Source organism: Puma concolor, chromosome D4 (genome assembly GCF_028749965.1).
Source record: "Puma concolor isolate L17-30 chromosome D4, mPumCon1.1.hap2, whole genome shotgun sequence".
NCBI classification, from domain to species: Eukaryota; Metazoa; Chordata; class Mammalia; order Carnivora; family Felidae; genus Puma; species Puma concolor.
Genome location: NC_141679.1, coordinates 3,061,996 through 3,122,943, shown reverse-complemented (window position 1 = coordinate 3,122,943; position 60,948 = coordinate 3,061,996). Strand labels below are relative to the sequence as shown.

Genomic DNA, 60,948 nt, shown 5'->3' with positions numbered 1-60,948 from the left:
TGACCGAGCTTCTAAGTCAGACGCGTGTCTCTTTTAAAGCTGAGGACGATCCCCTGTACTTCAGGGGCTGCGTGGCTGTTCGGGGTATTGGTGGCTTTTTAACTACGGTGGTAGAAACAAGCGCCCTTTCAGGCCCTGGGGGCTGCAGGGGTAGCAGAGGGTGCCCGGCCCAAATCCCTGATCTCCCACGGTGGCCGTGGGTGCTAGTGTTTTGGGGCGCGGCTGGGCCCTGGGGGTAGTTGACGTGAGCCGGTCATCTTCCAGAAGGGTCGGAAGCCCGTCCGTGGGTGGGCGAGGCAGATCTGTGACCTTGCCGGGGTCTCCGTCCTCAGCATGGAGGGCGTGGTTTTGCTAGAAGCTGTGTGTCTTCCGACGTGACGACGCGCGTGCCTGTACGCAGCCGTCCTCGTGTGTGGGACGGCCACCGTGGCTGGCACCTAAGAGGCTGGGCGCCTGGGCTGCTGACCCCTGCCCCCCACAGGTTTGTCTGTAAAGTGCCTTTTGCCACATGCAGTTCCAGAGGTTGGGACCTGGATATTCTGGGGGTCACTCTTCAGCTGGCCCCAGGGTGTGGATAGCCTTGTGACAGCAAAGCACGGGGCACTCTGAGGAAGAAGGTGGGACTCTGACAGAACTGCGGTGCCGGAGGCCCAGGAAGCCCCCCCTCCCCCCCTTGGATCCTGATTTCTGTGCAGGTGTGGACCCGGCCCGCAAGACCGCGCCCGCAGAGGGTCCCCTCCAGTGGGAAGTAGCTGGCAGGAGGCCCCTGGGTGACCACATGCGTGGGGACGGCTGGAGGAAGGATCGCCCCTGGGGCCCCTACCGGGGATGTGGCCCAAGGACAGGGGCTGCACCCATCCCACACACCCCCTCAACTTGGGGCTCTCCCAGCCCCGAGGGGCTCTGGTTTTGTCACGGAGCAGGGTCAGCTCTGCGCTGGCGGCCCCCCCAGCTGGCGTGGGGCGGGCTGGGGGCAGGGTGGAGCCAGCGGCCCCGCCGTGTCCCTCATCCCTCGTGGCTGCAGACCCGGGGGCAGAGGGATCGCCCTGCCTGGGGGCATGTGCTGGCTCTGCCGCCTGGTTGTAACTGTCATTTTCCCTCCTTGCCCTGTCTGCGTTCAGGAGCTGGATAGCTTTAAAAACCAGTAAGTGCAACGTAAGTACTCTTAAACACTTTTAGTGCTTTACTGTGCTGAACACACGCTGAAAGGGTATTTACCAATGCTGAGTTTAAGGGTTTCGGGATACAAGGGCTCGTGGTGTTTCCCCTACGGGCCATTCTCCAAGGCACCTTGGGTCATCTGGAGATTTTGCTCCTGAAGGGTCCTGGCCATATGGCTTGGGGTGACAATTCGGCCCTGGCTCAAGCCACCCCAGCTTTGTCCTAAGGATGCAGGAGAACCCTCCAGAAGCTCCTGTGACCCATGCTGGTGGCTCCAGTCCTGGGCGGGTCTCCGTGAAGGTCACCATTGGACAGTGGGGATGAGGGGGAGTCCAGGCCTCTCTGGAACCGACTTCGGTGTCTATTCACAGAAAACTTCACGTTCTCGATCACAGTGCCTCACGAGAACCCCTCTTTTAAACTTGACCCCACCGAGGGGCTGTCCAGGAATGTGGTGGCGGGCGGTACGCCCAGCAGTGAAGGAGGCTGTGTGTGCCAACTGATGGGCAGGTGCACGCAGACACGTGTGTGTATGCAAGTCTGTGCACGCACCTGTAAGTGCCCTCAGGTGTGTGTGCATATGTGTGATACACAACATGGAACTATTCACAGGTAGAGGGCAGAACACTTGGGGAAAAACAAACGGTGCAGATGGAAGAAAAACCCAGAAATCCTGCCCAGGACACAGTCCACGGGGGCCTGTCCATGAGGCCAGGGGGGCCAGTGCACTGCTGCGTGAGACCCTTTTGAACGCCTTCTGGAATTTTAGAGCCTGTGGCACATTCTTTCCAACAGCGTGTTTTATGTCGGCTGTAAACGGATGCGTCCTACCGCATCCGGAAGCTCCAGGAAGTGGTTTAAGCACCTCAAATTCTCTGAGGGCAGCACCACCAGCACGACGGCCACATAGGCCTTCTTGGCGGGCCCCCGCGGGAACGTGCACGCGCTCCTACATGCACAGCCATACGCAAGTAGGCTCCCGCACACGGGCTCCTGTGCACACGCTCCCGCGTGCCCACCCATACATGCAAGGACTCCCACACACACACAGGCACACCCCCCCGACACTCCCCTGCACGTGCACTCCCGTGCACACGTGCTCCTGCACACCCAGTGCTATTGCTTTGTGTACTGGGTTTTAGCCCTTGGCCCCACGGATTCCTCCTTGCTCCACATACAGACCTAATCCTTCCTCTGCTGACCGTCCTCCACGACACTGCAGTTCAGGTCATCCCTGGGTGGTTGGCAACTACATACATTATTATTTTTTTTTTTAAGTTTATTTTTGAGACAGAGATAGAGTGTGTGTGTGCATGAGCAGGGGAGGAGCAGAGAGAATCCCAAGCAGATTCCACAGTCAGCACAGAGCCCAATGTGGGGCTCGATCCCACAAACTGCGGGATCGTGACCCAAGCTGAAATTGAGTTGATGGTGAACTGAGCTACCAGGTGCCCCAGAATCTTGATTTTAGAAACAGGGCTCTCAGGGAGATCATGGTCAGGAGGGGCTGGCTTTGGTCTAGGTTGGCTCACAGCCCACCCCCTGGTGCCGTGCCGCCTGGCACAGGCAGAGAGGAGGGGGCGGTGGGGACGGAGAGGTCTTCGGCCCTTCTCGGTGCCCTGCCCCCAACTTAGGCTCTGGGGAGGCAGGGGCGGCCCCCATGGAAGCAGAGGTTCTGGTCACAGATGGGAGCAGGGCCGGGAGGTGGAGTTCCCAGGCACAGACCCTCCGTGCAGGATGGACGCCTGGCCCAGGGCATGGTCACCGGGCACTCCATGGGGGAGGTGCCCCCCGACGGCCTCAGCGTGTGCTGCACGGCACCGAGTTTTGGTCTGAAAGAACATCTGAGGTGAAGGAGCAGGGAGCCCGGGGGAGGGCAGTGAGGGCCCGCCTCTTCTCCCGGGGTCACGGGGGCACACGCCTCCTCCGGGGACACAAGGGCTGGCACGAAAGCTGTCCTGCCCCTCACCGTGGGTCCGGCTGAGACAGCAGAGGCCCCCGGCGTGGGTGGCTCCACACCGCCTGTCCCCACCCTGGTTCCCATGGGTCCTCGGTGGGAGTCCGGGGGCCACCAGGTAGAGATGGCGTGTGTGTCCCCAGGGCCCGCGGACGTCCGCTTTGTCTGGGAGAAGAACGGCCGAGAACTGGAGATGTGCGTCCCCACGCAGACCCACGCGCTGCCCGACGGCAGGGCCCACGTGCTCAGCTGGCTGCGAGACGCCATCCGAGAAAGCGCCGAGTACCGCTGCTCCGTCCTGTCCTCTGCGGGCAACGGGACCTCCAAAGTGCGGGTGACCGTCGTGAGACACGGTGAGCGGCCCCCGCCCCTACCGCGCTCCCGGCTCCGACGGCGGGCGTGCCGGGGCCCTGGCGGCCGGCAGAAGGGAGGAGCGTGTGGCCCGTGCCCGGCCAGCCTCCCCGGCACTGGCGGCGCCTCTGCACCCACCTCCTGCCACCCGTTTACTCCCTGGCGCGTCTGGGACGCCGGTCCCGAGCGCCCGCGTCTCCCTTCTCTGTCCCCAAGTCCCCTCCCCTGCCACGTGGAGGCCTGCCTCACGTCACGTCCGCATGCTTTGCGCCCGGCCGGCCCGGGGGGCCGCCGGAAGCCTGCTCTTCCTCGGGGAGGTGTGGACACTTGTTTCCTCCGCTCCACTCTACTTCCTGTGCTCTTTCTGGACCCGTTTCCCGAGCCGTTGGCCGCCTGTGAGGCAGCGCGTGTGCAAAGGGCCCGGCCCCCCACCCGGGCGTCTGGCCTCCCCGTTGCCGGCCTGGGGTCCCGCTTTCTCAGGTCTGCTCAGTTTCCACGGGTGCCTCTGCTTTTCAGATCCCAGGTTTTTGGGGTTTCCTCTTCTGTCCGCTCGCGAGAGTTTACGTTTAGGGCCCTGCTGAAAAGGTCCCTGTCCTTCCAGTACAGGACTGGGGAGAGAAAGAAGTAATTGCAAAGCTCTCCCGGCGGGAATCCCTGTTCTTCCCCTTTCTGGAAAGTGTCCTGCCTGCCTGCGTCAGGTAAACCGAATCTTCACGTAAACACGGGGGCAGCACCGTCCGCAAAGAGCGGAGCGGAAACACAGAAACCACCATGCTCACCTGTCACCCCGGCTGTCTGGGAGGCAGGCTCTGGTCCTCGGTTCACAGACGGTGACCCGACCTTGATCTCGGGTGGCGGGCTAGGACGTGAGCACGGTTGGGACATCTCGGGACGTGCCTGCCTGCCCACCCAGCCTGTCGTGCCTACTGACGGGGGTGCCAGGGCAGGGGTGTTAGGAACGCAGGGACTCTCTCAGGACGGGAGTCCCCGCAGGGTCCCTTGGGGTTAAGGACCCCTGAAGGCGCCTCTGGAGCCCAGGCCCCGGCCCAGTCCTGCTCAAGGAGTAAGTTCCGCTTTACGTCTCATAGGCTCAGGTCCCCGGCACTCACTTCTGAAACGAGCAACACGGGCCACGGGCAGAGCAGGGACATGGTGCGTTTCTGTTTCCAAACAACCACAGCTGTCTGGCCTGTGCCACCCTCAGAGCCCCACAGATCAAGCTCCCGCGGCCTCCTGGGGGAGGTCCCTGCATCACCCCAAAATGTGGAGGGAGAGCACCTTTCCTGCCTGGACAGGACTCACGCAGGATGAGGACGGGGCCGGCGTGACCCTGGGGCTGGTGGCCTGGGGAAGGGCAGGAGGGGGCTGCTAACCGTGGAAGTCCCCACAGCCAGGAGGCAAGGCCAGAGGAGCGAGCGCCTCACCCGCGACCGAACCAGAGACCCGGCTCTCAGAATGGCCTCGGCGGCCTGCACGCACCCGCCGTGCCTCAAAGGCCTGCAAGGCTGACAGCCGGCGCCCCACTTGTCTTGCAGAGGCGACCCACCAGGAGCAGTGGACCAGAGAGCTGGCCGCCTGGAAGGCTGTGGCTGGGGAGCACGACCGCATGATGCACAGCTGGAGGAAGGCGTGGGTGTGTGGCCGGGCCCAGGGTGGGCAGGGGCTGGCGGGGTGGGTCCTGCTGGGCCCCCACGTGTGTGCTCTTGGCCCACAGTCACACTGCTTTCTGTAACCTGCAGCCTCTGGGCTCCAGGCAGATCCCTGGGGAGGGTCAGCATGGCGGGGGGGGGGGGGAACAGATGCAGGGGAGGGCCCACTGGCTGCACCCCCTCTTGGTGGGGGGACTGCGGTCCCAGCAGTGAGGAGATAGGACAGGTGTCCCCAGCTCCCGAGTCGCTAATGCAGCCGGGAGGGCAGCTACAAGGCCAGAGATTTACCGGAGGAGACACCCTGTGGCTCGAACACAGGCCTTCAGACGTGAGCTCTCTCCTTGCTGCCAACACAGGCTGAGGTTTGTGAGTCCTGCAAACTTAGCCCGCATAGGCCCCCTTCCTTGAAAGCCCTCCTAGACCCAACGGAGGTACACGTGGGCCGCGACACTTGAGGCCTCCTCCCATGTCTACGACAGTGGGGGGAGCGGGAAGGGCACGTGTTCTGCCAGGAACTCACAGTTCTGCACTGTTCTTTCAGGAAAGCTGTGACAAGGGCGCCCTTTAGGCCCCAGGACATGGTGCTGACTCCCAGCCGAGCCCGCGGCCACTGGAGACCCCAGGACAGTGGCTGCCACATTGCCTACTGAGATGTGACCACACCCCAGCTTCTGTGACAGAATCCAGAACCTGTGTTAAAAAGTTAGGTGCTTATGTGGGACAGAAGGGTCTGGCAGAAACAGGAAGCCAGGACAGTTCCTGAGCTACAGACAGACCTGGAATAGATAGACGGTGGTGTGCGTGACGGGTCCTCTTCCAGAAACACTGCTGTTGCGCTCCGCGGCCACTCCGCGTCACCGGGGCGATTTCCTGGTTCAGCACGGGCAGGAGCCCCGCGTTAGCCCGGCTGCTGCTTGCCACCTTCCCGCGGGGCTGCTGAACTGCCACATGGCAGGGACAGGGCGTCCAGGCCAGTGGCAGGAACTGGCCTCCAACCTCGGGTGACCACGAGGTCCGACCCAGGGACCACAGGGACTGAAGGCCTCGTGGGCTTCCTCCCCGGCTCCCTCATGGTCTCAGGGTGCCGGGCCGCCTTAGAAAGTTCTGCGGGACCCGAGCTTGCAGGAGGCGCAGCAGCCGGCAGGTCGGTCCAGGTTCCTCCGAGTGGCGCCACCTGGCGGGTGCGTCCACATGGAGCCTAACGCCACACAACCTGACCTCACGGACACCTCCCGCTTACAGAACGACGGCTTTTAACGGAATGCACGTACCAGAAAACCAAAGCCTCTGTTCAAAGCAGAGCTGTGGCTCCCCGTGACCCAGCACACGGACACCGCCTCTGCTCGCGACCTCAGCCTGCGGCCAGACCCCTCGTTATGAAGCCACACACGTGTCCCGCCGGCCACGCGCGGGATCCGCCGCGAACGCGACTTCCTGAGGATGGCCGGCTGGGGCCAGATCCGCCCCGCTCACGCCATTACCCGTGGCGACAGCATTTGCCGTGGAAGGCCACGGGCGCGCAGCGTGGGTTCCCGAGCAGGTGCGGCTCCGGCTGCCCGGGGAGGCCACGAGGGCTCTGAGCCCGGGACCTCCGGGTGCCGCTCGCCGTGTCTGCGAGGCTCGCCCACGTGCGCTGTAGCCCGAGCACTCTCGTGCCCAACAGAAAGCGGGACACGGTCAGCCCCCGGGGAGGGCTCTGCTGGGAAACGTGGTTAGGAGGCATGTGCTTCTCTGCGCTGGTGAGAAAAATAAAACTAAACAGGACGAGGTGTGTGCGCTTTCCTGTGGCACCGTCGGCACCGCGCGGGCCGCCGCGTCACCTGTGGCAGGAGCCTCTGCTGGGAAGGTGATGTGACCAGGCCAGCCCCAGCACTGAGTCACACGAGGAGCACCAGACCCCCTCCCCTGAGATCCACGCTCCACGGGCCCAGGGCTGGGGCTCTGAACACAGGGCCAGCATCCCCCGCCGAAATTATTCAGTTTAACGTTCTCCCTATAGGTTACCTCTGGAAACGTCTCTCTCCATAATCTGAGTTCCATACCCATGACCGCAAACTTGGGACATGCTGACAGGGGACAGCAGGAAAAGCCCTGCCCACGCCACTCCTCCTGGCCCCCAAGGGAGAACCCTGGGGACAGGACTGAGGGCCTGGGCAGCCTCACTGCACGTCTCCCCACTTAATTTTTTTTAATTAGTTATCTACTTAAAGTTCATATATTTTGAGAGAATAAGACTGTGCAGAGGGAGGGGCAGAGAGAGAACATCCCAAGCAGGCTCCGTGCTGTCAGCACAGAGCCCGACACAGGGCTCAATCCCATGAACCAGGAGATGGTGACCTGAGCCCTGAGCCGAAATCAAGAGTGGTCGCTAAGCCGACCAAGCCCCCCGTTTAAACAGCTCAGGACGCAAACAGAGAAGCAGACACACGCTAGGAGCAGCCAGTGTCCAGAAGACAGGACAGCCTGGTGTCTGACACGTCCACACCACAGGCCACTTCTGTCGTCACTCACTCTGGCTCGCCACAAGCCACTCGCCTCTCGGGTACAGCACGTGACGTGACTGATCTCACCTAAAAGTGTTTGCAAAGCCAACGCGAGTCGTTGCTGAGCTGAGCACCAGTGAAGCCCCGCCTGTGCCGCCTGCTGTGTGACAGGAGAGGAGCAGGCCGGGCAGGGTCCGGCGGGCACACAAACCCCGCCCCGCTCGGGCCCCTGCCGTTCAAGCCACAGCACCGAGGGGCGCGGGCCAGGCCGCGGGGGCCCCACGAGCCTGAGCCGGCCAGAGGTGCAGGGCTCTCAAATCATCGCTCTTTATTCCAAATAAATACGCCCTCCTACAGGAGAGCATGTGGGCAACATCCTGCTGGCCTCCCAGACAGAAACCACGGTCACAATATGTCCGTTTACGAGAGAAAGAAAGGATTTGTAGATTATCAAAACTGAAATTTAGGAACTTCAATATACATCGCTTCTTTGAAAAATAAAGACAAAAAGGAATAATCCGTATCAAGAGGTCACAGATTAAAGAAGCAATTTTCCCTCTGAGGCTCATTTTAGCAAATCCTCCAAGTATCCCCACATCTTCCAGCCAGAAAGCCAGGTCCCCAGCAAGTCCCCTGCCTCAAAAGCGGCCCCGCCCCGCCCGGCTACTGCTTTGCGGCCCTGCTGGGTCGGCGGCCAAGAGGAGCGGCCCGGCCGTGACCCCGCGGCTCCTTCCACAAACGAACGTGGCTCAGCTCTGCCACATCGGAGGCGGTTCCTTCACGGCAAAGAACTCCGAGCAGCACACACGTTCCAGTCCTTTCCAGACTCCGCGTGCTCAGAGACCCAAAGCCACGACTTCGGAATTTTTGGAAAGGTTCCCGCCAGCACACCCCAACGCCCGTCCCCGGGATGCACATCTCGGATTCACCTCCCAATCGAACAGCCACACAGAATACACGAGGCCAAGAAGAACTGTGAAGAAGGCCCCAGAGTCTTCCACACCCCCCTTCCTCACCCCAAATACACAACACACCCCGAGGAGTCTTCCTATAAGTTCAGGTTCATCATCTGCGAGGTTGAAGCCTCCAGAGAGTCCTCCAGCTCCAGGGCACCCCGACTGTAGGCTTCTAGGTGTTCTCTCCAGATTTCCACTAGAAGGGAGACAGCAGCACAGCTAAGGGACAGGCTCCTCCGGGAGGCGTGCCGCCCGGGGCTCAGTCCCCACTCGGGCCTGGCACGGACTCCCCCAGCCGGCCATCAGCACACACTGGCCTCGGGACAGCGCTGTCCTCACGGCCACACTCCACTCAGGTGCCGTCTGCCCCGAGGTCTGTGTGGGACCAGCTCTCGGGACACCAGGCGGGACCCGAGCCGGCCTTCAGCAGCGGGCCCTGCCGCAGGGTGGCCGTGCTGCTGTCCTGGGCGCTCCGCCCATTCGCACCTCCCCCCGCCACGTCCCCGCACATCTCTGCCCCCGGCCCCCCGCACCCCGCACTCACTGTAGCGCGGCTCATCTCTCCCGGCGGCAGGAGCAGGGGGGCCCTGCGGGGGCAGGCTGCCGGGGGCGGGGGGCCCAGGCTCCCCCGCCAGCTCCTGGCGTGCGTTCTCCAGCATGGTCTTGTACGCCTGCCGGGCGGCCATCGTCAGCTCCACCATCCTGTGGAACTGGTCCTGGGACGGAAGCGAGGGCACAGGTGACGCCCCCTCCCCACAGGGGGGACTAAGGGTCTCTGCCCGTCGGGGACGGCGCCCTCCCTGGGGAAGCAGAGGGACGGCTGGCGGGGACGCTGGCCACGTGAGGCGTCTCTGAGCAGCGGCGAGCTCAGAGCCGATTCAGAATCGCCGCACATGCCCTGTGGACCCCGGGCTCGGGGCTGCCCTGCCGGGGACGCCCGGCTCACCTGGGCCCCGTCGTAGCTGAAGATGCCCACCACGCTGACAGGGACGGCCTTGTTCAAACTGCGCCCCAGAGCCTTGCGGTTGAGAGCGAACACGAAAGGGATGTTCTGCTCGCAGGCATAACCGATGATGGTGTGCAGGGTATCGTCCAGCCCGCCTGGTCAGGGACAACAACCGACGAGAAACGCGTCACATGCAGCGTAGCAGTGACCCTGGTCGCAAAGGGCTTTTTTCTACAGACAGCAACACGGCCCAGCCACTCTCTAGTCAAGCGGGGCCCGTGCCGCACGTCACCGGGACGAGCCGGTCACTGCCAGGGCGTGGCCACCCTCGAGGCAGAGCGCAACTCTCCAAAAGAGGCACTCCCTCAACGTACTAAAACACGCCTGCGTCGTCATTCTAACGGACGGTGAAGTCTCAGTCTTCTAGAAGTGTCTCTGGACCCACTTCCCACATGGGCGGGGGCCACGCCACCAAGCAATTCTGAGACACCACTGGCTGTGCAAGAATTCCGCCCCTCCCGACACTTGCCTGGAGAGCGTGTCAGACCACACAGGGTGGGTCTGTCCCAGGAGACCCCCCTCCCCCGGGTCCCACCTCTGGTGCCCGCACACGTTCCTGCGTTCCCCAAGCTCTGGACCAAGGGGCGACACACTGCGGGGCCCCACACCCTCTCCTTCCATTCTTCTAAGTTGCTAGAGGCTCACAGCGCTCACCCCAGAAAAGCCTTGCTCACGTTTGCCCAGTTTATTAAAGGACGTGACAAAGATCTCGAGTCGCCAGCGCGGGAAGAGACGCACGGGGAGGCCATGCCCACTCCGGGTGTGCCACTACCCCGGCGTCTCCTGTGCACCGACCGGGAAGCTCCCCTACCCCAGTCCGGGCGGGACTGTATGGAGGCTTCCAGACTAGTCATAGGATCCACTAAGTCGTGGGCTCCACCCCCAGCCCCTCCCTGGGGGCCAGGGGTAGGGGCCGACCGGGACCCAGGTTCCAACCCTCTCATTTCTCGGCTGGCTCTCTTGGCAACCAGCCCCAGCTTGGGCGGGGTCCAAAAATCACCTCATTAACGTAACAAAACACCTTTCTTGTGGTCCTGGGAAACTCCAAGGATGTGGGGAACTGTGAGCCAGAAACCACGGACAAAGGCCAAACAGGAAGGAGAAATCTATTCTGGTCACGTGAACGAGCCAACTGCGCTTAGTGTTCACTCAACACTCACTGTGTCTCAGGCCACTGGTCATCTGTCCCCTGTGTATCAGCTCCCGTGTGCAAGGGATGGGCTGCACCCCACATACAGAGGTCACTGAGGGTCCTACACCAACGGGCGGGCCGCGGGCTCACCACCCACCCTGCCTCCGAGCGAGGCACCAAGGACTCTGTGTGCAGGTGATGCGCCCGCCACCCCAAAACCTTTACTACAAGACGGTTGCACGTGGGTGTCTGTGCACAAGTCACACACACCTAACGAGTCCTCACGAAGGCCAGCAGTGCCAGCAAGGGTGGGTGTGGACAGCCACCAAAGACGACAGCAGGTAGGACCAGGTTTATCAAGATCTACAGAGCAGCTTCAAGGTGCTCCGGGAACAAAGATCACAAAGGGGCCTGTGCTCTGGGACACAGTGGTCCCGGGACCACACACCACTTCCGTGTTCACCTGAAACTTCTGAGATACTCTCACTACGGCTAGGATTTTTTTTTTTTTTTTTTTTTTTTTGAGGAAAAATCACACGACAGAAATATGCAAGTGAGAAAAAGCCTTTTGAAAAAGGGAGCTACCGTCAGGCTAGCCTCGCCAGGTAGCAGAGCTTGCTGTAATAAGGTGGGCTCCAGAAGCGACCCCACTGTGTGGGACTGAGCGCTGTCGGGGGGAGCACTGTGAAGCAGAGGAAAGAGGACAACTGGGTCGGCCTCTGGAAAGACCCATCTGAAATGCAATATAGTCTACCTAAACACAAAAATGAAAACGTGGAAGAACTAAGAAAGATGATATAAAAAAAACCTTTAATAACCTTGGAGTGCTGTGGTTGAGAAATGGCATAAAACCTAGAGCCAATTAAAAAAACAAGAATAAAAAACACCAACATGATAACGACACCCAGGATCCTCGCGTGGCCAAAACGATGTTTTGAAAACAGGCAAATGACAAACCGGGAAAGTACAACTCTTACCCAAGGAGCTTTCCTATTATATAAAAAGGCACATGTCAGTATTAAAAAGATCAACATCCCCAAACACGAGTGGGCGAAGAACATGAGCCAACAGTTCCCAGGAGAGTGCAAAGCTGCCCCCCACCTACACAGAAGGTTCTGGGTGCAGGTGCGTAACCCACACGACCCCCAAATGCACCAGCCCTTTCGTCCTCGAGATGTCCCCACCAGAAAGGACAGCATGCACAGCACATCCCTGTGCAGCACTAGAGACGTCCAGAAACCACCAGAACATCCCTAAGTCCCGTCCGAGCAACACAAGTGTGCGCAGAGTTACGAGCTGACTCCCCAGACCGACCATCAAGCTAAAAACCAAGGTGCCAACAGGGCCAGGACCAAATCTCTCTCTCTCGCGCGCGCGCGCGCAGACACCATCAAGGACACGTCAAATGTGGGAATGGTGGCTCCTCTGGGGGTCGGGAGGAATCTGGAGGGCTTACTCCTCAAAAGAAAGGAGCACCAGCACCGGGCTTGCTGCGGGGTCCTGGCCCAGCTCCTCTGTGCACAGACAGACCCCCGTGTGGAGCACCTAATATCTGCCTGGGGAGAGAACGTTGCCCATGTCCCCCAGCACCTGGCCCCTAGTTACGTAGAACTATTTGATTTTCTTCCGAGAGAAACTTCTTGAAAGCATACGCCGCTGCGCTGGGAACCGGGTCAATCTGCAACCAGTCTGATTAACATTTAAGCTCCACATCCCTCCATTCTGCCCAGACCCTGGCCCAGATGCATGCGGGGACCAGGGAAGCATGCTCTGGGGGCAGAACCATCCTCAGCCTCAATTCTTGGCTTCCAGGAAGGACCTCAGACTTGGTCTTTTGTTTCTCCTTTGCCGTTTCCCTCTTCCCTCACTTCTAGAAGGCCCTCTTATCATCCTTCTGCCTCCAGCTAGATAGCCAAGGCCAATCATGATATTCTTTTGTTTTTCAGTTGCAGGGTATATCATGTGAACAAAAAAGCATGTAAAACACATAGGTGCAGTTTAAAGAATATTTACAAAACAAACACCTGTGCCATTTCCTTAAAGATCAAGAAAGAGAAAGTTGTCAAGAACCCAGGACTTCCCAAACACACACAGATCTTCTCTTCATCCATCCCCCCAAAGGACAACCACTATCCTGACTTTTGTGATAATCATTTCCTTGCTTTTCTTTATAGTTTTATCACCTACATGTCGATCAATAAATATATAGTTTAATGTTTCTTTATTAAAAGAAAATTTGTTATTTGTCAAAAAAAAAAAAGCACTTCTGGGCCGACAGGAGGTGAGCGCACAGGAGGGGAGGCAGGCGTGCTCCTTAGCCACAACCACAGCAAGCCATTCCCCACTGCTAGAAACTGTGGGAGCCCCCTCTGGCCCGTGTCCCCCACCCCCAGAGCTGACCACAAATGCCAGGGCCCCTCTGGTCCATGTCCCCCACCCCCAGGGCTGACCACAAATGCCAGGGCCCCCCTTTGCCCTGTGTCCCCCACCCCCAGGGCTGACCACAAATGCCGGGGCCCCCCTTTGCCCTGTGTCCCCCACCCCCAGGGCTGACCACAAATGCCGGGGCCCCCCTTTGCCCTGTGTCCCCCACCCCCAGGGCTGACCACAAATGCCGGGGCCCCTCTGGTCCGTGTCCCCCACCCCCAGAGCTGACCACAAATGCAGGGCCCCTCTGGTCCATGTCCCTGTCCCCCACACCCGGCGTTGACCACAAATGCTATGTGAGCAGCGACACCATGGCCACTGTCCCTTCAAAGGGCTGCTTCTCAGGGGACCCATGGCCAGAGCCACAACTTGGGTTTCCGGAGGGCTCCCCACATACCGCCGTGAGAGGGGCTATGGGGCGGGCACGAGGGGGCTCATGCGGAACACCACCTCCCTCTGTGAGTCAGGCTGGGCACAGGGTGTCCACAACCAGCCGCCCATGAATCCCCTGGGACGGACACCCCTGGGTGCGGATGGTGAATGGGCTCCCCGGGTGGACGACACCCCACGCGTGCGTTCCATGTGACTCCCCGGGAGAGACTCTGGGACGGTCCGCTGCTCCCAGACCTCAGTGTCCGCGAGAGCGGAGAGCCCCCCCCAGGTGTGACCTCCCAGTGCTCAGACGAGACAACCGAGACGAACAGAACGCTCAGACAGCTGCCACTTAAAACTCAAGTTCAGAATCGGCAGATGAAAGGCCCTTGAGCAGACGCGGCACTCGCACACAGTCCCAGGCCGCCTTACCAAGCTGTCCCTGTAAAACGACCGCAAGCCGCCGGCTCCCTTTGCCTCGGACGCACTGACGAGACGTAGCAAGTTCCTTTGGCCTCAAAGCAAAGAGGCCGCAGCCTCGGCGGGAACACAGAGCGGGGCCCCGGGTGGGCAGGTGGCCCCCTGGAAACGGCCCCCGATCACAGGCGGGGAGGGGACGACACGGCCCAGCTCGTTACCTTTCGACTGAATCTTCTCACAGTTGGGGGAGATGATGATGCACTTCAGCTTCCTGAGCTTCAGGTGCTTGAGCACCTCCCTCAGCCCCAGCACCAGCCGGCGCTTGGTCTTGGCCTTGACCGGATCCTTCTGGTACATCCGGTCTTGGAAGCGCACCAGCTCTCTGAGCAGGTCCGTGACGCAGGCGTCCACCTCCTTGCTCAGCATCTGGCTGCAGTAACTGAAAGAAAGGGGCCGAGGCAGCTGCGGCAACCGCACAGCCCTCCGGGGGCCGAAGACCCGGGGCTCCCGGCCCACTGGGTTTTGTGTCCTCCCTGAGCCCCGACCGCAAGGGACAGAGCCACTGAGCCCCACGGCACTGCTGCCCCACGGCAGCTGCTGCTCACAAAACCCACACCCCGAGTGTGGACTGTGCCCTGGAAGGAGGCGAGCTCCCGAGAAAGCAGAGCCCGAGACGGAGCCGGCCGCGCCCCGCTCATGCCCCCGCAACGCCAACCTCGACTGCACAGCGCCTCTGCCTTCACACCAGCAGGACAAACACCCCGCAGATCAGGTGGCCGGACGTGGGGTCAGGACGAGGACGGAAACCGGGCCTGGCCCCACGGCCGGGGCATGTCACGACAGGAGGGCCCGGCGCTCAACGCCAGAGCAAGCACCGCCCGCCCCGGACGGTCACTCACTCCCGGAATCTCCGGCTGTGGATCCTGGGGCAGCCAGCGCCGTCGGGGACCAGGCAGAGGCCGTCCGCCTCCTTCTGGGGCTCGGTTCTCGGCGGCTCTTCTGACTCGCGTTGCCCCGTGGGAGTGGGGGCCGCCGACTCCTCCGTCCCCTCTGCGACGCCACAGAGAAAGAGGCCGTGGCACGCACCTGCGGGCTGGGATCTCCAGAGCAGCCCCGTCACCACACCACCGCTGGACGCCACAGCGGGCGGGCCGGTGACAGGACGCGTGCTGACGGCTTGGGAGAAACAGAAGGACCACCTCCCGCTCTGCTCCCTCCCCGACCCGACTTAGCCACTGACGATCGCTGGAGGGACACCACTACAATTTACCATTTTAGCCGTCCCGAAACGGGCAGTTCAGTTGCCAGATTTAATTTTGAAATTTAACCTGAAGTTCGTTATCACCCAGTTTTAAATTACACAGTTCTTGACTCTTCATACATAACGGTTCAGACCGCTTCTTCAGCAAATGACCCTTTGGTGACATCCAAACTCAAACATCCCAACTACGAGCTTCAAGCTTATGGTCCCCCCGTGACTTCTGGAGACTTCCAAGTACACGGGAGGGGACACGTCACCAGAGGAGTCTGCCCACCAGGACAGCACATGTGACGGACGACGTCTGGGGGGCGGACCCGGAAAAGCCCCGGGAAGCCTGCCTGGCAGAAGGCGTCTAAGGGTGGATGGCAGTGGACCCCCAAGCCCAGAGCCCCTCCAGGCACATGCCGACAGGAGGGGGTGCCCACGTCCTACACACACACACACACACACACACGCACACGCACACGCACACGCACACACATTGCCGGTGCCCCTGCTTCTGGTGACCCCAGAGCGGAAACTCCCTGGACGCCCACCTGCCACGTGGCCTGTGAACACACCCCAGTGCCACGTGGCAGGGGACTACCGCCACAGGCCACACACACGCCGTGGGTTGGAGGGGCACAGGTGGCAGGATTCCCCTGGAACAAAGTCTGGGCGAGGCCCCGGGCCGAGGGCACGGGGGCTGCTGTGCTTCTGAGCCGGGCGCCGTGCTCGCTCTGTGAGAAGTCCGCGAACCGCAGGCTCACGCTCCGTGTCCTGCTCTGAGCGCGTAGCTCAGTAGAAGCTCCCGAGCGTGTTCTCCGCACGGCACCACGACCCACGCTGCCGGGAGAACTGCCCTGCACTTACTGGCGGTCACCGTCATGGGCCACTTCAGGTCGCGGGAACCGTTCGAGGACTCACGGATTGCCCTGGGGGCCTCGCCCCGCTGTCCCCGGAGCCTGGAGCGCAGGCGCCGGGAGATGTGTCCGCCCACGGGGGCTCCGACAACGACCCGCCTTCACGACCGGGCTCCCGATGGCCCCGCACACGGCCGCCCCCGCTGGAGCCCGCGGGGCAGCAAACGCGCTCCGTACCTGAGGGCTCGGCTTGGTCCAGGGCCTCGTCGCCACCGCTCTCTCCGTCCAGCGTGGCGTCACTGGCAGGAGCCGGGCTCACGGCGTTTTCTTGGAGACGCTGCTGCTTTCTCTCCTGCCGTTCTTTCAAAATAATCTTTAAAATTAAAGAAGCGATTAAAACACCTACACGCTTGTCCTCTTAAACGAAAAGCTCTCCTGCAAAACACGCCACCCGAGGTCAGCTCACGGACACCGCGCCTCCCCGGGGCCTGCAGAGCCGGGCACACCGGACCCGGGCCACCCTCCGCCAGCCGCAACAGCCCCAACGGGACCCGTATCCGTGGAATCTGAACGGCAGGCAGATGACCCCAGGTGGGCTGAGGAGGACGTCACGGCCAAGCACTCCCCGCCTGCAGCAGCAGGGGCGCCCTGCTGCGTCCCCTCTGCCCTGTCACCCAGGGGGGGACCGCTCTTCAGAGAACCACACACGCCTCTTCACAGGGCACGTGCGAGGGGAGTCCACGTCCACACGTAAAACGCTAGGGGCCGGAAGACGTAACGCACACACAGGAGAGTCCTAGGTTTTCCCGCGCCCAGTTTCAAATGGCCACCCTGTACCTTCTTCAATGACGTCGGCTTCTTGGCCTTGGGGACCTCCCTCTGCTTCCCCTTCTTCATCAGCGGGGCGCTGGAGTCCAAGGGGTTGTGTGGGGTCTTCACCTGGCTGAAGTGGCCCTTCTTCCCTGACGCGGGGTCTCTGGAGAGAACCGGCACCGCCCCAACTGCCACACGGAGGGGACGCACTCATCAGGCCGCCGCCACACCGCCCGTCCGCCCGTGACCTCCCTCGTCCTCATCAAACGGATGCTCACACAACCCTGCCACGGGCAACGGCTCTCAGGGGAGTTTAGTGTCTCCTGGGGGAGACCCAAAAGGGCCATCAACTGATCTGGGGAGAAGCGTCGTCCTGTCCCTGTGATGGCACCTGCACGCTGCCCGGGAGAGGGCAGACTGGGGGTGGGGTGGGGTGGGGTGGGGTGGGCCCCCACCCCACCCTCCTGACGCTAGGTATTTCCAGACAGCGCGTACTCACGACGGCTCTCCCAAGGAGTGCCTCCCCATTTCCAGCTGACCCTGCCTCTGCAGAAGGGGCCATGGGTTTCCACACATCCCTCCTCCCTCCCTAGCTTAGAAGATTCTAGGAATGCTTCTAGCGGATTCTCAAGTTTTCCAGACATAAGCACACTCTCCTCGATCAGCTCCTGTGCAGCTGGTGACATCAGCCCAGCATCCACACAAGGTCACAGTTGTGCCTTGCCGTTTCCGCTGCGCTTTCCCATCCTGCTCCCCTTCCCGGCTCGTTCCAGCTGCGAGGGGAAACCTGCAGGGAAAAACCCTGTCTTCCCTTTCTCCGGGACCATTTCCACATACACGCCCCAGAAAACAGAATGGGGCGACACCCCCCACGTCCCCACCATCCAGCGTCAAGGACCCCCCATCTCCCTGCCCTCCTCGGGTCTGGAATACAGAGGTTACTGGCGTCTTCCCTGGCGGCACGCCGGGTGCCCTGCTTCGACACTCAACGGGTCTGCACTCCGGCTCCAAGCCACCGCCAGCCCCGTGCAGCTGCTGGGATCTCCGAAGCTGTGCTCCCACGGTCGGTTTGAGACGTACGCGCGACGAGCCGTTCTTGAACCGCCCCCCCCCCCCCCCCCCCCCCCGTGCTGACCCTGCTCACATCCGCTCGCTCTGTCCCTAATGCCACCTCCCAAGGCAGGACCTCCGCCGGGCTCCTGCGACTGCCGCCGCCTGGGCCCCTCCCGCCTGCCCTCCGCCAGGCGACTCTCCACACGCGGCATGAGCGGGTCGCCTGGGATCCCTCCCACACACACGGTGAAGACGCCAACCCCCAGCCCCAAGAGCAGCCGCCAAGCGGGACACGGCGGTCACGACCGATCGCGTCAGCCCCCTCGGACGCGACCAAAGGCTGACAGCAAACGACACAGCTCCACCGGTGCCCCATTGAAGTCCGGTGGGAACAGCACGGTCTGGGGCATCCCGCCCGGGGTGCTCCCATTCTCTCCCTGCCGACAGCTGGCTGTGCCAGGGCGGAGGAGCACCCGCGAAAACCTGCAGCTTCACGGTCTCTGCCGGAAGGGGCTGCTGGATTCAGAGCGTGGGCGTTCAGAGGGGTGACCCGGCAGCAGGCAGGGCAGGCAGCCTCGGCGGTGGTCGTCCGCGGGCAAGCAGCAGGGCGAGAGCCAGGCCGCCCACATCCCTGCCGGCGACAGAGCCCTCGTGCGTGTGCGGGCGTCACACGAGTCCCAGGGCCCCGAGCCACGGCCGGCCCGAGCACGGCCCGCAAGCGAACACACACCTGTGACCACACGGGTGGAGGCGCCTGTGCGACCTCCACGCGTTTGAGCACAACCTCCGCTGTGCGCGTGCCGTGCAGATGCAGGAGTGACCCCTGGAGCGCCACAGACAGTAGGAACAGGGAAAAGCCACCGAGCTGAGACAGCAGCGAGCTCTCAGATTCAGACCTGCGCAGTTACTAAAAAATCCCCAACGAAACCACTGCCATCACTGCTCTCGGGGGTGGGGGTGGGGGTGGGGGGTGGCGGGATTCAGAATCCCGAGCTGTGACAACATGCTAACTAAAATGTTCACTATTCTCAAGAAATGCTGAGACTTCCAGAAAAGGACGAGAAGAGAAGCCAGGTGAGCGCTGCTAGCTGCGGGACGTGGCCGACGAGGGACTCGAGGCAAATGTGTGAGCACATCTGAAGCCAGGGATTCGATGAATAGAAACCGTAGAGAGGGCCCCGCAGTAGACCTGACACGGCAGAAACACCAGTGAGGACGAAGAGGAATCAATAAGCGATCCAGTTCCAAGAAAACACTCAAAGGGATTAAGAAACGCAACCCGACCTGAGGACAGTGGGGCGACGGCCCGCAGACTGATGCACGCATAACGTGGGGTGAGGGAGACGACAGAAACAGGCCTGAAAGTTCCCGAGTCTGAGGAGAGCATTGGTGCCCAGAGCCAAGGCACAGCCAAGGCAGGGCGCACGGAGATAGATGCACACCACATGCGCCCCGGCCCAGTGCCGAAGGTCGACCACAGAGAGCAGGGGGACGGCAGTTCACCACAACGGGAGCGGGACCAGGGGCACCTGCCGTCTCGCAGACGACAGTGGAGGCCAGAGCGAAACGGCACCCGGAGCACAGGCACGTGTGTTGGCCAGTCTCCCGGCGCCATTTTTCCAGTCAGATTTGCACCCTGTGTCTCTCTGCAGCAATTCGCACAAGATCTTAATCTTTTTCATCATTATTACTGCTTGTGGTGACCTGTGACCAGTGATCTTGGGACTTCCCACCGCAACTGTTCGGGGCCCCACAAACCATGCGCGTGTAAGACGCAGAACCTAATCGGTAAGTGTTATGCGCTGACTGCTCTACTGACCGGCCGTTCCCCGGTCTCTGTCCCCTTCCTTGGGCCCCCCCAGGCCCTGAGACACAGCGGCACTGAAATCAAGCCAGCTGACAATCCCGCCAATGGCCTCTACGTGCTCAGCCACAAGAAGGCCCGGTGAAAGCCGAGACCAGCCAAAGGCCTAGAGCTCTTGTGACCGCCACGGTGGTTCCTGAAGGGCGCTAACTGCCACTCCAGCGAACGCACGGACAGTAAGAAAGTAGAAGCGGGAGAGCCTGGGTGGCTAGGCCGGTTAAGCGTCCGACTCTTGATTTCGGTTCACGTCACCATCTCACAGTCACGAGATCAAGCCCTGCATCAGGCTCTGTGCTGGGACCTGCTCAAGATTCTCTCTCCCCCCTGCCCCTCCACCACTCGCATGCCCTTTCTAAATTTTTTTTACTGTTTATTTTTGAGAGCGCGCACGCCCTAGCAGGCTGGCTGAAAACAGGCCTAGGGTATTCGGAAAGGGGGAGGGGCAGAGAGGGAGGGAGACACCGAATCCGAAGCAGCCTCCAGGCTCTGGGCTGTCAGCACAAAGCCCAATGTGGGGCTCAAACCCATGAACCGAGAGATGGTGACCTGAGCCGAAGTCGGACACTTAACTGACAGAGCCACCCAGGTGCCCCTCTATTTCTTAACAGAAAAAAAAAAAAAGGGAAAACAGCCTTACTGTTGATGTGGAGAACGTTTTAGTGGTCTGGACAGAAGATGAAACCGGCCGCAGCCTTCCCTTCAGAGAAGCCTAACCCAGAGCGAGGCCCTGACTCTTCAGTCCCGTGAAGGCTGACAGAGGTGAGGAGCCTGCAGAGGACGAGTCTGAAGCGAGCAGAGGTGGTTTCCGGAGGTCTGAGGAAGGAGGCCGTCACCCCGACGTGGAAGTGCTAGAAGGGGCAGCTGCGGCAAGTTCTCTAGAGCATCCGGCTGAGGGAATCACGACAGCGGCCACACTCACCGGCAGGTGTTCGGGGCCGAGGCCAGAGCCTCCCATAGGAAGAAGATGCCACCTAGGACTCTCCGTGGCTGGAGAGGAGAAGTCAGCGCCTGGCTTCAAAGCTTCCAAAGACGGGCCGGCCGTCTCATCGGGGCTAATGCGGCTGGTGACTTTAAGTTGAAGCCAATGCTCATTGACCATTCTGAAAATCCTAGGGTCTTTTTTTTTTTTTTTTAATTTTTTTTCAACGTTTATTTATTTTTGGGACAGAGAGAGACAGAGCATGAACAGGCGAGGGGCAGAGAGAGAGGGAGACACAGAATCGGAAACAGGCTCCAGGCTCTGAGCCATCAGCCCAGAGCCCGACGCGGGGCTCGAACTCACGGACCGTGAGATCGTGACCTGGTTGAAGTCGGACGCTTAACCGACTGCGCCACCCAGGCGCCCCAGTAGGGTCTTTTAAGGCTAAATCTCACTTCTGGGGAAGACAGCAGAGTAGGCGGGTCCTAGGCTCACCCCATCCCATGGTTACACCTAGATAACAGCCACGTGAGTGTAAATAACCCAGAAAAGGACCTGAAGACAGGCAGAACAGACTCTCCACAGCTAAATGTATGGAAGAGGCCCCATCAAAGATGGTGGGAAGGGTGGAGACACGGCCTGGAGCCAAATGGACCTGCAGGACCGTCCACAGGAGGGAGACATGCACCAGGCGCAGAGTGGAGAAGAGGAGACCCCACACCAGACACCCAGAACCCACAATGGGAAGATGAATCACCATACTTGGCTTTGAAAACCGGACAGGTCAAACACTGTGGGTTCTTAGTCAAGCAGGGCACAGCACCTGAAGCGTTAAGAATCAGTAACTCTGCGCCGGGAGAACTGGAGGGCTACGGGAGACGGAGACCCACCCTCACAGAGACAGCACGGTAGCCTTGCGGAGATACAGCCTACAAGCAGCAGGCCGAAAACAGGCCTGGGGTATGCGGGAGGAAGATGCGTTTACTGATCTCAGAGCACGCGCCGGAGGGGCAGCGATCCTCGGAAGACTTCCCCCAGAACAAAAGAGCTGGCAGGTGCCATTTCCCTCCCCCACCCCCCAGCTGAGACACCCAGGAACCTGCGGGAACCAGCACAGAGTGAACACTCTCCACCTTGCTTGGTAACACTGTGTCCTGCCCACACCCCAGCCCTGCCCTCTCCTGAGGACCTGCCCCCCCGACCCTGGCCTCGGCAGCTTTCTGGGGCAGAGCTGCAGGCCCCCTCCCACAGTGGACTGGACCTTGCCAGCACTGCGCCCCTCACTCCCATGCTCTTCTGCAGACCTACCCCCTGCATCCAGGCCCGCCTCCAGGAGTTTTCCTTGTGCACCCACCGCAGGTCCCCAGTGGCAGCGGACCAGCAGGGACCTTGCTGGTATCGGGAGCGCCGCCCCAGAGCTCTCCTGTCAATCTCCCCCTCCAACGTGCCCTGGGCCCAAGCCCATCCAAACCTGTGCCACAAGCCAGGCAGTGAGCAAGCAACTCCACAAGAGCCCAGCACCACTCCCAAGTGACTCCTGCCCCAGGATAGGGGACAATCACCACACACACCGGTCCGACTGTGGCCCCAGCAGTGGGCAGGGGTCGGACATCTGGTCTGATTGCAGGACCCACCCACCAACACAAGCTTCTCAGGAGACAACACAGGGAAAGCTCCCTGCAGTTCGGTCGGTGCTACCACACTGCTGGCAAACATCCGGTCTGACTCAAGCCTACAGCAGCCCCTGACTGGTGAGCTCGCAACACTCACAACACTGTTTGGGACCAAACACTGCCCAAAACAGGCACAGAGAGCCATTGCAGACTGAAGGAAAAAGTGCCTAGGCCACAACAGTAGGGCACATGCAACACGTGCAGGTGACGTCCCTGAAACGCCAGGCCCTAGGGAACAGGGGACACTGCACCACAGGGCACTGCAGAACCTCTTCTTCATAAGGCCACGACTTCCAAGAGCAGGAGACACAGCTGACTTTCCTAACACACAGAAACAGAATTAGACAAAATGAGGAGACAGAAGAGTATGTCCCAAAGAAAGAACATGGCAAAATCGGAGCAAGAGAGCTAAGTGAAATGGAGTTAAATGATATTCTTGACAGAGATTTAAAGTAATGGTCATAAGAAAAACTCAGTGGACTTGAGAAAAGAGTGGAGAATCTCAGTGACACCCTTGACAAAGAGAGAGAAGATGTAAATAAAGAACCAGTCAGAGACAAAGAACTTAATAACTGGATTAAAGTGCACGAGATGGAATAAACTGTAGACTAGAGGAAGCAGAAGAAAGAACCCATCAGTGACCTGGGGAACGTAACAATGGGAAACGAAAACCATCAAGTAGAAAAGGAGACAGAAAAAGAATAAAAAATGAAAAAAGACTAAGGGAAGGAACTTAGCAGCACCATCAAGTGTCATAACATTCATATTATAGGAGTCCCAGAAGAGAAAGGAGGACAGAAAGCTAATTTAAAGAAATAATAGATGAAAACTTCCCAAATCTGGGGAAAGAAACAAAAATCCAGATGCAGGAGGCACAGAGCTCCCCTGCCATACACACAAAATAAACCCAAGGAGGTCCACCCCAAAATACTTAGTAACTAAAATGGCAGAGGGGCACTGTGTGGCTCAAGTCGGTTGAGCGTCTGACTTCGGCTCAGGTCATGATCTCAGTTTGTGGGTTCGAGCCCCGTGTCGGGCTCTGTGCTGACAGCTTGGAGCCTGGAGCCTCCTTTGGATTCTGTGTTTCCCCCTCTCTCTGCCCCTCCCCTGCTCACACTCTGTCTCTCGCTGTCTCTCAAAAATAAATAAATGTATAAAAAACAAAAAACTTAAAATGGCAGAAATTACTGATAAAGGGACAATTTTAAAACCAGTGAGAGAGAAAACAGTTACATATCAGGGAAACCCCATAAGGTCATCAGCTGATTTTTCAGCAGAAGCTCTGCAAGCCAGAAGGGAGTGTGGCACAATCTAGTCAAGATGCTGAAAGGAAAAAACTTGCAGCTGACAACACTCTAGCCAGCAAGGCTGTCATTCAGAATAGAATGAGAGATGAAGAGTTTCCCAAACAAACAAAAGTTAAAGGAATTCATCACCACTAACCGAGCCCTACAAGAAATTTTAAAGGGGCCTCTGCAAGTGGAAAGGAAAAACCACATAAGCATGAGTAAGAAAGGCAGGGAGCACAAAAGCAGTAAAATTAAGCATTATCTATAAAACTCAGTCAAAGAATTCACAAAATAAAAGGATGTAAACTATGACACCATATACCCAAAACACAGTGGGAAAGGAGTAAAAATTTAGTGCTTTTAGAATGGATTCAAACTTAAGTGACCAACAACTCAATACAAACTATGTATAAGATATGATATGGAAACCTAATGACAACCACAAATCAAACACTGGTAACACATATGCAAAAATAAAAAAAAAAGAACTCTACGTATATCACTAAAGAAAGCCAGCAAACCATGAGAGAAGAGAGCAAGAGAAGGAACAGAGACGATCTACAAAAAGAATCATAGAACAAGTAACAAAATGACAATGAATATGTTTCTATAAACAGTTACTTTGGATGTAAACGACTAAACGCTCCAGTCAAAAGACATAAGAAGACAGAATGAACTAAAACAAAACAAAACACTTAAATGTTGCCTACAAAAGCCTCATTTCAGACCTAAAGCCACATGCAGATTGAAAGGGAAGGGATGGAAGAGTGTTTATCCTGCAAAGAGAAATGAAAAGATAGCCAGCGTAGCAATGCTTTTATCAGACAAAATAAACTTTACAACAAAGACTAAAACAAGAAACAAAGAAGGACACCCTATACTCATAAAGGGGACAATGCAACAAAACAATAACTGTAAACATGTACGCACCCAACGTGAAGGTGCCCAAACACAAAGCAGCTACTAAAACACATAAAGGGAGTAATCAATAGTAACACGTTAATAGTAGGGGTCTTTAACGCTCCACTTATGGCAATGGGCAGATAATCCAAGCAGGAAATCAGCAAGGAAACAATGACTTTGAATGACACATTTGACCAGATGGATCCAACAGATATATTTAGAACATTTCATCATAAAACAGAGTGTACACACTTTTCAAAGCGCACATGGAACATTCTCTGGAAGAGATCACAGATTAGGTCACATAACCAGTCTCATCGAATTCAAAAAGAGAGAAGTCATTCCATTCATCTTTTCTAACCACAACACTATGAAACCAAGAATCACAAAGAAAAATTTGGAAAGACCAAAAATAATTGGAGGTTAAACAACATACTACTAAACAATGAATGGGTCAACTAAGAAATCAAAAAGCACGTGGAAACAAACGAAAATGAAAACATGACAGTCCAAAACCTTTGGGATGCAGCAAAAGTGGTTTTAAAAGCAAAGTTTACAGCAATACAGGCCTACCTTAAGAAACAAGCAAAGTCTAAAATAACCTAACCTTACACCTAAAGGAGGTGGAAAAAGAACAAACCAACCCCCCAGACCAGTAGAAGGAAAGAAATCATAAAGATTATAGGAGAAATAAACGATATGGGAACTAAACAAAAAACAAAACAATAGAACAGATCAATGAAACCAAGAGCTGATTCTTTGCAAAGATCAACAGAAGCAATAAACTTTTAGCCGGACTCATGGAAAAAAAACAGAGGACTGAAATCAACAAAATCAGAAATGAACGAGGAAAAATAACTAACACCACAGAAACACAGAGGATTATACGAGAATATTATTGAAAATTATATGCCAACAAACTGTACAACCTGGAAGAAAGGATAGATTTCTACTAACCTATAACCTCCACTAAACTGAATCAGGAAAAAATACAAAATTTGAACAGACCAATTACCAGCAAGGAAATTGTATCAGTCATCAAAAACCTCCCAACAAACTCAAGTCCAGGACCAGAGGGCCTCATAGGTGGATTCTACCAAGCATTTAAAGAAGAATTAACACCTATTTGTCTCAAACTATTCCAAAATATAAAAGAGGAAGGAAAGCTTCCAAATTCATTCCATGAGGCCAGCATTATCCTGACACCAAAACCAGATAAAGACACTACAATAAGAGAGAACTGCAGGCCTCCATCACTGATGAACACAGATGCAAAAACCCTCAAGAAAATATGAGCAAACTAAATTCAACAACACGTTAAAAAAAATCATTCACCACGATCAAGTGGGGCTTATTCCTGGGATGTAAGTGGGGCTCAATATTTGCAAATCAACGAATGTGATACATCACATCAACAAGAGAAAGGATAAGAACCATATGATCATTTCAACGAATGCAGAAAAAACATTTGACAAACTACAACCACATTCATGTTAAAAAGCCTTAACAAAGTAGATCTACAGGAAACACACTTCAGCATAATAAAGGCCACATATGAAAAATCCACAGCTAACATCATCCTCAATGGTGAAAAACTGCGGGCTTTCCCCTAAGGTCAGGAACAAGACAAGGATGTCCGCTCTCACCACTTTTATTCCACAAAGTACTGGAAGTCCCAGACACGTTAATCAGACAACAAAAAGAAAGAAAAGGCTTCCAAACTGTAAGGAAAAAGTCAAAATTTCACTATTTTTAGATATGATACTATATACAGAAAACTCTAAAGACTCCACCAAAAACTACTAGAACTGATAAATGAATTCAGTAAAGTCACATGATACAAAATCAATGTACAGAAATTTGTTGTATTTCTACGCACTAAGAATGAAATAGACTAAAGAGAAATTAAGAACAGTCCCATTTACAACTGCGGCAAAGATAATAAAATACCTAGGAATAAAGTTAACCAAGGAGGTGAAAGACACGTACTCTGAAAACTATACAACCCCAGTAGAAGAAACAGAACGTAACACACACAAATGGAAAGATATTCCATGCTCGTGGGTGGGGAGAACAAATATCGTTAAGACGTGCATACTACCCAAAGCTATCTACAGATTTAAATGCAACCCCTATCAAAACATCGAAGCATTTTTCACAGAACTAGAATAACCCTAAAATCTGTATGGAACAACAGAAGACCCCGAATAGCCAAAGCAATCTTAAGAAGAATAAAACTGGAGGCATCATAATCCCAGACTTCAAGCTCTACCACAAAACTGTAGTAATCGAACCAGCACAAAAACGGACATATAGATCAATGGAACAGAATAAAGAAGCTAGAAATAAACCCACAATTGTATGGCTCACGGACCTTCAACAGTAGAGACAAGAATATATAATGGAAAAAAGTCTCTTCAATAAATGGTGCTGGGAAAACTGGACAGTTACACGCAAAGTAATGAAACAACTGCTTTCTTACACCATACACAGAAACAAGTTGAAAATTGATTAAAGACCTAAATTTGAGACCTGAAACCATAAAAATCCCAGAAGAGAGCATAGGCACTAATTTCTCTGACACTGGCTGTAGCAGAATTTTTCTCGGTATGTCTCCTGAGATAAGGGAAATACAAATAAAAAGCTTCTGCCCAGGGAAGGAAGCAATCAAACTTAAAGACAACCTTCTGAATGGGAGAAGTTACATGCAAATGACATAGGCAATAAAGGATTAGTATCCAAAATACATAAATAACTTACACAACTCAACACCAAAAAAAAAAAAAAAAAAAACCCAAAACAAAAAAAACCCAAAAGGAGTGCCTGGATGGCTCAGTTGGTTGAGTGTCCAACTTCGGCTCAGGTCATGATCTCAGTCTGTGGGTTTGAGCACCACGTCGGGCTCTGGGCTAATAGCTCAAAGCCTGGAGCCTGCTTTGGATTCTGTGCCTTCCTCTCTCTGTCTACCCCTCCCCTGCTCATGCTCTGTCTCTAAAATAAATAAAAACATTAAAAAAATTTTCAATAAAAAAAAAAGACAAAAGACATGAACAGATACTTCTCCAAAGACGACATTCAGATGGCCAACAGGTGCCTGAAAAGATGCTCAACATCACTAATCATCAGGCCTCTAAAAGCCCTTCCTTTGCTCCTGCCCTGTGCCTGCCGTCTACCCTGTTGCCAGCCAAGGCCACACCTCCTGTCTCTAAGAACCTGGGAGTACAATAAAACTGTGTTCTCCTGAGCCTCTCCTCTGTCTCCTCCTGTGGCCACACCTGACTCACCATCCCATTAAAAAATACAGAACAAGCCCAAAGCTAACTGCCGAGGAAAAGCGGACTTTGCCCACATGTAAAGGTTAAAGCAAATTACCAACTTCTACCAAAGCACCTGGGTTGGTCTGAGACACACAGTCAGAGCCCTGCAGACCTTTCCCAAACAGACGAGTTGAGACAAGTAAGGCTCAGGGAGGGCTATCCGAGGGGCAGCGTTCCCGGGCGTTGGTGTGTATGTGCCCAGACTGGTGACGGATCCAAGCGTGGATCCTGGTAAGAATGCAACTACCAGCATCACTGAGACAGTCCAGGAAATTGAAATTGAGGCTGGACGTTCGATGCTAATAAGAAACAAGCCCTCACACCGCTGGAGGACGGCAGAGTGGTGCGGTTAAACACACAGCCACCATCAGCCAGGGCCTCCACCGAGGTCCTCCGGCGTGCAATGACATAAAGCCTACCGGTTGCTTTAAAACACCTCAGGAAAATAAAAGGTAGGGTCAGAGATGCAACAAGACCGACACAGCGCTGACAAGTGCCGGAGCTGGGTAAGGGGCACGTGGCGGGAGGGTGCACCGCCTTCTCTCCCTTCCGTTACCCTCCACGATAAAAAGTGAAAAACAAGAACCAAACAAAAAATCCTACCGAGTGCTCCTTAAAAACACCCCCCCCCACCGCCCCAACAGTGATTCTGGTGCCCCTGACGCTCAGCCTGAGCCGTGCCCGGAGTCCGTGCCTCCTGCGCACTCCCCACTGGTGGTGCCACGGCAGGCGGTCCTAGGGACGCGGCACGAGGGAGGGACACTGGATGGGGGACATGCTGCCTACCGGTGCCTCGACCCCTGTACTTCGGCTGAATTAACTGCATTCAGATATTTCAGGGCTGTACGCTGGGCGTTTAGTAAACATCACCATGAAAGTAGCACACAACCGTCCTCCTGCCGTAGCCACAAGAATGCGATTCAGAAATGCTCAGTACGTACCACTCAGCGGCCCGTACAAAAACGATCCACGGGAGAGACAGCATTTCCAATTTTCAGCTTCAAAAATATGCCACCTGCACCCCCCACCGCCCCAAGAATGGCTGGAATGAAGACTGACGTGACCAAACGTCGGTGAGAACCAGAACTTTCACACGTCACCGGTGAGTGTAAAACACACACAAGCAGTACGGAAAACGGTCTGGTACGTTCACCGACGAAGTATATCCCTGCCACGTGGCCCAGCCATTCCACTCCCAAGAGAATCAGAACCAGATACTCAAGTCCTGGTTCGTGAACATTCACAAGAGTATCATTCACACAGCCAAAAGGGGAAACCACTGGCACGTCCGTCGACGGGTAAGTGGCTACACCTGTGGCCACTGGACTACAAGCCAGCCACGAAAGCCAGCGAATGCCGACAGGAACACGGACGAACCCCAAACGTGTGTTGCTCCGTGAAAGCCGACCGACACGAAAGGTCACACGTCGGAACAGGCAAATGCACAGAGAAAATGCGAGCTGGTGGCTGCCAGGGGCTGGGGAAATGCAGGGCTGACTGGGTGGGGTCTCCCTCTGGCACGATGGAAACGTGGAACCAGAGAGACGAGGACCACACAACGCTGTGGATGAACTCCACGCCACCGAACTGTGTCCTTTAAAATGCGTACTTTTGTGGTACCTAAATATCACCTGAATGAAAAACAAATAGGAACGACAGACACACATACACAACGTGAGTAAATCTCAAAAACAAACACCCTGACGCACGAAAGAAGCCTTACACGAAGGAGCGTGTACCACCAAGTCCCTTCACGCGAAGCTCTCGGACAGGAAAAACGATTCTGTGGCAGACCTAGAATCCACACGGGGCTGCCTGGGGCAGCGGCAGGGACGGGCTGGGAGGGGCCGGAGGGAGCTCCCGAGGATGCTGACGGGAGTCTGGGTCCCACAAGTCTGCGTGTGCCAAAACCCTGCAGAGGGCCTACCCAGGATGTGCGCACCTCACTATATGCACCCTTCGCCTCCAAAGAGAAACGACCCATAAACGGAGGCTGAGCTCTAGGTGATGATGTGCACGCCCCCACAGGCAGGGGCAACATCGGCAATGTGCAACTTGGAAATACAGCAAAAAAAACAAAACAAAAACACCACAAAAAAAATGATGGGCGGACAGGCCAGGGTCTGCTGGGGTCCCTTTCTTTTTTTTTTTTCAACATTTATTTATTTTTGGGACAGAGAGAGACAGAGCATGAACGGGGGAGGGGCAGAGAGAGAGGGAGACACAGAATCGGAAACAGGCTCCAGGCTCTGAGCCATCAGCCCAGAGCCTGACGCGGGGCTCGAACTCACGGACTGCGAGATCGTGACCTGGCTGAAGTCGGACGCTTAACCGACTGCGCCACCCAGGCGCCCCTGGGGTCCCTTTCTTAAAGGGCCAGAGAGTAGACATTTCAGGCCCCTGAGCATCCGAGTGTTGCAATATTTAACCGTCACTTCTAAAGTCATCACGTTTAAGTAACTTGTAAAAATCCAGTCTCTTAACCATTCCGAAACGCACAACCCGGGGCATCAATCACGCGCAGTGCCGCGTGACCATCATCGCTCCCCATTCCCCAAGGATGTTCGTGCCCCCACGGAAAGTCTGTCCCCGCTCAACAGGAAGTCCACGTACCCTCAACCCCCACGACCCTCTAATCCACTCTCTGCGTCTTTGTCTACTCCGGATACTTCCCGTACCACGTGCCCTTCGGAGGCTGGCTCGTTTCGTCAGCACACCGTTGTCACGTCCACCCACGTGGGCGCGGGTGGCAGGGCCGCCTTCCTTGCCAAGGCTGAGGAGTGGCCACCGGACGCCTGGACCCCGCTCAGTAGCCGTCTGCGCGGGTACACACCCAGGGCGTGGGGGCTTCCGCCTTTAACTGTGGTGATAAAGCCGCTACGAACACCAGCTTGCACGCGTCCGAGTTCCTGTTTTCAACTCTTCCGGGGGGCACAGAGGAATGGAATTGCCGGGCACGTGACAACCCTCCACTTAGCGTTCTGAGGAGCTGCCAGTCGGCTTCCCAAGTCAGTCTTGGCATCTCACGTCCCCGGGAGCCCCCCATCTCTCGACATCCCCGCCAACGCCTGCTATTTCCCGTGTCTGACTGCGGCGACCACAGCAGGTGTGAGGAGCCAGCTCGCTGAGGCGCTCGCTTGCATTTGTGCGATGACTGATCCTTGGAGCATCTTTTCACGGGTTACTGGTCCCGTGTGGATCTTCTTGCGGAGCCGAGTCAACGCCTCTGCCTGTTTTTCAGCAGGTGTTTATCGTTGAGTTGTAGGAAGAGTTCGTAGATCTTTGGACATCAAACCCTCATCAGATATGTGACTTGCAAACATGGTCTCACATTCTGCAAGTAAATTATCTTTTCACTTTCTTGAAAATATCCTCTGGTACACAGAAGTCCTTGGTTGGTTTTTATTTACGTGGTCCTGTTCGCTGTCTAATTACGAGTCATGAAACTGACTTTTGTTTTCTTCCAGCATTTTTACGGGTTTAGTTCGCACACTTAGGTCACTGCCCCATTTTGAGGAAAATGATGTATATGGCGTGAGGCAGAAGCCCAGTTTTCTGTGGTGTTAGAAATCCAGCTGTCCCAGCACCATCTTTAAAAGTGTTCCCTGTTCTTTTAATGAACATATTTGGCCAAAGATTCACCACCCATAGATATGTGGGTTTATCTCTGGACTCCCGATCCATCCTGCTGGTTATCTTTCTCCTTATCCCACTACCATGCACTCTGGATTCTACAGAAATACCTCTGATTACAAGATACAACAGTCACAGAGCAGTCGGGATGAAAAAACCCTTACCCGAGAACACCACCGGCTTGGAGGACGCTCTTGCGCTCTGGGCGTGCTGCTTCTTTTCCAAGGCTGCCAGCATCCCCCCCAAATCCAGCTGTACTGGAACCTGGCTCTTCTTTCCACTGTTTTTAAAATTATTCTAAGGAATTAAAAAATAAGAAGTTTATTTAGAATACTACTTCTCACAACCCTTTACTTTGTGACAATCCTCTACAAGATAAAATGAAACAGATTCATGGAGACCATAAAAATCTTCTAAAAATTAAAGAAATCCCAGACGATGCCACATTATTATTTTTTTTTTTTAATGTTTATTTTTTGAGAAAGAGACAGAGTATGAGCTGAGGGGAGCAGAGAGAGAGGGAGGCAGAAGATCCCAAGCAGGTTCCAGGCTCTGAGCTGTCAGCACAGAGCCCGACACGGGGCTCGAACTAACAAACCGTGAGATCATGACCTGAGTCGAAGTCGGATGCTTAACCGACTGAGCCACCCAGGGGCCCCCCATGTTATCTTTCACTATTACTGCCACGGTTGTTTATTTCCTCCTTCTCTCAGAGCCCTGGGTTTATAATGAAACCAGCAACATTTTAGTCTACGGCTACACTGTGAATAAGAGTGCATACTTATGGATAAAAAACCAAGACCTGTAGGAAGTCTGGCAACAAAAGTTTGTGTGAGGCTAAGTGACTGGTGTCACTGACTCACCCATCCAGTCTGCAACTGCCCAGGTGAGTCAACTGAATGCCGTGAAGTCATGGGGAGAGGATTCAAAATACACACAGCAGGTAAGTATTAACTTTAGGCACAGAGTGGGATATACTCAGCAAATGTAAGCTCTGTCTGGAAGACTGCTGCATGCATGCACTCCAGCACCCCCACTGCTGCCCTCCTGCCTGGACGAGGGCCCACGTCAGGGGCGAACACAAAGGGCCCCATAGACCTGCTACAGAGACCTCCGCAGGCAGGGATGGAAGGTGACCCAGTTATGACACGGGAATCCTGTTAATTTTCACACGGGCTGATAATTTTACTTCTAGCAAATGTGAAATTATTCCACCTCAAAAGGCGAAAGGACAACGAAGATGCTGGAGACGAGAGAAGACACCGGCCACGTGCAACCTCTCCATCTAGGTGGCGAATCCCAAGTTCAGCCCTGAATCCACCGGGGGGGGAGTGGTTCAAGGGGACCCAGCTCTTCACTTTGTATGAATCTTAGAGGCTCTCTTATTTTGGTTCCGTTAGACACTGCTGCCTCACAAAGGAATTCTTGTCCCCCCGTACCAGCAGCCTGTGACCCTCCTTTCTGACACAGCAGTGGCAGTCAGTGACCAAGTCTCAGTACAAAGATGACAAAACATTTGAGCTTAGAGCACGTTTATGTCAACATGCTGGATGTGATTCTCCAATGAAGGAATGAATCACAACAAACCACCTGTCTTGGTACATAAAGAAATCTGGAAAATAAGGTTTAGCCGAGCAAGAAAAGTTCAGCCTGGAGCGGTGACGGGTTCGACCGGAACATTACCTGTGGCTGCTGTCTGGATTGAAGTCGCGGAGATGCCCCTCGGTCCCTGCGCTCAGACGCGGCAGCCAGGCTGGGAAAGTCCTCGGCGTCCTGAGCAAACCACACACCCTTTAGCCATCCGCGGACCACGAGGAGCAAGTGTGCCTAGGTGCAAGCCCTTCCTTGCTCACGTCCTTCTGTCTGTAACGAGCCCCACACAAGTCCTCAAGGGCACCCACACCAGCCCCACACTGTCTGACTCTTAGATTTACGGAGCAATGTTGTAATCCCCCCCCCCCAACGCCCCGCCCCAGAGGGCAGCGAGCAGGGTCCTGAGGACATGGGGGCCCCTGACCCCCTGGGCACAGGCTGCAAGCGTGTTGGTCAGTCTAGACTCAGGAGACAGAACCTCCCTGTCTCGTGTGCTGACCCCAAGCTAGAAAATAGGGCAGGGGGCCTCTAACGATGACGTTCCCACCACTTAGAAGCATCTTGCGTGCTTCTGTTAACATCTCAGCTGAGTCGCAGAAGTTATGTGGGAAGCGAGGGCACAAACACACGAGCTCCTCGCTGGCACAAACCAATGCTCTACAGGGTCGTAGGTCTTCAAACGTGCGACCCCAAAGTCCTCGGGGGGGATGTTCCAGGAGCCCCGGGAGCCCCTAAGTATGCAGGAAAGCGTCAGGTCTGGCCCTGCGCTGGATGCTGAGACACACTTCTGCCAGCGCCAGGAGCCAGGCCACTGAGTCTGGAACTGAGTCAGAAGCCAGCACGACTCCGTGCAGGACACGGGCTTTCTTGGGGCGCCACAGGAAAAGAATTTACAGAGCAACACTGGAAGTTGAATGTAACTCCCTCGGCCAGGGCCCCCGATGGAGTTAGGGCATTCTAACTTTCTCTCCAGAGTAAAGCACATGAGAGTAACACTGCTGGATAGAAAAGCAGACCCCACAAAAGCCAGCAGGTCAAGGCAAGGGAAGACCAGGTGAACGAGATACTGAGGGTGAACGTGAGCCCCACGGTACACACGCTACCAGACCCCAGGCGGCAGTCCGTGTCTAGACTGCGCGCGCACTCTCACGCTCGCTGGGCGCCCGTGCCAACTTGGGGACCACGCCGGGCCACCACGGTGAAGGAGAAGGGGGACAACCGTTTTCTGTAGCACTGGGCAAAGACTATTAAAGAAAATAATGGAGACTTTCCCTTCGGAAGCCAGCACGAGCCCACGTTTCTATCACAACAGACCCACTGTTACGTCATACGAGGCGAGTCATAAATATAAATGTACTTCAATCCTTGGCGGCTCTTGAATGGTCAAAACTTCGTATTTCGATTTAGACTTTTCTTTCTTTTTCTTATGCTTTCTTGAGGCTTCATTTTGCTCAGGATCGCCACCTTGTGACGCTTTGGACTAGAACAAAAAAACAGCAAAAATCATGGGTTTTTAAGACGTTCACTAGAGTGCTTACTCCCATGAGTCAGCAAACTTGAGATATCAGGTTGTACAACCACAGGGCAGCTCTGCTCCGGGTTTGGCTCCTCGTCCCTATTTTCCAGAGAGCCAGCGTTCAGCAGAGTAATCGAGGAAAAGAAGTCTGCTGAAATAGTTGTCACATCCGGTTATTTTTAAACTGGTAGACGTGGACAAACCTACTTTTGAGCCAAAGGAGATGAATGTCTCTAATACCGACTCGAAGTCTTTTCAAACACTCGTGTGCCCCTTCCAGCACCACGGCCCGGTGGTCCCTAAACTACACATCGGAACCCCCTGGGGAGCCTCCGGATGGGACAACTGCCTAGGCCCATCCCACACCGGCTGATGTGACGCCACTGTTCCCACGCCCCCTCAGCCCCTTGGCCTTTCTTCAATAAGGTCAAATGCACCTTGGCCTCAGGGCCTTTGCACTCGCGCCCACACTTGGATGTAGGCTAGGACTGCACCGTCACTCCAGCTCAAGAGCAATGGCATCTCCTCAGAGCCTCTCCCCCTTCTTCCCCTCCGAGGCACTAACAGTACCTGTCTGCACAGCGCCGGACTGTCAGGACGGAAGCGCTAACAGAGCAGGGGCTCCAACAGAGCATCTGGGGTCCTGCTTCATCCCCAGCGGGGACTTGGCCTCCAGTGGTACTGAGAAGAAGGTTTACCTACTGACCCACGGGACCGGTCCGTGGAATCTTGTTAGTGAACAAGGGAACTGTGAAGGATGATGTGTACAGAATGACCCCATTTTTGTCTAAAAGAAAAAAACCTCAAAGAGCAAAACAAAAAAAATCTCTATTTGTTGATGCTCTGAGGACCGTGAGGTGTAGCTCACATACCAGGCTGTTGACACAGGCTTCCCTGGGAGGGAACAACAGAGGGAGGAGAAGACGACCTTGTTCACAAGCAGGTCTTTGTGGTATTACGTGCTGATGTAACACTATCTTGATAATAAAAATTCACAGCAGAAGGCTTCAGAGGGAAAAACCACTGTGACCCCGTTATCTCCGTTACACACGAGACCACGCCCTCTGGGTTATCAGACCACAGGCGATCCCAATTTTCTGGTCTCTGGCTTAGAACGCTTCTAGAACTTTCCTTGCGCCTATAATCAAAATAGAATTTTAAAAGAGATTCTGGGGGCACCTGGGTGGCGCAGTCGGTTAAGCGTCCGACTTCAGCCAGGTCACGATCTCGCGGTCCGTGAGTTCGAGCCCTGCGTCGGGCTCTGGGCTGATGGCTCAGAGCCTGGAGCCTGTTTCCGATTCTGTGTCTCCCTCTCTCTCTGCCCCTCCCCCGTTCACGCTCTGTCTCTCTCTGTCTCAAAAATAAATAAACGTTAAACAAAAAAATTAAAAAAAAAAAAAAAGAGATTCTGGGAAAACAAAACCTCTCCACTCTAAGAATTTAACTGAGCGCCAGGAAAACTGGTTCGGATGGCGAGACGGCAGCAGACGGGAAGCAGCAGCCAGAGGCCCACGCGCCCCCTCCTGCGGCCTGCGCCCAGGCGCCCCGAGCGCAGAGGGGACTCGGCCGCTCCGCTGGCGTCCTGCACACGGTTCACAGAGCCGTGAGGGCAGGCACACAGGTGTGACCTCACCGTACCTGTCGCCAGCACACCTTCTCTCCCTCGAACTGACCGTCAACGCACAGCTCCCGTTTGCGAGGGACAGTCTGTGACACTAGGGGTACGAGAGAGTATCCCCGCCCTCCAAAAGACGGGACGTCATTGCACTAAACAAATACGGCCGTGTTACAACCTGAAATAACGTACCAGTACACAATGAGATTCGAGAACAAAATCTAGACCCATAAAAAAGGCTCTTTAAGAAATGAAACGAGGGGACCAATAAAGATGACAGCTTCAAATTATTTGAAAGGAGAGAGAAACGTGGATTCTGAAATGCTATCTTACAACAAGAAAGCTGCAGTTAGCCAAGCATCACTGACATGCAGCTGATCCCACAGTGTGGAACTCAACTGTTTTACTGTTGAGTAAACAGGGAGAGCAGCTGGAATATCAACAGACGAAGGGGGGGGGGGCGAAGGAGCAAGCCTTTACACGCCAGAGCGTTAAGCTTCTGCCGGCGTCTCTCCTTCAGAGACTTCACGACGGCTCACGGCCACGGAGACCACGGGTCTGAAACGGACACGGCCCCTCCCTCTAAAAGCTCCTGCTCATGTTCCCGGACTGGGGTTCCACCTTCTCCACCACTCGTGTTCCCGGACTGGGGTTCGACTTTCTCTCAAGGCGCAAGTGGGACCAAGTCAGATCGGGACTACAGTATAGAATGGGACACTCCCCTAGGAGCTCAGAAGAGATGACGAGACTACCCGGTCAGTGGCAGAGAAGACCAACATAACCCAAGTGGGACACATACCTTTTTAGTAGGGTGGACGTGTTTCTCTTTGCAGGAAGGGTCCGCAGAGAAAACTTCAGAGGGTGACATACTAGCGCTTTTGGGGTCTGCTGATGAAGCAACCGTCTTTAGGTTTATCATGGAAGTAACGTTTTTAGGGGCCGGTGGCCGTTCTGTAGATAATGTCTGCCGAACAACATAACCCATTGGTGTCCAAGATAACTCTGCTCAAAGATAACCAAAATCGTTGAACAATCTCAACAGTAAAATAAAAAGACTCAGAAACTGCAAACACGTCATCATGTGAGGCGACTACTCAGGCGTAATTACACTCAGACTAGAGCTCTAAACCTTCTCCCGGAGACGACTGTACTCACTAAGCTCTCTTCCTGGAGCGGGCTGAATCCACTTGTGAGCCTAGGTGCTCTGCCCGGAAACCGGATTTCCAACTTGGGGGTGCAGGTGGGGACACAAACTGTAGTTCTGATTAAAAACTACTCCACGGTTAAGTCCATACGGTAAACACACGAGATCAACGAGGCAAAGAGGAAATCTTGGCCCTGACTTCGAAATGGACCTTTAACACCACAGGTCAAAGATCACGGATCTGAGCCACCACGGTAACTGGGATTTCTTGCTTTTTAGGTCTCAGGCCTAAGTACGGCAATGCCGCTCCTCAGGCGCCCACCAGACTCTGTGCGGGCACAACAGGCCCCAGGCAGGCCGTGGCTTCCCCTCGCCCCCGCCCCCGGCCCGAGGACGCCAGACTGAGCCGCACACCATCCGAGTCACCTCTTAAGTGAAAGCCATTACTGAACCACACACGTCCCAGACGTGAGAAACGTAAAAACATCTTCGGTCAGGACAAGCTCCTTAGACAAACCGAAGGCAGAATTACTGAACTCTCCGTGAATGTCACTTCTGGGACAGACCGACAGCTCTCAGTGGGGTCTGAGGCTCCCAACACCCCGGCAGGGCCCGCGGGGTCAGAACCGACGCCCCGACACACACAGCGGCCCCGTGCCTCCCCGCGCGCTCTCCTCCGGGCCACGGCCGGGCTTCCAGACAGCCGGGAGCTGGCTCAGCCCGCCCGACGGCCCGACGCTGAGGCCGAGCCGCGGGGAGCCGGTGGTCGGTGGAGAGCTGCGCAAGTGCAGAACGAGACTGCTCTCCTCATCGTGGGGTTTTCATCTTGAAAATGTTATTTTTCACAAAAACACACTGTTAACAGGTACCGGGGGACCGGGGTTACTTGTAAGGGAATGACTATTTTGAACCGAGAATACTGCCGATCCGGACAGCGGGCACACACACAGCAGCTCCCCGGGGCTGGAGGGGTCGTAAGGGGTCCTGGAGCCAGAACCTCGGAGAACCACCGGGGCAGGTGATCGATCGTTCAGGAAGCAGGTGATCGATCGTTCAGGAAGCAGGTGTTCCTGAGTCCATATAACATCTCACTTCATCGGACACGCTGGAGGCATCTCTCTAGAATTCTCTGCTCCCGCTTCACAGCCCCGCGCGCAGACGCGGGGGGCTCGGGGCTAGCGTCTGCCTCCCGCCCCGAGGTCTCCGGGACGGCGTCCGAAGGGGCCCCGGCAGCCGAGGCCCGGCACCCGACGGAGGGCGCAGCCGCTCTTACCTCTGGCGCACGAGGAGGGCCCGGCCGCGGCGCCGGCGGCCATGGACTCGGCCGCGCTCGGGCTTCTCGCCGCTCCTTCACCCTAAAAGGCAAACCGGCATTTTCCTGCTGTTGCAAAGCGAAAGCAATCGCTTCATTTCTAAATACGGCGTCCCTTGCCGTTCTTAAAATCTGCAAGATACGCGCGAATGAAAAATTCCAGATAAGTGAGGCGCCTGGGTGGCTCGGTTAGGCATCCGACTCTTGGTTTTCAGCTCAGGCCACGATCTTACGGTTTGTGAGTTCGAGCCCTGCATCCGGCTCCGCGCCGACAGTGCTGAGCCTGCTCGGGATTCTCTCTTCCTCTCTCTCTCTGCCCCTTCCGCACTCTCACGCTCAGTCTCTCTCAAAATGAATAAACTTAAAATGCTTTTTTTTTTTTTTTTTTAACAAATCCAAATAAATAATAAGTGCGAAATGCCAAACCTCACTCCTGTCAGGAGAAGCCGCCCGCCGAGCTCAGCTGAGCCCCCAGAGCTCCCTTCGCTGCCAGGCGACAAACTCCTGTGCGTTGCTTTTACGTGCACCCAGCAAGGGGATCGCCGCACACGTACCACACCCCTTGTAAAAGATCAGTGTGACACGACTTCCGCGCCAGCACACAAGTGCCCACACCGCCTGCGGCCGGGGGCCCCCGAGAGAAGGCGGGAGCCACGGTTCCCCACACCCAAAGTCCACCCGAAGGTCCAGAGACAACCCACGTACGTCTTGTAACCCACACACCCTTCTGTAAAGCCAAAAAGGGCCACACACGGAGCACGAGGCGGCAGACGACATGGGGGCAGGTGGGCACACGAAGACTGCCAGGTGACAGGCAGTGCTCAAGGCAAAAGGTAAGTGACACAATCAAATCTGAATGGGTTTAAAATAAATTCTAAAGCTCATATCCTTCAAAACTTTTCCCACTTTGCCATTTCATTAAATCTGAGCCCAGCAATAAAAAATAAAATTACTTAAACACAACCTGTTCTTCTAATAAATGTAACTTACACGCTCACCGAGGCCAATGAAACACCAGAAACAGCTTTCAAGAACAATCACGTAAACTACACATATCAATAAAGATTCGGCGCCACCGGTTTCCACAAAATGCTTACGACAAGGAAAAATGCCCAAAGTTTTAAAAACTCAAACATGGGTGCCTGGGTGGCTCACTTAAGCATCCGACTCGTGATTTTGGCTCAGGTCATGATCTGTTTGTGAGTTCAAGCCCCGAGTTGGGCTCTGTGCTGACACAGCGGAGTCTGCTTGGGATTCTCTCTCTCTGCCCTTCCCCCGCTCTTTCAAATTGAGGGGAATCCCCTTAGTTCCCACAACGTTCCATTAAAAAAAGATTTAAATGCTTAACACAGTTTCCTCTTGTACAACTTCAGACAAATACAGATGTTGAGCAACCTGAGGGTTGGGGTGCTCACCCCTGGAGTTCAGTTAAAAATCCACATGTTAACTCTGGACTCCCCCCAAAACTTGATTAGTAATAGCCTACTATTGACCGGAAGCATTATTATCGACCACATGAAGGGTTAACACGCACATCCCACATTAGGCTGTATTCTTATGACGAAAAGAGCTGGAGACAAGAGAACATTTTAGAGAATTACAACGAAAAGAAAATATGTTTACAGTACTGTACTGATTTTATCAGGAAAGAAAAAAAAAAAGAAAACTCCACAACTAGGTGGAGTTCAAACCTGTGTTGTTCAAGGTCAACTGTTTTTTTCTTGTGTTTAAAGATCTACTACTAAGGAAAATCTTCCTTCTAAAAGGAAAAATTTTAAACTCCACATGTAATTTGAGTGTGAACACGTCACAAGGCCATGAGTCTGTAAATGTCCTGACACAGCACGTGTGCCTCACTTCGTCCAGATCCGCAGTGCTCAAGCAGGAGCAGGTGACCACGGTAGAACGTGTCAGACCCTACCCGCTGCGGCCCTCCCCGGAGTCCTGTCCCACTTCCCTAGAGTGCTCACGGGCTCGGATACGCACAGAGCAGCGGTGATGCAGACGGGGGCCCCTGGACGCTCAGCTATCACACACACCCAGCCGGGGCCACACCAAGCGGAGAGACTTGTATATGAGGAGGCCAGCCGGCCCTCCCTGTCACAGCTGAGCCACCGGAAAGCGCCGCGGTGCGACAGGGACAGGGGCCACGTGGGGGAACAGTGGCTCTTCTGCCCGCCTCGGCACCCAAGAGCGTATGAGGAGGCAGAATGCCCGCTCCGCTCAAGGGGGAAGTGGAGGGGGGAGCCGCCCCCTTCCTGGTGTCTGTTCTCCTGGCCTTCCCGCCCTCCCACAACAGATATTTGTCACAAGCCGTCTTAGGGACTACTGACCTCATCATGTTTTTCCTGGAACCTGGATGAATTCAAACCGTGAGACCGAATGTGGAACACGGCATACTTTAAAGTCACTAAGCGGCAAACAAAACACACTTCCAGCCATCATTCTGCAGAGTCCGTGGACTCATCAGCGAGAGGTATGGGTCAAAGGCCAGAAAAAATCGGAAGCTACTCCCTGCAGTCCGAGATACTACTGTTTGACTACAACGACTTCTGTCGGTACCGCTAAGCGAGCTGCCCAATGCCACGCTGGCGCAGATGCTCTCGAGGAGCCGTGTGGGCAGCGGGACGCTCACCAGAACCGAGCGCAGCTGCAGCAGCAGGCAGCAAACACAGAGCGGCTAATTAGGGGATTCTTCTAGAACAGCAGCTGCACTCGGGGCCGCAGCCCACACAGAAGGTCCTCTGGCGACCCGCACACCAAGACCCACCGCCCGTGACAGCCACACGGGGGCGACGGGGGAAGAGGAATGGAACGGAGAGGAGGCCCCGCACTCACCTCTGCTGTCCCCGCGGCGGGTTCCCCCACCTCTCCCAGGAGAGAGAGGTCAGCTGAGGCGGAGCGCAGAGGCCCCCACCGGGGCTGCTTCCGTGTCTCTGCGATCTCCCTGTTCTCTGGACCCTGCAGTTCAGGAAAATCCATCCTGGTAAATTCAAACCCTGGTTTGGAGGCAGATGCACTTTTCTCGATGATTCTGGATTTCCTGTCCGTTCGTCTGTGATAACCATCTGTGTTTGCAGAATGAAAAGCGGGGTAAAGATGGAGGGGCCGTGCGCTGACCCGCACTCACGCTTCAACTGCACAGCAGGAAGTCTACTGCGGCTGACGCAGCGACGCGGCACTGTCCAAACGCCCTCGCTTTTGCTAGTGTTGCCAACCTGCGAGACGGTGGAAAACGGAAGGGACCGCAGGGGCCAGCTGCTCTGGCCCGGCCAACGGGCAGAAACAAGCAAAGCACACCGCAAACGTTGGGCACAGTCCTAAAGCCGATGAACGAGTTCCCTCAATCTAATTATGCTGCATCTATAGAGTTCTGAAAATTTACAGGGAGGCCAACGATTTTCTTTTCAGTGTCAAATCTTCCACACTAGAGAGGAATTTTGAAACACAGCAAGTAAAATTAAACCTGGAACCTCTTTCCCATTTGTCTCCTTCCAAAACAGATGAATACTAATGTGGGCTGCGACACCACGAAGCCCCTGCATTTAATCATGAGACCAGAGTCATTACGGTTAACTGTTCAACTTCCCTTTCACGTTCCCATGTGCCAAATGGTTTTGGAGTAAAGTCAACACAAAGAGAAAAGTTTGTATACCAAGTAATATGTTACACATGTAAAGAAGTTGACCGTTCCCAGAAAATAAAGCTACTACAAAGGCTTTAACTCTTGGGATGCCCAGGTGGCTCCGTCAGTTGAGCATTCAACTCTTGGTTTCAGCTCAGGTCATGATCTCACAGTTTGGGGAGTTCAAGCCCCGCGTCGGACTCTGCGCTGGCGGAGATTGGGATTCTCTCTCTTTTCCTCCCTTCTTCCCTCCCTCTCTCTCTCTCAGCCCTTCCCCTACTCATGCTGTCTCTTTCTCAAAATAAACTTAAAAAAAAAAGACTTTGACTCTATATAAATAAGCCATTAAACTGCACTAGTACATGATTTACGGGAAAAAGTACCACGCAGAATCGCTAACTTTTGGTCACAGCCTGGAACAGCAGTTTCCAAGGCCAGAGTAGACATGTCCCCTGGGTAACTACACCGCCCAGGTCTGCTACTGCTCACGATGGGATGTAAACAGGAAACTCTCCCACCTACTAAAAAGCGTCCCACATGAACAGTAGAGAAGCGACCTCAAGAACGAACATGGTCAAACACGGTAGAGGATGTGGCTGCAATCTGCTTAAGGACATGTTCCGAGGCCTGTGGTGTCACCTACTCGCCAAGTGGGTTCTTGCACAGGAAAGGGCACATCATGGAGCCTCCCCAACAACAGGTCCTTCCCCGGGGGGAGAGGCCTCCAGGATCCCACAGGAGCCCACTGGCCTCTGCTCTTCTCAGCGAGCATGCTCGCAGGAACCGGTGTACAAAGGACAGTGGCGTTTCTGGGGCGAACGGGGTAGGACGATATAACATCAGAGAGTCTGTCACCGTCACCTGATTTCAAATTAGAATCCGCGAGAATGTAAGTAGGATGTGAGCCTCTACCTGATTTTAGATCAGATGGCAGAGATCCGTCAGCCTTCTTGCTATCAAACTTTTGTTCATCATACGTTTTTTTCTGCAGGAAAAATTAAAAAGTTAACATGAATTAAGGAAACCTACCCTCATACAAAAGGCTTAAAATTGCAAATCTGTAACTATTCACAACTCAAACATTTCAAAAAAGCTTAAACAAAAATCAATTCTTAAAGACACAAAAGTGATAAGCGACACTGAAGTGTCACGTGAGAATCGACCAACTCTGCGTCTTAAACGCTCAAGCAGCCGACACACCACGGCACCTGCGAACCTTAAACACAGCTCTTGTGCCTTGAGGGAGAGCGCACACCTGCTCGCTCCGTGGCTTCAGGGTCTGAAATGCTCGGTAACAGCCGGGGTGGCCGTAAGCATACGGGGCGCCGGGCACCGGGCACACGCGCGGTGTAGACTCCACGGGGTAAGGAGAGTAGCCGCACGGATGGACAGCGAGCTCAGAGGACAGATACTGAGGTGGAAAAGCTGAAGCTCCAAAGGCCACATCTTCAGCGTAGAGTTTCTGCCTAGATAAAAAGGGCAAATTTAGTGACAGATGTCGTACCACAAACCAAGGAGCACTTCTGGACTAGACACGTTTCAACTTCTCACTACTGTTGAGGTCATTTGTTCTAGCACTGAAAGATCTGTAATAGCCAAATAAAACCTCCCAGCATTTCTTTCCTGCTCTGCGAGGACAGACGCAGACCCAGTCCCACGTGCTCGCAGCAGCGCTGAGGCATCCGTGACTGGACTGTGTCACACGTACGGCAAAGCCCAGGGACGCCCCAGCTCCTCACTCCCAGGGGGTCAAATGCTGGGGCAAGACTCCCTCAGCCACGCTGGCCAGCAGGGCCATCCAGACCACTCTCCCTGCAGAGGGGGCTCTAACAGGCCCTGCCGCCCAAACCCACCTGCCAGCCCCACCCAGAACCTGCAGGCAAATGGCGGCCCAGGAGCTGCAACCCCGCCAAGGACACGGGCACCAGACGCCCCATCTGCTCGGGCTGCCGAAATGTGACTTAACGCTGACTCTGTTAGCAAACATGGTTTTCAGCCAGGGGTTTCAACCACCTTGCAGTGAAAGCCGAACAATGGCGAAATGCTACGCAGAAGAGTTAAGACACAAAACAGGACCTTCTGAATCCCACAAATAAGCACCAGATGTGTCTGTGACTTCCCAGAGCTGCAACTTTTCTGGTGGAAAATCAGTGAAATCCCAGAGTGTGCGGGGCCACTGAAAGGCGGGAAAATCAGAGCTGATGAGCACACACCTGCATCACCTTCTCGCTGTTCAACGGCCAGAGGTTCAGGCACAGGTTCTGCTCTGCCGCAAGGAGGAGCCTGCGCTGCAGGAGAAGGGAGTCACCGCCCAGGTGACAAGGCTAGACCTGCTACACACTTACCAGAATGTTCACTGCATTCACGCCCACACGGTACCTAACTGCGGACAGCCTGCTATCACGGTCTACAAACCCACGACATTTTATAGTAAGCTCAGACCTTGTAAGATCTCCCACTAATTCTAGCAATTAACTACTCCTCATGTACCTGCCTCTGTGCACCTAGTCTAGTGCTGTACTCTGCAAAGAAAAAGATTCAAAGCTTCATCCCACTATGCTAACTCTAGATGCAAATCCGTTTTATTTTATCTGAAGCTCAGAAAATCTAATAGGGAGCAGATAAAAGTGAAGAATCTGTTCTTCAGAAGAGAACACGGGAAAATAAGACGGGTTGACAGCAAAAAAAAAATAGTAAAAAAGATGACGGCCCAAGTCCCAAAACAGGACAAATGAAAAGAGTGACGAAACAGGTTAGGAAGAAAAAGGGACGCAGGATCCGGTGGTTTTGAAGGCTGTGGTCATCCAGAAAATGTCCATCCAGGAGTCCAGAGACCTTGGTCCGGGTCCCGCCTCTGCTCACAATCTAGTCCCACTTTGCACAGGTCACCATTGGTCTTTCTTCCCACCGGAAAGTTGGTATTTTTCCTTCCAATCCAAGCCCAGTACAATTACGCGCAGAGAGCGCCACACAATCAGATGTCACAGAGACATCCCACGGCATCTGTTGGGGCTTCAAACGGCTTGTCGTAAAACTCCAGTTGCCACAAACTGCCCAGATGACCCTAAACCACAGAACACACCTCCCTCACACCCAGCGTCTCATCCCACCCCCCGCCTTTACACTGGCAGTGCTTCTACAGCTGGTATGCCCCCCCCCCCCCAGTCCCCATGCTCACACGATCCCCACTGAGCTCCCTGCCCACTTCTCCCCACCCCGTCCCTACCAACAGTCCCGAGTCTCCAGGACATCCTTCCTGCAAGCCCGGTCGCCTCCTCGCCATGCCATCTTCAGGGTCTGGCCCTCTGTCACATCACCTGAACAGCTCCACTGGTCCCATCCCACCTTCCAAAAGCTTGTCCGTGGAGGGTGCTCCCCTGCACTTTCCCTCCTCTCCAGTCAGACTCGGGAGCCCACACCTGTCCTCCTTCCCCCCAAGACCTCACCCGCACCTGCAGGCCCTTACCCTCGCCAACTCCGGGCCCTGCTCTCCCACCTACAGGCTGTCCCACCGAATGGCTCACTCTTCCCCAAGTGGCACTGGAGCACCAAGCTGTACAGCTAGTCCCCAAGCAGCCCCTCTTCCCACTCACACTCCCAGGAGAGACCGCACCACTGTGCATGCATTCAGCCGGAAATCACCACAGCCTCTCTCCCACCAACACCCACACGGACCACTGAAGACTGTACTCCAAGCAGCAGGGCTCCCCGTATTTTCTTCTCTAGCTTCGGTGCCTGCAACCCAGTCAAAGCCTTCAAGCCCCTCTCCCTCTGAGTAGAACAAGAATCCAGGAGTGAGCATAACAACACCATTTAAAACACAACCAACAGTTCCCCACCTCCTGCCTGAACCATGCAGGCTTCTCCCAAGCCCTACACCTGCTCCTTTGTCCTTGATGGTCGTGCAAAGTCTCGCCCCCAGTCCCTGCAGCCGGGCCAGGATGTGTTGGGCTCCAGCCACTGCTCCAGCCACCCAACAGACCTGAGCCACACTCTGTCCAGGACTACAGGTTCTCACTGCTGAGAGATTTTAACTTAAAAGCACCCACAGATGGGGCACCTGGGTGGTTCAGCCGGGTAAGCATCCGACTCCTGATCTCATCTCAGGTCTTGATCTCAGGATCATGAGTTTGAGCCCCACAATGGACTCCACACAGGGCGTGGAGCCTACTTAAAAAAAAAAAAGGAAAAAGCACCCACATCTCACAGCATACTGCAACACACTGAAAGGCCCAACGCTTGCCAACATCACAGCAGCTTTGGGGACTATGCATGAACACAGGTCAGGACAGACTCTAACTCTGGTTTGGGCGCTACCTACCTGAATAACTTTGAACACGTTTCTAGCCTCGGTTTCTCAGGTGTAGAAAGAACGTTACACTTCCCCGCCACCCCATGGGTTGGGACAAGAGCATGGAAACAAGTTCCTCATGGAAAATGCTATCCTTATTTTCATCAGAGGAGATCCCCATTTGCACAAAATCTGGCTCACGCAAAGACTTCTTAGCCTCCATGAGAACAGACCAGATAATCAGTTCTCAAATATGTGTATCCCCATTTTGTCCCCTTCAAAGGCCCCTGTCTTTCCTGACCCCGCCCCTCTGCTTTCGTGCCTTTGTCCTTGTTTTTTTCTTTTTTTTTTTTTCAACGTTTATTTATTTTTGGGACAGAGAGAGACAGAGCATGAATGGGGGAGGGGCAGAGAGAGAGGGAGACACAGAATCGGAAACAGGCTCCAGGCTCCCAGCCATCAGCCCAGAGCCTGACGCGGGGCTCGAACTCCCGGACCGCGAGATCGTGACCTGGCTGAAGTCGGACGCTTAACCGACTGCGCCACCCAGGCGCCCCCGACCTTGTTTTTTTCTCAGGAAGGAATACTGTCAGTCAATCTTTTCCTTGCTTATAAAGAACTTAAAAAAAAAAAAAAATCAAAGCTAAAAAAGGACAAGAGATAAAGAAACTTCATTTTTAAACTTAGCAATCCTTTAAGCCTCAATTTCATCTCCATTCATGCCACTGCCAGAACATTACTTTAGCTGCAGGAATGTTTTCCACCTTTATTTCGGGTAACTGGAATCCCACCCAGTACATGGCTTCGAATCCTCGGCACTGAGTGAAATATATCTCCTACTTTATCTTGTGAACCACCTAAGGGACAGAACAGCTCAAACGTGATCCATGCCAACCTTCCTTTTACAAAGGATGAAATTACAATGGAAAACCTGGGTACTCCTACCCTAGCACATAGAGGTAGAACCTCCAACCCTGTCAAAAAAAATACAACCTAGGGGCGCCTGGGTGGCTCAGTTGGTTGAGAGTCCGACTTCGGCTCAGGTCATGATCTCGCAGCCTGTGAGTTCGAGCCCTGCGTCGGGCTCTGTGCTGACACCTCAGAGCCTGGAGCCTGCTTCGGATTCTGTGTCTCCCTCTCTCTGCCCCTCCCCCACTCATACTGTCTCTGTCAAAAATAAACATTAAAAAAAATTTTTTTAATTAAAAAAAATACAACCTAAGTACATCAGACAGCTTGATAATTTTATTATTTATTCCAATTTTCATCTTTGAGAATACCACTGTAGAATTTATATGAAGTTTAAACTATTTTCAATCATACTATACAGACATGGAAAAGAAACAAGTATGACCCACATTAAAGGAGTGTAAAGACAATTCTCACATAAAGGGGATGCATACCTTACAAGTAAAACCTACAAGTACTCTACAGAACAACGCAAAACGTTTAATACGTGTTTTTCTAAACTCAGCTAATAACAGAAACCATTTTCTAAATACCTAAAGAATGAAATCTCAAGAAGGAAAAAGAAAACTTAAAAAACAACATAAGCCTCCTTTTCAACTCAAACGTAGAAGAATTTTATAACCCAAACTCGAAGAATCGTTCTCTCCAGGACGCTTATAAAGAAAAATGGTTAAAGCAAAACTCAACAATTTCCAAAGTACTATCCACACAAAGCAGCAGCCATGTTTGAGAGTCCCCACTCCTCCCCAAGCATGATTTTAAAATGTTAAACCTTAAACCCAAAGAGCAGGTTTCTTTGTCTGGGCTTCTATCTGCCGCCCATTCCCTGTCCCATCAGATACCTGATATGGTTTCAAACCCTATGCACAGATGATCCCTGAAATTAAGTTTCCTACTAACGAATGCAACGCAATCCCCATGCTTTCTTTGCCCCAAATGATGGCATGAGTGTGGAGAAAGGGAGAGTTGAGGTTTCCGTCTTGATGCAGGGCACAGTTAGGTGGTGCCACTGGCTCAGACCCTTCTCGGCTGAGGAGCATCCTCCAGTCTTTCGAGAACTTTAAACAGGTTAGGTGCGGTATATATCGAAGTCTAACCTCCCTCCATCGGGTCCCCAGGTACCACAAGACATTGAGAAGAGTACGTACTCAGGCCCCGGCAACTCCTGAGCACACGGATAATACGGGGATGCACAGCTAGGGAACACACGAGCTTCCGAAGACTCTGACCACACCACATTGAGCCCAGCAAATTTGGGGACAAACGGTTTGACATCTGCTGACAACTTGATGCCCTGAGGGAAAAAAAAAAGGGTGGAGAGGTGGTTAACTACAGACATTCTGAGGCAAGCCAAATGTGAACCAAAAAAACCCAAGAAAGCGGCTCGGTTCTAGCAGCCCCAGAAACGCTAATCCCAGTACCGTCCGTTGTTCAAATACCTCGCGCTCATAAAAATAATAATTTGTTCGCTAACAACTTCTCCCCCAACGCTTTTTATATTAAAAAAAAAAGTATTCTACCAAATATTACAAAGGGCGGGGAGGGCAGGCAGTGAGAGCGGAAATAAAATCCCATCCAGAACACGTAGTGAGGACAACTGACAGCGCCCCCTTCGCTCCCACCCGCAGTGCGGGGATTCCGACCTCTCTCCGCCTGAGTCCGGGAGAACCCACAACCGCTCGCCAGCGGCCAACGGAAACACAAACGCACCGCGCAAGTTTACCTCCACCGAATTTCTCAAAAGTTACATAAAACCGTTGCTTTTCGCTCGGCGAACCATTAAAAGCTGTCTTGTGGGGACGCAGAGGCAGGCTTTGCTAGAAATCGTCCTAGCGCCCCACACCCTTGGGACTTGGACGTAAAACCCGCTCCTTCGGTTTCTTGAAGCGCACTAACATTGACTTCCGCGGACGCGCTTACAAAGCACACTCTTCCCTTCGCGGCGGGCCGGCGGCGGCTACCGCTCCAGCGCACGTTCGCACCGCTACTGGAAGCCGGCCGCTCCCCTCCACGAGCGCGGCGAGGCGGCGCGGGGTCGCCTCCCCCGGGCACCCGGACGGCCTCCCTCCAGGGGCCGCGTCCTCCCCCGCTTAGGAGGCCGCCCCGCCGCCCCAGTGCGGGGCGCCGTCCTCACCTCGCCCGCGGGCTCCCGCGGCCCCTCCGACGCCATGGCGCACGGCTCGGGGAAGACCCTGCCCTCGAGGCCAGCAGCCGCCCCGTCGGCAGGTGGCACGGACGCGCTGCGCTCCTCCTCCCCGCTTTTCCGCCTTCGGAGAGGACGCCGGGAAGTGCGTCACAGAAACGCGCCCGGCCCCGCCCCGCTCCCGGCCGGAAGTGCGCAGGGCGGCGGCCGCGCAGGGCCCGCGTGGGGCGGGGCGGGGGACACCGGAGGCGGAGGGAGGGGCCGCGTACCACGTGGTGTGTGGAGCCTAGGAAAGCACGGACTTCCCGCACCCGGGAAGTGAGCACGGAAAATCGGCTCACGGCTGCCGCCTTCCTTCCGGCGGACAGCCAATGACCGCGAGGAAAGGAGTCAGGGAAAGTGGCGTGGTGTGGCCATGGCGGGCGCGGGCGGCCTGGGGGTTGGGTTGGGCACCACCCCCCCCGCCCCCCCCCCCCTCCCGCGGGCTGTCTGGCCAGTAGGGGTTAATTAGGAGCCAAGCCGCAGGTTGCTGCCCCCAGTATGGACGCTTGGGTTCGCGGACCAGCAGGAATTTAAGGCGGGAAATGGGGACTGCTAGGTTCACCAGGTTTGGGCCTAGGAACTGGCAGCCACCACTGCTGGAGGCGGAGGCCGGTGTCCCCTCTCACTCTGTACTGTTTGGCTTTCCCACAGGGCAACAAGGCGCACACAGCAATTGTCATCTTGCTTGCTAACCCTGGGCCCCCAGGGGCAGAAAGGAGTTCTAGGCTGCTGCTCAGCACCACTGGTAGGATTTGCAGTCCTCGTCCATGTACGAAGACAGAGGAGCAGAGGAGGGACCACCAGACTGTCATCTGAAAGTGTTCCCCAGCACAGCAAAGATAGTCTGTGTTTGCATTCACCCTAGAGTACCATAGCAGCTAAAGGCAATTTGACAGACACAACATGTATATGGAATAAAAGGTGTTTCACAGTGCCTTTCAACTTTAAAACTGCGGTGGTATTTTCTGGGGAGCATTACACCTACTTGGTAAATGGAGCCGAATAGGATTCAGTGGTTTCCCTTAAGGCCACCAGATGGGACAGTTCTTAGACACATTGGACCGTTCTCCAGGAACTAAACTAACAGCAGACAGGTGAAATCTAATGTCTCTATGAAACAGTCCTGCTTTTTAAGTGAACTCATGGAACCCTCATCAAACCAAGCCTTTTTACACCCATTTAATATTTCTTTACATTTATCTCCTCCAGACCAACATTGTAAAACTGAAATCATCTAACCACCTCAGTAGACACAAATTAACCTTAAGAAAAACCCCTTGGGCACCTGGGTGGCTCAGTTAAGCCTGACTCTTGATCTCTACTCAAGTCATGATTCAAGGTTCATGAGATCAAGCCTCCCTCCCCCACTCCCTCCCCCTCCCCCCTGACAGCCAGGAGCCTGCTTGGGATTCTCTCTGTCCCTCCCCCATTGGCACTCTCTCTCAAAATGACTGAATAAACATTAAAACAAAAATTGTTTTAAATAAACAAACCCCAGTAAATAAATGCAACATATAAACTTTATTTAACAAAAATAACAGGCAAAGTCAAACAGGCACTTATATTAAGAGAAAAACTGACTAGAAGAAATTTATCTTGAATACCTTACAGTAACCTACTTGCAGTTGCATTTAACTGAGCTCTGTTGCTGTGAAGAATACAGCTTATGCACAGGTATGGATGAACGATTTGTACATTTTTCAAGTATTCACTGAATACTACCTTATATACACATATACATTAAATTTGAAAAAGATTTAATTGACGATCCCCAGATATACTTCATTTTTGTTGTTCTTTTGGAAGAGGTCGTCTAAAGAGAAGAATATGTGGTTCTGTGGAAACAAAACATTTTATATAATTTTAATACAATACAGTTAATTTTCATTCACTAAATCCAAAATTCAAATTCTGAATTGAACCAAAATAAAATGAATCCACGATCAACTGTTACTTATTGAAGTATCCGAAATACATTTTGCTTCAAGTCACTGTCAACTGTAAACAGAAAACAAGCTGATAATGTCAATATTCCCCTCCATGTTTTTTTTATTTTACCTACCCTGGAGAAAGAGACGCTAACTAAGTAGAGAAATCACTTTGGGGAAAATGGTTTCTACCTTTAGAATCTCCATTCCGGTGGAAAAGAGAAAGGTTACCTCTCTCCATGGGAAAAAGACACCGAATACAAAAATCAAAACCCACCGGCCTGTAGAAAGTACAGATCCCTGGGGCCCATTCCCAAAGGTTGTTTCTTTGTAAGTGGGGGCCCCGGGTTCCCTAGTTCCCCAGTTGCTCTGGTATTAGCTGGAGAAAGAGCTTTTGAACTGGGATACGATTAAATGCCCCAATCCTAAGAAAGTTTTAATTCAGTTTCTGATGCTGCTACTGCTGATTTCCTTCAACAAGCAGAAAACAAGACTGCTCTAGTTTCACCTAATTCAGCTGCTATAGTATGCCTTCAAATTTTGTCGAAGGCATCAGAAGTTGTTTAAGTTAGATTTATTAGTAACACAAAGGTAGAATTTAGCCCCACAAGTTTTACTTTACCATCTCATATCTGGAAAACCCCACACATCAACACACTCATAATGCACCACACACATAGCACGGTTCACTATGTTATCTAATTTCATCTTAATGTGGTAGATAATAATTATCCCTTACTAGAAGGCTAAACAAAAAGACACATCAAAAGCACTTCAAATTGCATTAACTTCTATGCACAGAACTTGAGGACACTTTAAAGTATCTTAAAATAAGTTCCTGGTTTTCAAAGGCAGGGGTGGGAGGGAACACCAGAATTATACTCCTGGCAAAATTAAATACTATTAATAACAACACATTAAAAAAAAGACATTTTAAAATAAAACAGAATTGCCTATTTGTTTCTACTCCTTATCTTTTTGCAGGTAGAATAACGTGTTACTTTCACTCATGTATTATGTACTTTATAAAATGGAAATTCTTTCTAGGGAGGAAAGCAATCGGCCATTCAAACTTACTGGTTACTTTGGGATTATCACTCAGTATCAAATATTACTCAACAATTTTCCACAAGTGCAACCCTACTATTTTATCTCAGTTAATGCCTTCCTAAATGGCAGAACTTACCCGGCTCATGGATCATGTAGTGGACCCAGCCTAGACTCTGCTGGACACCGAGTCTCCTCCACTCCTCTTCAGACATCAGATGGGTTTTTGGTACTTGTTTGGAAAGTTCTCTGGGTAGCATGACATGCCTGTTAAGATACAGCCAAGAATTAGTAAATACACCTTTCCTACAATTATGAGCACTTTAGAAATACATTTTCAGGATACTCAAAATCTGAGTTCAAAATAAAGATTTTTCAAGCAATTCTTGTTACTGTTGGCGTCAATCTTCAGAACCATCTAATATCTCTAATTCTGATTTCTGACGGCCTATGTTCAAAATAGGGAGAGAAGAATATATGGTCGAAAAGCAGAAGACATTTTTTTAGGACTCCTCTTTTCTTCTCCAAGAGACTGCTTGCTACTTGTCCCCATGTTCTTCAGGAACAGAAGCCCATACCTGAAATCAGGCTCATGGTTCTCCAAAACATCCCAACCAGCCCTACAGCTACCTCTGAGGACTTAAATCCTGGCCAATAGGGTGTAAGGAGAAAATATGCCACTGATGGAAACTGTCTTCAAAAGGGAAGAACGTGCCCAACTCTCTTCCTTATTCTTTCCTGTTATGAAGCCGACTGATGTGATCAGGGAGCCAGAGAAGCCATCTAAGACCACAGAAGCCTTGTAAACTGGAGATGGTTTCTGACCGTAGAACGGTCGTCCCAGACCCATGCAGCCTTTTACAGAAGAGAGAAAAAAACTAATTTGTTAATTTGGGTTTCCCACTACTCAACGTTATAGATTTGCAGTACACACAAGTCCTTATGTACCCTAGAAGTTTTTTCCAAATCCAAATCAAAAACAAACCCAAGTCCCACATATACATGTACCTGACAACGTTACACAGTGACCTTCAGTTTTCCATAAGTTACAGACTTGTATCCAGATGACCTATATCCAAAACTTATTAAGTTTTTTCAGGAAGGCTTGCAATACTCTCCAATGTCAAACCATCAAGAACATAATTGTAACTTCACACAACTTAAGAACAAATGTGCACCCTGCTTAATTACAGTAAAAAAAAACTTTATAAATCACCATTCCCAGTAGCAGTAAAGTTGCACAGTCATCCATAACCAGTTTCTTGACCTGTGTAAAATACCTACCACCTGAGTCCGTTGGCCAGGTGGGGTGAGAAAGGTGCAATCTGGTCGGTGACCCTTTTCCGCACGGGAGAAAACGGAACCCCTAGCCCATTAGCACTCAGCCATCAACTTAAGTCTGTGACTGGTGAATTAAATACCCGTTTCGTATTATTTACAAAAAAGAAATGAGCCTCAAAACAACTGTGTTGCCAGATCTGCCACGAGGCTGCTGAATCCAATTATGCTCTTTTTACCAGTGCCAGTGCACTACAGTTGACCCCTGAACAACAAGGGGTCAGGGGCCCTGACCCCCTGCGCGGTTGAAAACCCACAGGTAACGTGAGGCCCCCATACTTACTGATAGCCAACCTCTGACCCGAAGCCTTCCTGCCAGTACAGCCAGCCAATAAACGTGTGTTTTGTGTTACCTCGAAAAGCTGCTTTCACAGACACGTTCAAGGCTCTACAAATGTCGTCTCCGCCTTCCACAGCAACGGCTGTTACATTTCTCCCAGAGAAGCGCAATGTAGCCACGCCACGCACAACCACGGAATCGTGTCCCCGCTGACCGGGCCTGAGTCACAACCGCGGGAACAGGCTGTTTCCGGCCAGGTAACACCGGGCGGTGGAAGCAGCTTCACCGACAGAACTGCGGCTGACTGCACTGGGACGCTTCCCAACTCCGTGTGAGAAAATACTGCCGAAAGCCAACGTTCCCTTCCCGACCGCGGGCGCGGGGGCAGAGACCAAGGCCAGGTACGCGGGAGGCTCTGAGCAACAAGACGCGGCCGAGGAGGGCGGACGGCCGACTGCCGACAGGACCTGGTCTGCAAGTCCAGGCGCAGAGCAGCCTCAGCATAAGGAAACTAGGAAAAGCCACGTCTGTACCTACAGCACAAACCAAACACCCAACAGACCCAATTTCCCGCTGCCCTCTCCCACCACGAACCGCCCGGCTAACTGGGCTACGAGCCTGGGGGGTCTACCTTGCGCGGTGCTCCTCACTAACCGCGCCGGGGTCCGGAAACCAAGGGCGGAAGTACCGCCCCGAGTCCCGGAAAGTACCTTCCCCACTTGGGGCCCCCAGGTGCAGGACGCCCGGTCCCAGCCCCGATAGCCCGCCGTCGGACGCCCGCAGCGCGTCACGGCACGTTAGGCCCACGCACCACGGGAGAACCGTGTCTGTGCTCTTCCTCTACAAAACTGGGCGGGCAGACTTCAAATCGAAGTGTGGCAAGAAAACCGCATTTTCTAGCCGGGGCAGGAATGACTAATCGGTAGAGCTGCCCGGAAACACGCCCCGTTTTTCCCCAGAAAACACATTTCTAAGACCCAGGAGAGCGGAGAAACACCGACTGGAGGCCAGCCGCCCCGGGGCCCCCTCGAGCCCCGCCCCCGAGCCCCGCCCGGAGGGTGCCGGCCCCCCGCACGGCCACGGCCGGAAGTGCCGAGCGCCTCCCAGCCGCCGCGTCCTCGCTGCTCGTCCCCCCGCCGGGGGGAGTCCGGGCGCGTCTCACGGCGACTAGGGAGCCGAACGCCCCCTGGCCGGCACACCGAGGCCGCGGGACACGGCCTCGACCAGAGGGAGGGGTAGGCGCCCCGCCGCCTGCCCCGGTCCGCCGAACCCCGACACCCCAGCCAGGCAGCTCGCCCCCTGGCCCGCTTGGCCTCCTCGCCTCCGCGAACAAAGGGCGGAGGCCGGCGGGCCGCACGCGCCCGCCCGGGCGGGGGCGACCCGGCCTCGACCCCGGCCCCCCGTCCTTCAACTCCCGCCCGACCCGACCTCCGACCTCGGGCCCCGACCCGAACCCCGGCCGCCGCGCTGCGACCCCGACTTCGGTTCCGCCCAGAGCCCGGCCGGCTGGCCCCTCACCGGTACTCGTAATGCTCGTCGAAGTACTTGTCCGAGTAGTAGATCTGCTTGTGAGCCATCCTGCGGGCGGGCGGGAGCAACGGGGCTCGAAGAGCGGGCGCAGCAGGACCACACGTCCACGTCAGGCCAAGCCAACGACTCGACTGTGACCAACCGACCGCAGGCCAAACGCTCCCGGTTTGAATCCGACAGCCCACCGCTGATTGGACGGAGGCGTCGGCCAATCACGCTTCGCGCAAACTGCCGGGAGGCGAGACCGGCTCACAGCCTATCGTCACCCCCCATCCTAGGCGTTGGCTCCCATGATGAGCCAATCAGAGACCTGTTGCGAGGTCGCTCCATGGAAGAAGTGGATGATTGGCAAGACGTGGGGACGAAAAGCTCCCGGAAGGAAAGGGGCGTGGCCGAGGAGGGCGGAGCCGGGATGTTAAAGGCCGCAGAGCGCGTGCGCAGAAGTTTAGAACGTTCCAGGTCCGCCGAGCCGTTGGGGTGGGCGGGTCGGCGCGAGGGGTGAGGTATCGCGGGGCTTGGCGAAGCGCGGTGGGGTTGCGCGCCTAGCGTCCGCCTTCGCGCAGGCGCAGTCTGGGCGGCCCGAGAAGGGCTTTGGAAGCGTGGGAGGTGAGGCAGTCCGGCCGTGGGGAGGGAGGGGAGCCAGCTTCCCGGCCGCCGCGGGCCTGGCCTCGGGACCGGGGGGTAACGGCGCCCGCGGCGGGCGGGCGTGGCCAGGCCCTGGGCGGCGCGGTCCGGAGCCCACGTCGGGCAGACTGAGGTCGCCGGAGGAAGTACGCGGACCCGTGAACCCGCTGTCTGTAGGTGGCAGAGCGACCTCGTGGTGACTGACGCCTCGCGTTCCGCACCGGGCACACGCCCTGCGCTTCGGGACCGCTGTGGATCGCCGCTGGAGCAGGAGCATCGGCGGGCGCAGGGCGGGGATCCCACCCGGTCCCGCACCTGCTGGTGCCCCCGCCGCCCACCTGCGCGCCGCACCTGCTGGGTCCCGCCCCTGCCCAGCGCCTCTGCGGGCCACCTGTGCCCAGCACCGGGCGAGCATCCGGAGGCCTGAATAATTGGGGGTAATGAGGTGCGGTGATGGTAAAGATGTGATAAACCGTCACGGGAGGTGGACAGGGGGACCTCTGACTTTCTGGCAGAGCCTAGGAATGAGTAGCTTTCTAGGAGATTTATTTTTACGGAGACGTATTCAGGAAAATTTTAGGTGGAAAAGTGGAGTAGTATAATCACGTCCGGGGTACCCAGTCACTGAGCTTAGCGGTTCATGCTCTGGCCATCTTGTTTCACGTACTCCCCTCTTCCTTTTTTCCCTGGAGAGGCCCAGGTATAATGTCATTTCGCTTTGAAAGGGTGCTTATGAGTATATCGCTGTATTTATGGGGTAGGTCTTAAGAAAAACTTTAAGAATATTTAGCACCATGCCACTATTACACTTACATAATTCTTATGATCCTCTGAGGGCTGGTTTAGAGTCACATTTCCCTGACTGTCTCCCTTTTGACCTCCACATCCAGACCTGGGCCCCAACATGCAATTTGGTTGGATCCATCTCTCACCCCCCCCCCCCCACACGGTGACCCACCATCCTTTATAATAGAGATTTCAATGAGAAAGCAGGCCATGGGTGCCTGCGGAACAGCAAGCAGTCTGGATTTGGGTAACTGCTTCCTTGTGGTGTCCTTTACCTTTTTCCCTTATAATCGTATTTAGATCCAGGTGAAAACAACACCAATAACTACTTGTCCAAATCCATTTAGCAAGTAAGTGGCAGACCCTGATTTGAACCCCAACAGTCAGACTCCAGAGTTTGGCCTCTTAACCACTACTGTGCACTGTCAGGGACCTGCAGGTGGAAACCCGGTATGTGCTGGGAATGTAGAATGCAGAGGTCAAGGGAAGGAAGGCCATGGGACGTGAATCTGGGAGGATCGATGTCATAGACAAAAACAGCCCCAGAGATGTCCCTATCCCGATCCCCGGAACCTGTGGATATGTTACCTTGTCTGAGATGGTGCGATGACCCTGCGTTATAGTGGCTGGTCCAGGGGTATCATGAGGGTCCTAACAAGGGAGGCAAGAGGGCCAGAGGAGGAGCTGTCCCAGAAGGAGAAGTCAGAGTGGCACGAACGCAGGTGGCCCCTTGAGCCTGGAAAAGGAATGGGTGGCTTCTCCCCGAAAGTCCCAGAAAGAACACAGCTCTACAGACTCCTTGATTGGAGCCCAGTAAAACCTATTTCAGACTTCTGATCTCTGTAACTGTCAGATAATAAATTTGTGCTGTTTTAAGACACTAAGTTTGTTGTAAAAACAGCAATAGAAAACTAACTGAATTGGGCCAGACTGGGAAGGGATTCTTGGACTCCTTGCTGATAAGTTTGGGCATTTTGATGACTGTGGGGTGGCTGATGTTCTCAGCAAGATCAGGTCAGATGAGATGTGATAAAGGTAAATGGGAGGAATGGGGGGATGGGGCGGAAGGAACCACCTCACCAGGGGCTCCCCGTTAGAAAGAGACTTCGCTTGATAGGAAGAGGGAAGTGCTCATGGACTGAGCACAGTGACAAAGAGGTCAAGGGCAAAACTAGCCCGTCGGTCCATATTCAGTCATTCAGACCAGGCAGTGTGCTAAGAGAGCCTTCCTCCTGGGGAATGCATTCTTTCTTTCGACTGCTCCAGTTATTAACTGCCTGTCTAGAAGGCACCGTACAGTTGGCATAAACATTTTTTTCTTTGTCCCTTCTGGGCCTCCACATCAATCATATGAAGGACAGCAGTGCAAGTACAAAGCCTGCCTTGACCCCAATTTCCCATTCTAAACAAGCTGAAATTTTAAATGTACATATTATATGAAAAGCAGTTATTCACCACATCAGTGGAAGATGCTTCCGATGATCAAGTCTGTGTGTAAGTAAGACTAAGTATATTATTTAAAATACGAGTTTCTCTCTGTTCCACTAATACAAGCACAAGGTCATGACCTCATTCAGGACCGACAGCACATAGAACAAAGCTCAAGTTTGAGCTCTGAATGCTTACTCTCCATCATCCTCTTGACTTTTCTGTGAATAATTATACATGAGAAAGCATCAGATTGCATATGCCAGCTTCAGCGACCGCACCCACTGCTGTTCAGTGTTAGTGTACTTTTGAATGTAATTCTCAATTCCCAGCAAACTCCTAGCGCTCTTCCTAGGAAGTTTTATCCCATTTATCTTTGACAGTTAAAGAAGTAAAAAATATTTATTAAAAGAAATAAGGTGTCTGTTCGTTCCTTTCTCAACAATCCTGTATCACAGATTTAACCACTGATTTAAACACCATGGATTATCCACATAGACTTTTTTGTACACTTAATACAGACGTATCAGTGTCAGAATTAGGGACTCCTCTGTACATCCTTAGTTTGTAATATTCTTTATAAATATAATACATTCTTTATAAATACAATACTACTTTATAAAATATTCAACAGTTTGTTTTTTTTTTCACCCTCCTGGGACTCCGGTAACGTGAATGATCACTTCTGGGATCTTGTTGAGGCCTTCAGTGTTTCGTTGAAAGGGTGTTCAAGACTCTCCTTCCATCAATGCTGGCCCTTCCTGGTCTCTGTTGACTCCTGCCTGAGGGAGCTCCGCAGGGCTCAATCCTCGGCTCCCTGTGGTTCTGCCGAGTTTTGCCGCGCGTGGATTTTGCGACTTTGTTAATTGGTTGCACTTAAGAGGGCTCTGTCTCCATGGCAAGTAGACCATCTTATTAGGTGACGTCCCTCCTTGTCTTGGTAATTCTCTTTACTCTGAAGTCTGCTCCGTCTGATACGAATATAACCTCTTCAGCCTTCCTTTCAACAGGGTTTGTATCCTACAGCTTTTTCCATTCTTCTACATTTAACCTACCTATATCTTTCTATTTGAAGTGAATTTCTTGTAGGCACCATATAGTTAGGTAAACTATTTTTACCTATTTTCCATCTCTTAATTGGTATTTAAGGCCTTTCACACTTCATGTAATGACTGACTTTTGGCTTTAAGTCTGCCATTTTATTATATTTTCTACTTGGTGTCTCTTTCCTTCTTTAGTTCTGCTTCCCCTTTACTTTCTTCTTGTACTGGCTCAAGAAACAAACACCGAAGGTTCCTATATCCATTACACTGAAGCAGTAACTAAAAGTCTTCTAAAGAAAACACTGGACCCACACGACTTTGCAGAAGAGTCTGTTCTATCAGGCAAGAAAATGTTGATTGAAAAACCAAACGTGGACAATATGAGAAAGGAAAGTAATGCCCCTCTCACAAACAGATACATACATGTTAACACCCTAAGTAAAATGCTGGTCAGCTGCACCCAACTGCATTTTTATTTTTATTTTTATTTTTTTTATTTTTTTTTTTTTTATTTAAAAAAATTTTTTTTTTTTCAACGTTTATTTATTTTTGGGACAGAGAGAGACAGAGCATGAACGGGGGAGGGGCAGAGAGAGAGGGAGACACAGAATCGGAAACAGGCTCCAGGCTCTGAGCCATCAGCCCAGAGCCCGACGCGGGGCTCGAACTCACGGACCGCGAGATCGTGACCTGGCTGAAGTCGGACGCTTAACCGACTGCGCCACCCAGGCGCCCCCCAACTGCATTTTTAAAGACAGCCTGCCATCCTACAAATGTAAAGGTAGCGTAATACTAGAAATGTTAGAAAATTAGCAGCACAAAGGAGAAAAAAGATGCTCCTCCCCAACATGCAGAAAAAAAAAAATTGACAAATTCATCATGCTTTTAGAATATAAACTTAGTAAACTCACCACTCACTGGTGATACCTCTCTTAGTGATCAAAGTAGGAGGAAGCTTTGTTAACCTCATAGAGACCGCTATAAAAAACATTTAACAGAATTCTTACGAAGAAATATCAGAAGTATTCTCTTTAAAATTTCCTATTATCTCCAATTATATTGAGCAATGTGCTGGAAGTCAGAGCCAGCACAATAAAGGAGAAATTGAAGTTACAGTAATTGGAAAGGAAGATCTAAAACTTTGCAACTGATACACTTATCTTTATATCTGGATGTAAGATCAATGCATAAGTCAATTGTATTCCTACATACC

The 60,948-nt window shown here is 53.7% G+C and overlaps 3 protein-coding genes and 1 long non-coding RNA gene across 12 annotated transcripts; 1 reads left to right on the top strand and 3 right to left on the bottom strand.

Moving 5' to 3' along the window:
• Positions 1 to 2,511: 2,511 nt before the first annotated feature.
• Positions 2,512 to 6,882, top strand: LOC147574662 (uncharacterized). Its single transcript, XM_086684832.1, has 3 exons — positions 2,512 to 3,471; positions 5,005 to 5,102; positions 5,660 to 6,882. The coding sequence occupies exons 1-3, from the start codon at positions 3,204 to 3,206 to the stop codon at positions 5,684 to 5,686; spliced, it is 393 nt and encodes a 130-aa protein (XP_086540958.1). The 5' UTR covers positions 2,512 to 3,203; the 3' UTR covers positions 5,687 to 6,882.
• Positions 6,883 to 7,904: 1,022 nt separating this feature from the next.
• SECISBP2 (SECIS binding protein 2) lies at positions 7,905 to 49,838 on the bottom strand. Of its 9 annotated transcripts, none has more exons than XM_086684824.1 (17): positions 49,681 to 49,838; positions 48,695 to 48,840; positions 43,503 to 43,752; positions 43,148 to 43,271; positions 41,500 to 41,729; positions 38,623 to 38,704; positions 37,005 to 37,207; positions 34,432 to 34,554; positions 33,165 to 33,254; positions 31,646 to 31,778; positions 16,855 to 17,018; positions 16,255 to 16,390; positions 14,814 to 14,964; positions 14,133 to 14,353; positions 9,504 to 9,658; positions 9,102 to 9,273; positions 7,905 to 8,753 (listed from the first exon to the last, which is right to left on the bottom strand). In XM_086684824.1, exons 1-17 carry the CDS (start codon positions 49,714 to 49,716, stop codon positions 8,650 to 8,652), a joined length of 2,520 nt encoding a protein of 839 aa, XP_086540950.1. In that variant the 5' UTR covers positions 49,717 to 49,838; the 3' UTR covers positions 7,905 to 8,649. The 9 variants fall into 9 exon arrangements, with proteins under 9 accessions (XP_086540950.1, XP_086540951.1, XP_086540949.1 ...); XM_086684825.1 differs by having other exon boundaries at positions 37,005 to 37,169; positions 38,623 to 38,793; positions 43,199 to 43,271; XM_086684823.1 differs by having other exon boundaries at positions 37,005 to 37,169; positions 38,623 to 38,793; positions 43,542 to 43,752.
• LOC147574661 (uncharacterized) lies at positions 44,844 to 48,688 on the bottom strand. The gene is made up of 2 exons (XR_015243388.1): positions 47,139 to 48,688; positions 44,844 to 46,906 (listed from the first exon to the last, which is right to left on the bottom strand). It is a non-coding gene; the product is annotated as an uncharacterized LOC147574661 (long non-coding RNA).
• A 1,395-nt stretch (positions 49,839 to 51,233) lies between the features above and the next one.
• On the bottom strand, positions 51,234 to 56,024 carry CKS2 (CDC28 protein kinase regulatory subunit 2). The gene is made up of 3 exons (XM_086684816.1): positions 55,843 to 56,024; positions 52,846 to 52,973; positions 51,234 to 51,566 (listed from the first exon to the last, which is right to left on the bottom strand). The coding sequence occupies exons 1-3, from the start codon at positions 55,899 to 55,901 to the stop codon at positions 51,514 to 51,516; spliced, it is 240 nt and encodes a 79-aa protein (XP_086540942.1). The 5' UTR covers positions 55,902 to 56,024; the 3' UTR covers positions 51,234 to 51,513.
• Positions 56,025 to 60,948: the final 4,924 nt, after the last annotated feature.

What these genes read in the sequence shown, in the direction of transcription:
- CKS2 (XM_086684816.1), bottom strand. Translation starts at nt 55,901, where the DNA reads ATGGCTCACAAGCAGATCTACTACTCGGACAAGTACTTCGACGAGCAT. An exon ending in GACGAGCATTACGAGTACCG is followed by an intron (nt 52,974 to 55,842) that starts GTGAGGGGCCAG and finishes GTATCTTAACAG; the next exon opens with GCATGTCATGCTACCCAGAG. An exon ending in CTACATGATCCATGAGCCGG is followed by an intron (nt 51,567 to 52,845) that starts GTAAGTTCTGCC and finishes TTGTTTCCACAG; the next exon opens with AACCACATATTCTTCTCTTT.
- SECISBP2 (XM_086684829.1), bottom strand. Translation starts at nt 49,716, where the DNA reads ATGGCGTCGGAGGGGCCGCGGGAGCCCGCGGGCGAG. An exon ending in CAGGAGTTGCCGGGGCCTGA is followed by an intron (nt 43,753 to 48,694) that starts GTACGTACTCTT and finishes CTTTTTATCTAG; the next exon opens with GCAGAAACTCTACGCTGAAG. An exon ending in AGCCGACGTCATTGAAGAAG is followed by an intron (nt 16,391 to 16,854) that starts GTACAGGGTGGC and finishes TTAATTTTAAAG; the next exon opens with ATTATTTTGAAAGAACGGCA.
- LOC147574662 (XM_086684832.1), top strand. Translation starts at nt 3,204, where the DNA reads ATGGGTCCTCGGTGGGAGTCCGGGGGCCACCAGGTAGAGATGGCGTGT. An exon ending in GGTGACCGTCGTGAGACACG is followed by an intron (nt 3,472 to 5,004) that starts GTGAGCGGCCCC and finishes CTTGTCTTGCAG; the next exon opens with AGGCGACCCACCAGGAGCAG. An exon ending in ACAGCTGGAGGAAGGCGTGG is followed by an intron (nt 5,103 to 5,659) that starts GTGTGTGGCCGG and finishes CTGTTCTTTCAG; the next exon opens with GAAAGCTGTGACAAGGGCGC.